At 39.8% G+C, this 72,089-nt stretch overlaps 1 long non-coding RNA gene across 1 annotated transcript; it reads left to right on the top strand.

The window, feature by feature from the left end:
* The first annotated feature begins 12,202 nt into the window (after window positions 1-12,202).
* LOC140497532 (uncharacterized) lies at window positions 12,203-48,763 on the top strand. Its single transcript, XR_011964720.1, has 4 exons — window positions 12,203-12,806; window positions 25,455-25,953; window positions 39,739-39,841; window positions 46,721-48,763. It is a non-coding gene; the product is annotated as an uncharacterized lncRNA (long non-coding RNA).
* The last annotated feature ends 23,326 nt before the right edge of the window (window positions 48,764-72,089 follow it).

Raw genomic sequence — 72,089 nt, 5'->3', positions numbered from 1 at the left:
AATTAGTATTGCTGTTTAAACCCAGCACAAAGTCATATTTATTGAATACATCTTGTTGGTCCAGGGCTTCATTAATTAGGTTCTAAAACCTTCCCAGAAAAACTTGACTCTATGCTAATGAAGCCCAGGGACCTACTTAGTAGGCATGGACAGGTTCATTCCTTTTCCCTCTGCGCTATTAAGTTGTGTCTAATTTGTCCACGTGCTCCCAATAGTCGATAGCGGGGCCTTTATTTTTACACAGTGTAACCCTTGTCAGGAACACTTACCCTCAGTAATTCAGTGCAGCTCTTGCATAATGGACGCCTGGTAAGGAAAATACATCATTGGAGATTCCACAAGCACTAGGAAAACTAAAATGAAATTGGCATTAATAAAGATGGGATAGCAGCATAATTTGAGAATGTTATTCATGAGAAGAGCTGATTATGCTTTAGAGCTGATGATGTTTTAGTGGTATTAGCTAAGATAAGCACAGGATCAGGGGTTAAGTGTCTCGATTAATATCTGATTACATTTCAGAAATCCAATAGCTCCATCAAATTGCTGGCATGGCCAATCACTCCACTGATGCAGATGGTGGTGTGTCCCTGTGTTTTTGTCGTGTGCAGTTCTGATTCATGCCTTTCTGTAAATCTTCCATAGAAAATCTGCCCAGAGCATTGGAGGACTTCACTGCAGAATTGACCTTCTACTCTGTGAATTCTTGCTTCATTGTGACGTTCCTTTATTTCTTATGGCTATTGGGAGATGTTCACCATAGGCACAGAGTCTTACTGCCTTGAGTAAGTCCGTCATTGAATTAGAGCAGAACTTTTATAGTCTTTTTTTTGGAAGCAGAGGAATAAGAGAAATATATCTATATATATGTGTGTGTATATATATATATGTGTATATATATATATATATATATATATATATATATATATATAGAGAGAGAGAGAGAGAGAGAGAGAGAGAGAGAGAGAGATAGTCACAGGCAAACAGAGTGTGAGAGAGAGGGAGAGAGAGAAAGGAGAGAGAGAGGGGGAAGAGAGAGGGAGAGAGGAGAGAAAGAGAGGGAGAGAGAAAGGGAGAGAGAGAGAAAGGAGAGAGGGAGAGAGAGAAAGGAGAGAGAGAGAGGGGGAGAGAGAGAGAGGGAGAGGGGGAGAGAGAGAAAGGAGAGAAAGAGAGGGAGAGAGAGGGAAAGGAGAGAGAGAGGGAGAGAAAGGGAAAGGAGAGAGAGAGGGAGAGAGAGAAAGGAGAGGGAGAGAGAAGAGAGGAAGAGAGAGAGAGAAGAAGGAGAGAGAGAGAGAAAGGAGAGAGAGAGAGGGAGAGAGAGAAAGGAGAGAGAGAGAGGGAGAAGGAGAGGGAGAGAAAGAGAGAGAGAGAGAGAGAGAGAGAGAGAGAGAGAGAGAGAGAGAGAGAGAGAAGAGAGGAAGAAACAGTGATAGAGAGAGAAGGAAATAGAAAGAGAAAACAAAGAGAGAGAAACAGAGAAAGACAGATTCAGAGAAATTTGAGAGAAAAATGAGGGTATATGAAGTTGGTAGATGAGGTTTTACAAAGTAAAGTTAGCAGGGCTGAGCAACCAACATGTGGTTTGGAATATTCTAGGAAAAATGTAACATATTAATAGGAAAATTGATTATAGCAAGTTAAGTAAATACTTTTCATTATCTTACCTGAGACAACAAGGTTTCTTTAGTCTCTCAATGTAGTATTATCCAACCTTCCCTTAGTTCTTTGTAGTAATGCCAATTCTAAGCCAATACAGAGGCCTAGAATCCTTATTTCATCCTTCCTCTTTCTTTTTAATATTTCGTGGATCCCCAGGACAGAGTTCTGGCTGGCTTCACATCTTCTCCACTACAAAGCTAGGTCCTTTTTCAGTTATAAATATCCTTAATGATATCTTTTAGAATATTTCTCTCTTGAAAGTCATTATTGGTATCAAAGGATTATAGGACTAGAGTTAGAATGGATCTTTGAGGCCACCCTCATGTTATAGATGAGGACTTGGGAGCTGGAGAAGTTAAATGACTTGGCCAAGGTCCTATGGGTACTATGGAGCAGAGTCAGCATTCAAACCCAGAATTTTACACCTCCAAATCCAGTACTCTTCCCATTGCACTTCATAATATCTTGCAGTTGGATGCCCTCACCATGTACTTTTGCATTGACCTTGGGGTCACTTAAAACTTTGGTTCTTTAGAGATGGTGGTATTCTCTAATTCACAACCATATAGCATCATTAGAGAATTACTGGTGTTAAAACATCAGATGATACATAAAGCAGTTAGTTGGAGAGAGCACTAGACCCACAGTCAGGAATACCTGAATTCAAATCTAGACACTTACTAGCTGCGGGACCCTCGGTTAGTCACTTAACCTGACTCAATTTCCTCAACTGTATGCCTTTTTGTATTATAAATTCTCATAGCACCTAAAATAGTGGGTGCTCAGTAAATGGTGTTAGCTTGATTGAGTAATGGGACACATATGTGAACATGTACGTATCTTATATGTCCTGTATTTGGTGACCTTTAGAAGCAATCACTGAGCAAGCATTTAATAAGCACCTGCCATGTACCAATAACTGGGGATATTAAAGACAAAAATGAAACCATTACTGATCTGAAGAAACCTATATTTTTATTTGGGAGACAACATATACTTAAAACTCTAATAGGCATTTTTGTTCTTGCCTTTCCAGTCCAAAGATCTTCCATGTATTATCATACGTACATATAAAATAAAATGTATCTAAAGTCCTTAATCTGGGCCCTTGAGTGAAAGATTTAGAGGATTAATTCTTATCCTTCTCTCCCATTTTCTGACAGGGCAAGAATGGATGGGGGATCTCTTGGTGCCGCTTTAGAAATGACACTGTGATTGGCATTCATAGTTATTGGTTTCTCCTCAGAGACTGTAGACATTTTTTCTTTTGGGAAGACTGAACCACCAGGGGTGTTTGGAAGAGAGACCAGGAGCCCTCTAGTTCTGGGAATGACAGTTGATCAGCTGTGACCTTGCTAAAAGCTAGAGCATTTGGGGTTTAGGTTCCTCTGCTCTGAACAACAGCATACATCTGGAATTGCTTCTCCTCTCCCTTGGGCTAGGTAGCCACCTGGGAAACCTGCTACTGCCATCAGACCAAATCTATGACTTTCTACTCATCTCTACAGCATAGCTTTTTAGTTCAAAACAATTTTTTTGGTTCAGATTCATACAAAATAAGAGAGAATAAGTTTAAAGTTTAGATTATTTTTAATAGGACATGAATAAATTGCACAGGTGTTCTTTCTTTGTCTTTTTTGGTATCTGGGTCTCTATCCTCTGTTTTTGTCTCTCTGTCTCTCTCCCTCTCTCTCTGTCCTCTCTGTCTCTGTCTCTCATTATCTTCAGCCTGCCTTCTCCAGGATCTGGCTTCCTTTCTCTCTCTCTCTCTCTCTCTCTCTCTCTCTCTCTCTCTCTCTCTCTCTCTCTCTCTCTCTCTCTCTCTCTCCACACACACACTCTTGCTCAATAACCAATGCAAATAGCTCAAGTTGATGGCAATCAAATTTTAATAAAAATTTAAACAGCTTAGAAATGAAAACAAACATTTAGGGAAATTTCCCTGTGCTGGCCATCCCCCTTCTCTCCCCCTTGGAAGCCAAGGAAGGACAAGGAATAAAACAGAAAGTGAACCAAAGTGACTGCTTGCTTTAAGGAGGAGAGGTGAGGAAATGGTTGTGGAGAAACCTCAGGAACCTTCCCCAGCTGCTAGTCATTGCCTTGATCCAGTCAGTACTCTCATGGCCTCTGCTTCTACACCATCACTTTGATCTGTACACAGTCAGCCAACAGCTCTGGAGAATGTTTCTCGAGATCTTCCATCCCGTATCAGTATCTCATGGCCTCCAAATCTCCTCCTTGGCTGCTCTACTGCAGGCTCCCAAATAACAGAAGACCATCTCACCCTCTGGAAATGGTGGGTACTCATTTATTGGGGGATAATTGACCAAACTTTGGCATATGAGTCTTACTAGAATGTTATTGTGTCTTAAAAACGAGGAGGAAAAATGGGAGTTGTCTGACAAAAGAGATGTGGAACACAGAATTCACTAAGAACATTAAAAAAATACATACAGATAAGGAAAACAAGAGCAGATTATAGAATGAGTTTAAAAGCATGGATATGATACTGTAAAAATAGAGGTGCTAAAATTCAGAATGAGGTGAAGCCGGCAAGAAACATGACGGCAAAAGATTGTAATAAAATATTAAAAATTTGAAATAAAAACAATTTTCTTTTCTATATTATGAAAAAGAAGAAACTCTAAGAAGGGATAGGGACAATTCATTGCAGTTGATTGGATGATGATGATGAGAAAAGACAGAGCTGCTTACTTCCTTTGTTTCTGCTTTCTTTGCTAAGGAGGGTGAACTCTGGACTAGAAAGGACAGAATTAGTAAGGAGATATTAACAAGGGGGCTAGCTGTGACTGACGAATTCAAGTCATGGTGCCCAAATGTGCTAAATGGTTGGGTTATGGAGATAGCAGGAGACACTACATGATTGAGATAGGACAAATGTCTTGATTTTTGAAAAAAGGAAGATGGAGTTTACAAATGACAACTCAATGAGTCTGGCTTGGAATCATGGCAATATTCTAGAATTTGGGTATTCCAGATGGCAATACGCTATCTCCCCAAATCAAACATTTTCTCAGGTTGTTTCTCAAGCCTGGAACATTCTCCTTCATCTCTCCTTTCTAATTTCCCTTGCTTCCTTAAAGTCTCAGTGAATACTCCACCTTCTGCAAGAAGCCTTTCCCAGGCCTCCTTAAGTTTAGTGTCTTCCCTTTAAAATTAGCCTCAGCTTCTCTTGTGTCTATATTTTGCACCTAGTTGTTTGTATGCCATCTCCCCCGTTTGACTGGGAGCAACTTGAGAACTAGAATTGTTTATTACCTTTCTTTGAATCTCCAGAGCTTAGGAAAGTGCCTGGCACATAGTAGGTGTTTAACAAGTATCAGTTGACTGATTGATGAGAAAACTGAAGCTCAGAGAGGACAGTTGACTTACTTAAAGTACCATGGTTTAGTAAGTCATAATGAATCTGAATCCAGTACTGTCCTTGACTAAATTCACCATTACTTTTCAGTGGTGAGGAACTTGTGTGGAATCATCTAGACTCTCTCAAGGGTTCTCCCTGGTGGCATCTATAGCTGAGAAAGGAGAAGGAAGCTGAAGAGCCCAGGAAGGGACTGAATCAAAGGATTAGACAACTGTAGAAATAGCACTGGAAATCTTAGAGGCCATTTAGTGCATCTCCTTTCATTTTACAGATGAGAAAACTGAAACCCAAAGTCACATAGGCCTCAGTGGTACAAGTAGAGGCAGGATTTGAACCCAGGTTCTCTGGCCTCATAGTCAATGAATGTTCTTTCCACCTCCTTAGCACCTTACTCTAAAATACTGAAGAAACTTTCCAGGGTCATAATGGATTCATATGCAATTGTAAGAGTTAAAATTGATTAGCAGTCCATTTAGGACTTCCTGTAAGTGTAGTTCAACTGTGATTAATATAGAAGCTAAGATTGATTCTCTGACAGATTGAAGCACTACCAAAGTCAGGTGTGTGTGTGTGTGTGTGTGTGTGTGTGTGTGTGTGTGTGTGCATGTGCACGTGTGTGTGTCTAGATAAAGGAAAGAGAATGTGAAATTCCCCTTACTAGGTGCCATGGTCACTGACAAATCTCTCTCCTCTGGAAACATGAATGTTTCCCCACAAGGCAGAGAACACTTACAGGTATACAGGCTTTGTAAGTCAAACTCTGGATCATACCTTGCTTGAGGAAGAAATCTTTCCAATCAATTTTCTCTGGATGGCTTCCAGGAAAATCAGATTATAGACTTACTTGTATCCATTAATGTCAGTGTGCTCTGAATTACAACACAGCTCTTCATCCAGCTTTCAGGTTGGTAGGGCAAGCTGGCCTTTTATTTCTTTTCATTTTAGAAACAGATGATTAGCATTTTATGCTCATTTACCACGTGGGTCTGAGAGGAAAGTGCTTGTTTTGTACTAATTTGCTTCTCTAGTGTTTGTATGTGTGGGGTGAGATGGGGTGAGGGGTGTGAGATCTGTGGTTTCATTTTCTTTTTCTGACATAAAACATAATATAGTTCTCAATTCTAGTTTCGTAGCATGGTAGGGCTGGACATCATTTATTCTACAGCCTTCCTCCCCACCCCATTTCAACTCACTGTATTTTTAGTAGAATGGAAGTTTCCTGAAGGCTGGAACTATTTCTTTGTTTGTCCTTCCATCCTCAGTCCCTAGCACTATGCCTTGTGTGGTATTTGTTCCATGGCCACTCGGTATTTTCCTGTTTCATGGGCTGACTCAGATAAAAGTTCATGAGTAGGTGAGCCTATTGGCATTGAGACTGATCTTGGCTGCTCTTGGAAACCAATCCCTATTGCTAAGACTGTTGAAAAAAAAACTTTTTTGTAGGATTCCAAAGCATGGTTTTGTGGGCACAGTTTTCAAGAACCTAGAGTCAGCTGCACCTCTGGGTAAAGATTCAAGTCGGACTTTGTGGAGGATAAACTAAAATAATGCTTCTCCTCCCCCTCCTCCTCCTCCCCCTCCTCCTCCTCCCCCTCCTCCTCCTCCTCCTCCTCCTCCTCCTCCTCCTCCTCCTCCTCCTCCTCCTCCTCCTCCTCCTCCTCCTCCTCCTCCTCCTCCTCTTCATCATCACCATTCTACTTCTTCAAATTTTCCTTAACAATTTTAGGAAGTTTGCAGTGTTTTCTAGCACTTTCTCACTCCTTTTCTTCTTGTATAAGGAAAGTAGTGCTTCTGAATTTACGTCTGGGGACTGGGTGGGAAGGCAAATTTATTCACTTGAAGAGCAATTGTTAAGAGCCTCCTATGGGCAAACCTCAGACATCCCTCCCTCCCTATGCATTACTTTCCTTTTTCAGGAAAAGAGGGGGTTGAGCAAATGCTAGAAAACACGAAAAGCCCCCTAGGAGTTCATGTTGGGGAGGGCAGCCTCCCCCCGGAAATAACAAGGAATAAACAAGCATTATTTTGACATATCCTCTGGGCTTTTTTCCAGTTAAGCCTGAAAAATTTCTACTGGAAAGTTTTTGCTGCACTTTTATCATCTCGAATCTCTGCAAAATCCATAGCTTTGGAAAGGAAGGAGAAAAATAATTAAACTCATTAATCAGAAAACAAGCAAGGCACCAGTTCATCATTTCCTCCAACTTACACATGCAGATGAAAGCTGGAAAGAAAGAAGCTCTGGAAACAGGCACCTATGCATGGCATTAGTGACTTTTCTTCTATGGAAGCAAAGTAGCAAAGGTAGCTTGTTCACTAGGTTAGCAGAAGGATCTAGTGAAGTCAGGGCGGGAGAGGGAAGTCCAAAGATAGGCTGCTCTTGTTTTCTGGTCCTCTTGAAGTTACCCTAGGTTACTTCAAGGGAAAACTGGGAAGGAGATAAGTTTGTTTTCAGTCTCTCTGCCCAACTGCTCTTGGGAAACTTGTTTCCCAGGTCCAAGTGTCCTCCTTCAGGCTGCTTTCCAGCTTCTTGATCTATGACCAGGTCCTAGTTTTTCAGGTAACAGTCTACACTCTAGTTCTTTTTCATCTCCCTCTCATTAAAAGTTATCTGTCCTCTTTCCCTCCCTCCTTTTCTCCCCTTCCTTCCTTCCTTTCCTCCTGTAAGCATCATTTTGCTACCTTATTATACAGATGAATACTGCCTTTTAAGGAGTAATATTCTTTCTTTTTTTTGACAGTTGGGGTTAAGTGACTTGCCCAGGGTCATACAGCTAATGTTGAGCGTCTGAAGCAGGATTTGAACTCAGGTCCTCCTGATTCTAGGGCTAGTGCTCTATCCACTATGCCACCTAGCTGTCCCAGGAATAATATTATTTAAAAAATATGTTTTAAAAGTCTTATTGATGGCTTTTATTTTTTGTCAAGATAATTTCTGGATAATGGACCCTTTTCTTGTAACCAGACAGATTAAGGTATGCAGCAGTCCATACATACAACCTTCCACTACTCCTAGGAAAGGAGAGAGGAATCAGGTCCTTTCATTCAATTTTGTGTAGGCTATTACCCTTAACGCAATTTGCTTATTAAATTAGATAATGAGCAATAATGAGTCAGAAACTGACCTTAGCTCCAATGAATACTATTTGCACTTTAGCAGGGTCTTTTGCAGATACTTTTCACTAAGGATAGGACTCTCCCTGTATCACTGGAAGGCCTGCTTACCTCCAAACAACGTTCCCCAAAAAAGAAAAGCATTTTCCTTTTGCCTGCTTGCGGAACCAGGCCTCCTGAGGGATAAATCACGTCTGGTGCCAGACTCAGGTCTCCACAGATCTCAGTAGTCTCGAACAGTGAACGGAATCAGTGCAGATGAAATGGAGAAGAGATAAACATAAGCATCCAAGGGTAAGATAGTACCTTGGATAGTAAAAAAAAACATCAACGTCATCAGCAGTTGTAGAAGACATACCAGGATGACTTTTTTGTGTAAAAAAGATCTGGGAACTTTAGTGGACCACAAGCTCAATAGGAGTTAGATAGCAGAGAGGCCAAAAAGGCTGATGGAACCCTGAAGTAAATTTACATCTGCAACATTATGGTTTTGCTGTCTACTATACCAGTCAGATTGCATCTGAAGTACTATGTCTAGTTCTAAGTGCTATGCTGTAGGGAAGATATTGATAAATTGGAGAGTGATTAAAGGAGCCCTGTTGGGATGGTGAGGGGTCTCAAGTACATGGCTCATGAGGATCACTTGAAAGATCATAGTAGCACAGATCTAGAGCTGTCTGGTTCAACCTTATCCCTTTAGATGAGGAAACTGAGTCCAGAAAGGTCACACAGGTAAACGTCAGGGGTAGCATTTGAACTGAGTTCTCTGACTCCAAAGCCAGTGCTCTTTCCACACGCCTTATACTAAAGATGTTTAACCTGGAGATGAAAAGACACAGAAAGGTAATGATAGCTGTCTTTAAGTTTTTGAAAGGCTCTCGTGTGTAGGAAGGATCAAATTCACTCTCCTTGGTCTAGGAAAGCAGAACAGGGACATGGAAGGGGAAGTTGGGTTTTGGTTCTATGTAAAAAACCCTCCCAAATAGAACAACCTCAAAGTGGAACAGGCTACCTTTGAAGCTAGTGGTTCCTTCCTCACTGTGGCTGCTGAATGGAGGCTGGAGAATTATCCACTGAGTAAGCAAGCGGTCCACTGGAAGCTTGGTCATGGATGGGTTGGACCACATGGCTTCAGAGAGGCCCCCCAACTTCTGATTCTGTTACTCAGGGTTGTCCTGTGGTCTCATCAAAGGCTGCTTCAGTGGGCCCAGTACAGTTTCTGTAGAAGGAAGAGGTGGGCAACAGAGACTAAAGAGATACACTGGCAGTGGAGAGCCATTGCACCATTTTAAAGGAGAAGTGTGACATGGTAAAATTCCCTTTTAAGATAAAGACAGTATGGTATGGTGCAACAGACACTGACTTTAGCTTCAACAGACTGGGATTTGAACCTGATTTCTTCTTCCCTGGTTTTGGGCAAGTATTTTTAATCTTTCCAGCCCTGTTTATTCAAGTGAACAATGAAGTGGTTATCTTTAAATGAGGCAGCTAGGCAATAAGGCAAGACCCGAGTTCAAATCTTGCCTTAGAAACTTATAATTTGTGTGACCCTGGGGTAAACCATTTAAGGTTTTTCAGCATCATTTTCCTTAATATTAAAATAAAGGGTTAGAGTGTTGAACTTAGAGTCAGGAAGATCTGAGTTCAAATGTGAACTAGAACACTTAGCTATGTGACCTTGGGCAAGTCACTTCACTTTTTTACCTCAGTTTCCTCATGGAGAAGGGAATGACAGAACTACTCCAGGATCTTTTCCAAGAAAACCCCAAATGGGGTCACAAAGAGTTGGACATAACTGAACAGCAAGAGATGGGGTGGATTAGAAAAGGAAGAGACTGAAGCGCTATTGTAGTAATTCAGGAATGATGTCTTAGGTAGGACAGGGCATTAGGACTAGATTTTTTGATAGTTACTTGATGTCTTCAGTTTTTACATTACTTTTATTAATGAATATAAATCTCCCCTCCCTAACCTAAGGGGCCATCCCTTGTAATATAGATTAAAAAAGAAAGAGGAGAAAAAGCAGCTTAGTAAAACTATCACGCAGAAGTGTCTGACAGCATGTGAGATCTGGAATGTGAACTTTGAAGGCAGGAGAGATTGACGTTGGTGACTGAGCTGGGGTGGAGAGGAGGAACAGGAGCAGAGAAGCCTGAATGCCAAATGTTGCCTATTTCACAGATGGGTTTCTTGCCAGCCTTTGTCCAGATGATTTAAATCCTGTTTAGAAGTAGTATCCTCTAATTGGGACTTTGTGGTTTGGACAGGAAAAACAGCATAAACTCATGTTTTTATTTAGTCATTTCAGTCCTGTCTAGCTCTTTATGATCCCATTTGGAGTTTTCTTGGCAGAAATACTGGAGTGGTTTGCCATTTCCTTCTCCAGTTCATTCTATAGATGAGGAAACTGAGGCAAACAGGGTTGAATGATTTGCCCAGGGTCACACAGCTAGTACCTATCTGAGGTCAGATTTAAACTCAGGAAGATGAGTTGTTCTGACTCCAGATCTAGTGCTCTATCCACTGCTCCACATAGCTGCCCTGCTATAAACTATGGAAGAAGAAAAAATATGGGTAGGGGTATAGGAGGAGGAGGCCCTCAGTGGTGTGATGGACCAACTGCTCTAGAAAATGATTTTAACCAAGAAAGTCCTGGACTTAAAACAGTGAATTACAACAGTACAGCTTCTGTCTTACTCAGTCCCAGGAGGAGAGACCCCATCTTCTTGATGCAGGAATGGAAAAAGATGAGTGTTAAGGGGGAGATATTTTAAATGTGAGAGACAGGCTGAAGGATGCCTTGAAATCACATGCTTGTGCATAATGCAACACTACATATTTCAGTAATGAGATCATATCCCAAGCAACAAGAACAAAAGATTAATTTTGCTGGGTGACACGGTGATGTCTCTTATTAAAGAGAAGCAATTCTGAAAAATGGGGCCTGGGATTTCAAGAACTGTCTCAATGAAGAGGATGAGATAGGGCTCTCTGTGACAACCAAGTGAATATCCCTTTGCTGTGGTTCAGTCATTTCAGTGGTGTGTGTCTGACTCTTTGCCACCTCTTGCGAACCTCAAAGTGCTGTATAAATGCTATTGTGATGAAGATGATGATGATAATGATGGTGATGGATGATGGTGATAATAAGCCCACAGGAGATGAGTAGAGCTGGAATGCTGAAACACTTCTCATTCCTAAGATCCGCCATGCCAATGAAGTTAATGACCTCAACAAAAGCCTAGGTCCAGCAGGTGGGGCCATGGGTAAGATAAGTTCTTACCCTTATCATGAATATTGGCCATTGACAAAATCATCATTCCTTTTATTTTACTGTCTCCCTTCTCCCAAATTCTACCTCTCTACCCATGGATTTCAATAGACCCCAGATCGGTCCAAATAATAGCCTGTGCCACCCAAGTGTGATACAGCCCAATTACATGATGAGTCCCTCTCTGAGGAAGCAGGGCTATAAAGGTGTTCCAATATATTTGTTTTTCTTATGGATTAAGGAGCTGACAAGAGTGATCAGAAGTGAGACTATTCTCATTCTGGGCCACCTCTGCTTCAAGTTGAGCTTGTAAACACTGCTGTCCTCTTCACCTTCTAATTATAAACTGATTAAAGATGAGAACATAAACATGACACTGAAGCCAGGACAGATTGGGAAAACATAGGCTGGGTGGCCTGAAGAGATATTGCATTGGCTTTTATAATATATCAGTAACAGGCACAATAAGTTATAGAGGTACCTTGAAATTAAAATTTTTATTCAGAAACCACTGTGCTTTCACTGTGGAAAAAGCGACGGTGAAGCAACTACATGGTGATAAAACTTGTGGATGTTTAATCGATATTGGAGATTGCCCTCAGCTGCCATTTTAATTTTGCATTTAGATCTCCTCAAACTCTACAGCTGTTAGTTGGGAAAGATTTATTTTTGGGTGGGCTGGTGGTTTTAGGGGACTGAATGTCAATTTTCCAGGGAGTTCTTGTTTGTTTTTCAGTCTTGTCCAACTCTTTGAGACCCTATAGATCATACTGTCCATGGGGTTTTCTTGGCAAAGATACTGGAGTTGTTTACCATTTCTTCTCCAGTGAATTAAGGTAAATAGGATTGTGTAATTTGCCCTTTGTCATATACTACTAAGTGTCTTAGGCCAGATCTAAACAGAACCACGTAGCTGCCTTGCTAGGTAGTCTGCTGCAGTATGTACCATAAGATTCAGCTGCATTGACTGAGCACAACCTTTAAAATTTTCTTTTCTTTTTTTTTAATTTATGAAATAAAATGAGCATTTCCACAACATAGTAGAATAAAAAAAAAAGATAATTGCTCACGAAACTGCAAATCTATTATGTCAAGAGGAACTCCTGGTGATTTTAAAAAAACCTAACTGAAATGCCACCTTTTCTCTGAAGGCTACTCTGATGTTCCTGGTCAGCAAGAGCCTTCCTCTTTAGATATCTTACAAGATTTTGCTTTGTAACTCTTTAATGTGTTCCTCAGGATACAATGTAGAGCTGCAACTAGAAGCCTGATCTCAGAGTCGGAGAGAACAAGGTTCAGTCCTGCCTCTGTGTGTCCTTGGATAAGTTCCTTAAACTCTCAGTGTCCCATGCAACTCTTCAATATTCTAAGTTACAGGTGTGTTATGGATATTAAGTACTAGAGTTTTCACACTAGGTTTTTCCTACACTAATGAAATCACGGATATATGGCCTTGCTCTCTTCCCCTCCCCACTCCCAAGAATATACTTAAAAAAATTTCCGTACTGTTTAGATAAACCTTTTTATTTTTTTAAAAAAAATTTAAAATTTCAGTTCTCTGTTCTTTCTCTCTCACTCTTCTCACCACCAATTGAGAAAAAGTTAGAAAAGCAAAACCCTTCTTAAAACATGGACAGCACAGTGGAGCTTTGAAAAGGAGGAATTGACTTCAAAAGATAATCATAAAGATACAAACACACCTCTGAGCCCCCACATATGGGAGACATAATCCTCCATCTGCAAAACCTCAGTTTGTAGGGAGTAGATGAATGACTTAGCTAGATTCCAATAGAGTGTAGTCCCTGTTCCAAGTCAAACCCCACTTTGGACTTGAGTCCCAGGCACCCTTGCTTCTAAGGGTTTCCATGCCAGCCTGGCTGCTACTCCAGTCTGTTTTCAATCCTGGCTCTACGATTATCATAAATGCCAGATCTGGCAGGGGAATCACCTCTGCCATCTGAAACTGAGGATAAATAATGGAAAGCAAAAACAAACACCCCCAAGCCCATTTCTCAGAGCCAGGGTAAAAGTTGAGGAGGGGAATGACCAGTCCTTTTCTCCTCTCACTGGTATAATTAATTTTGGGTGGGCACAGAAGCTAGTAGCATGAGAGTAGTAGTGTACGTTTAAGAATAGTCTACTTTTAAAGATGTAGATAATCAATCAGGGAAGCTACCCCCACCCACATGGGAGGAGACTCAGAGAGGTCTGTGAGCAGCCAGGTTTCACATGTAAAGTCGAACAAAACAAAATCTCACATTGACCATGCAAAAAAAACCCCCAAACCCCAAAACCAAAAACTCTGTTTGTCCTCTGAGTCCGTCACCTCTCTATCAGAAGATGGGCACCATATTTCACCTGGAGCCTTCTGGAGTTGTGACTGGTTAGTGTGTTGCTCAGAGTTCTCAAGTTATCTTTCCAGTATTGCTGTTACTGTACAAATTGTTCTCCTGGTTCTTCACACTTCATTCTGCATCATTTCATATGAGTCTTCTCATGTTTTTCTGAAATCACCCCCTTCATTTCTTACAGCACAATAATATTCCATCAATTTGTTCAGTAATTCCCCAGGTCATGGGTATCCACTCAGTTTCCAACTCATTGCTACTATGAAAAGAGCTGCACAGATATTTTTGTACATAACAATTTTTTTCTTTCTTTGATTTCTTTGGGACATGGACTGAATAGTGGTGTCCCTGGGTCCAAAAGGATGCACAATTCACTAGCTTCTTGGGCGTAGTTCCAAATTGCATTCTGGAGAGTCTGGTTCCTAAGGTACCTTTCATGTAACATTGCATATTAGTGAGAGTTCTACATCTCTAACCCAGACCCAGATCATTTTCAGCCCATGCTGCTAGGGAGCCCCTACCCTTTCTGTACTCCCCACATCCCTATTTTCCACCAGTAATCGCTACTATCATTTCTGGCCAATCTAAATTAATCAAATGCTCAATTGCTCTATTTAGTATCTTTTTCAACATCCCAGACCCAAAAATCCCTCCTTGGCCACTTTGCTAAAGTATGTGCTGTCTTCTCCTACTTGAATATAAGCTTCCTGAGGGCAGACATTATCTTGTTTTTATGTATTTGTATTCACAATGTCTAGCATAGTGCTGGACAAAATAAATGCTTTTTAATTTATTTGTAATTATAGTTATTCATGTTCGGTTGCTTTGGTCATGCCTGACTCTTCATGATTCTATTTGGGGTTTTCTTGGCAAAGATACTAAAGTGGTCTGACATTTCCTTTTCCAGCTTATTTTACAGATAGGGAAACTGAAGCAAACAGGGTTAAGTGATTTGCCCAGAGTCACACAGTTTAGTAAGTGCTTGAGGTCACATTTGAACTCAAGAAGGTGACTCTTTCTGACTCCAGGCCCGGCACTCTATCCACTGTGCCACCTAGCTACCCCATAGTCATAGTTAAGTAGTTTATGTTCCCCTAGCTGTAGACTCCTTGAAGTTAAAGGTCATGTCTCATTGCCACAAATCTGCCCCAACCTCTACCAAAATACTCTCTCTGCACTGGGTTATTTAAGAAATGAATGCATTTATCTCCACTCCAGAAACAGTATCATCTGTATGTAACTAGATGAGTACAGTCAAAAGAGTCATTTAAAATGGAAAGAGTAACTTTATTTATTGATTTTTGTTGAAGGTTCAGATTGAGAAAGGAAAAAAAAATGGATATCAAGCTAGATACCACTTCTTTCTTTGACTAAATTCACTTAGATTGAGCAGAATTTTAACAGAAGTAACATTAATGGCTTGAAGAAGTCCCTGCACCACAGGGTCATTGCATCCACAGTTGGGAGTTTGGCAGGAATGGTAATTAGGTGTGTTAGGAGGCAGAGCAAGCTAAGTGGATGTTTTCATCAAGGAAGATGGATCATGGGAGGTTAGAGTTATATCTGGAAGAGAGAACAACAGATACTTATATAGCATTGTCAAGGTTCCCATAATGCTGACCTGTGTCATGTGATCCTTATTATATTTTTGGGAGGTAAGTAGTACAGGCATTATTTCTATTTTACAGATGGGGCTCAGAGCAGTTAAGTGACTTGTCTAAGGTCGCATAGCTATAAAGTATAGAGTCAGGATTCAGAGCTAGGTCTTCCTGTTTATAAGGTGAGAATTTTTTTTTTTAAACAATGTCTTTAGCATCTGGACTTTGGTCAGATAAGGAAACTGAGGCTGAGAGTGGTTAAGTGGGGTCACACAGTTTCCTACAAAAGGACTTCCAGGAGCTGTGACTTCCTTTCTTTGCCACATCTGATGTACTAAGTTTGAGTCTACTTTCTCCTGGACATTGTATACACTTGTAGGAGAATTTGGTTATGGGTTATGGGTAAATGAGAAGGATGTTTAGTATTAACTGTTCTTACTGTATTAGCTTAGTAAATACCAGTTTCTTAAAGCTAAGTAAGCCTGTCTGGCTAATTAATATCACCTATAATCAATGACTGGACTCACCCCAGTGAAAGCTCATAAGGTGTAGTGTTAGAACAGCACCCCTGAAGCCCTCAGAACCCAGAAGTAGTAGCTGTCCTTGAGAGATCTAACTTGGCAGAGCTAGTGGCCAATAGATTAATAATGCCAGGAGCTAGGCTTCAGTAGGATCATGGATTTAGAGCTGGCAAGGACTCTGGATAGTTTCTGAGCTCTAAGAACTTGGAGGATATAGAATTTCACCCTTTTACTTTGTAGACGAGAGACTGAGGCCCAGAAGGGTTGAGTGACGTGGTTGCATAGTTATGTTACATAATTGTGTAGTTAGAAAGTAGTTAGAAGGTCCCCTGACTTTCCATGATAGCAGGCTTCCTCTTTTTGAAGGGAAAGCAGGTTGGATGGGAAGCCAAAGGGGTATTGGCCATTCTACCAGTTTCAGTGAAGGCCTGCTGGTGGAGAGGCTTTTGGAGGATATCCAGACTTGTCCCTTTATGCTCAAGGGGCTCAATGACTCCCCTGTTTATTTGCCACATTGGCTGTTTGTCAGTGGTCCTGAAGGTTAGCTTGGGAGGCCCCATTACTTCAGTTCTCAGGCTCATTTGTTGTTGTGCAGTGGTGTCCAACTCTTTGTGACCCATTTGGGGTTTTCTTGGCAAAGGTGATGCAATGGTTTGCCATTTCCTTCTTCAGCTCATTTTGCAGAGGAGGAAGCTGAGGAAAAGAGGGTTAAGTGACTGCCCAGGGTTACACAGCTAGTAAGTCTTGTAGGCCACATTTGAACTTAGATGAGTCTTCCTGAATTCAGACCCAGAGCTCTATCCACTGCACACAGTAACCGCCCATCTTAGGCTCATAAGATCATAGACTTAGAGCTGGAAGGTACCTAAGAGGTCAAATAATCCAACACTTTCATTTTACATATGAAGAAATTGAGACTCATAGAGGAAAAACAAATAGGTCATGAAGATTTAGTAGTAGAGCTAGGATTTGCCAGTTCTAATTGGCCATAGACTTGTGGTGCTGAAGAGTACATGGCTAGTTCAGGGAGAAAACTGGAGGCAGAAACTATGACTTATATAGAAGTGTACATTGGATGTTTAAAACTGGACTTTTGCAAGGGTACATTGTCATGTACATGGAGACATCTGAGTATGTAGCAGTAAAGTTGAACCTACAAAAAATAATGCTCAGTGCAGTCTGAGGGTACTCTAGGTTGTCAAGGACAGTATGGAAAATGATGGCAAGCCACATACCTCCCTGAGAGGTTGCCTCCTTACCCCAAATGCCATTGTATCTTCAAGTAGTTCCTATTTTTAGATCATATACTTTTAGTTCTGTGTAGAGAGACCTGACAGAGACATATTACTGTCAGACAGAAGGGCAAAGTCACCAGCCTTTTCAGCCTTCCCCATGAAACATGTTGTTCAATTGTTCAGTCATGTCCATTTCTTCATGACCCCGATGGACTATGGCACCCCAGGTCCTTCTGTCCTCTGTTATCTCTTGAAGTCTGTCCAAGTTCATTTTCATTGTTTTATGACACTATCTCTTCATCTCATGTTCTGCCATTCTCTTTTCCTTTTGCCTTCAATCTTTCCCAGCATCAGGATTTTTCCCACTGAGTCCCATCTTCTCACTGTGTAGCTGAAGTGTTTAAGCTTTAGCTTCAACATTTGACCTTCCAGTAAATAGCCTGAACTGATTTCTTTAAGTTTTGACTGACTTGATATCCTAGGGAGCCTCAAAAGTCTTCTCTAGCACAGCAATTTGAAAGTGTCAGTTCTTGGCACTCAGCTTTTCTTAACAGTCCAACTCTCACAGCCCTACACGCTACTGAAAAAACCATAGCTTTGACTATCATGGGCCTTTGTCAGCAAGGTGATGGCTTTGCTTTTTAGTATGTTCTCCAGATTTGCCATAACTTTCCTTTTAAGGAGCCAGCATCTTTTAATTTCATGGCTACAGCTGCTGTCTGCAGTGATCTTTGAGCACAAAAATACAAAATCTGATACTGCTTCCGTTTCTTTTCCCTCTTTTGTCAGGAAGCTATGGAACCAGTTGCCAAGATCTTAGGATTTTTTTTATGTTAAATTTCAAGCCAGCTTTTACACTCTCCTCTTTTACTCTCGTGAAGAGGCTTCTTAATTCTTTACTTTCTGCCATCAACATGGTATTGTCTACATATCTGAGATTGTTGATCCTTCTCCTGGCAACCTTAATTCATCCAGCCTGGCATTTCACATGATGTATTCTGCAGATAAGTAAATAAATAAGGTGATAATATACAGCCTTGTCATATTCCTTTCCAATCTTTAACCAATCACTTGTTCTATGGTCAATTCTAACTGTTGTTGCTTCTTGGTCCACATACAGGTTCCTCAGGAGAAAAGTAAGACAGCAAGACCATATTTTGTAATCCATACAGTAACAGGCTTTAGTCTACTCCAGGAAGCAGGAGATATTCTTCTGCAACTCCTTACTTTTTCCATAATCCAGTGAATGTTAGCAATCCTATTTCCACTTCCTCTACCTCTTTGAAATCCTGTCTGCTCTTCTGGTAATTTTTGGTTCCCATATTACTGAAGCTTAGCTTGCAGAATCTTAAGCAAGTCCCTTTCTAGCATGTGAAACGAGCACAGTTATTCAGTAATTTGAACATTCTTTGGCCTTGCCCTTCTTTAGGACTGGGATGTAAACTTATCTTTTCCGATCCAGTGGCCACTACTAAGTTTTCCAAATTTGCTGACATTTTGAGTGTAGCACTTTAACATCATCTTTTAGGGTTTTAAATAGCTCAGCTGGGAGTCCATCACCTTTACTAGCCTTTTTGGTAGCAACATTTCCCCACACTCACTTGACTTCATTCTCCAGAATATCTGGCTCTAAATCAGTAACCACAGAATCGGTGATGTTAAGATCTTTCTTGTATAGTTCTGTTTTTATGTTCTTGTCATCTCTTCTTAATCTACTTCTATCAAATCCCTACCATTTTTGCCTTTTATCATGACCATTCTTACGTGAAACTTTCCCTTGAAATCTCTAATTTTCTTGAAAAAATTTCTTGTCATTCTTATTCTACTGTTTTCTTCTATTTCTTTGCATTGTTCATTTAAGAAAACCTTCCCTCTCCTTGTTATTTTCTATAATTCTGTGTTCAGTTAGGTATAAATATCCCTTTTTCCTTTGCCTTTCGCTTTTCTGCTTTCCTCAGCTATTTCTAAAGCCTCATCAGTCAGTGATTTTGCTTTTCTGCACTTCTTTTCTTGAAATGTTTTTTGTTGTTACCTCTTGTACAGTGTTGCAAACCTCTCATCCATAGTTCTTTGGGTACAGTAGCTAAGAGATCTAATCCCTTAAATCTATTTATCACCTCCACTTCATATTCCTAAGGGATGTTATTTAGGTTGATCTCGCTATTTCACCAGAGTTTAGGAATATGAGGAGAGATGGGAGGTTAAAACAGCTTCCTCATCGAAATATTAGCCAACTTCTTTCCCATTTAAGGAAATGGAGCTACGTGCATACTTGAGATGAGCAAAAGGTACTATCTAAGAACAAAAATGAAGTTTTGAATGTATTAGATAACAGTGGAACTGAGAGACTGAGAAGAGAGGGTAGAGAGAGACAAATAGATGGATGGACAGACAAGTAGATTGACAGACAAAGCATTTATTAAACACATACTATATGCCAGGCACTGTGCTAAGTACTATGAATATAAATATAATTTTTAAAAAAGGTAATCCCTGCTCTCAGGTTGCTTACATTCTTTTTACAATTTTTTTAGTTACCAAAAATCCATTTTATTTCCCTCCTACCTTCTCTTAACCCTTTAACTGAGAGAGGAAAACAAAACCTCTGGGATAAAAATGTATAGTTAAACAAAACAAATTCTGTACTAGTTCCATTTTAAAAAGTCTCAGTGTGCCTTCTGAGTCCTTCATTGACCTATCGTGTACTGAGTAACATGATTTATCCTGAGGCCTTTGTGATCCTGGTTGGTCATGGTACCGGTTAGCATCATTGCGTGCGTTAAAGTTGTCTTTACCACATTGTTATCATTTTATAAACTGTACCCTTGATTCTGCTCACTTCATCATGCTTCAGTTTTCATAAATCTTTCTAGGCTTTTCGGAAACCATCTCCTTTATAATTTCTTACAGCATAGTAGTATTCCACCCAATCTATGGACCATAATTTGTTTAGCCATTCTCTGATCGATGGGCACCCCCTCGGTTTCCATTTCTTTGGTACCACAAAAAAGTTGCTATAAATACTTTTGCACATCCTTAGATCTCTTGCTCAGGACAAATCTCTCCCTCTTATTTTCCTTTTCCTCCTTTCTCTCCCATTTCTTTGCTTAGTAAAATGTATTTCTGTGAAATATATTTCTATGTACATTGTTTTTGCATTCTTCCCTCCTTTGACTATTTCAAAGGAAAATGAGGTTCATGTGTCACCTGTGCTCCCCCCTTCTCCTTGCTTATGGAGATTTCTATCTGAATACTCTGATTATATGACATGATTTCCCTTCTCTTCTCCTTCATCCATTCCACATTCCTTTTCTTCTCTCTCTCCATTCATCAAGAACTTAGACCTTCTAATGAAAACCCTTCTATGATCGTGATAAGGATCAGAGAGGATGCTGTGTCATCTTCCCATATTCAAATGTAAACAGTTTACCTTATTTTTTAAACATTTCTTTATGATTGTCAGCTCATGTTTACCTTTTAAAGTCTGTCTTGACTGCAATGTTTTTTTCCTTCAGTTTTTGAAGCTTTGGTCTTTTCATCAGGAATAATTGAAGTTCTCTATTTAATGAAGATATTTTGTTTTTTGTTTTACTTTTGCAAAATTATATTCACTTTTGTTGAGGAAGTTATGCTTGGTTTTAAACCTAGAGCCTTTGCTGTCTAGAATATTGGTGCTCCAAACTCTCTACTTTTTTGTAATGGTAACTGTTAAATCATGTGTGATCCTGATTGTGGCTCTTTGGTACCTGAATTCTTTCTTTCTGGATGCTGGCAGTAGTTTTTCTTTGACCTGGAATCTATTGATATCAGTTATAATGTTACTGGGAGTTTTCATTTTGCATTTTCTTTCAGGTGGTGACCAGTGAATTCTTCCTATTTCTTCTTTGCCCTATGGTTCTAAAAGATTCAAGAAATATTCTTTTATAATTTATTTATAGATGATGTCTAGGCTATTTTTTGGTCATGGCTTTCAGGTAGTCCAATAACTTAAATTTTTTCCTTCTTGTTCTGATTTTCTGGTTAGTTATTTTTGTAATAAAATATCTGTTATTTTCTTCTACTTTTTAGTCTTTTGAATTTGTTTTAATATTTCTTTTCATCTCATTGAGTCATTATCTTCTATTTGATTCATTCTAATTTTAAAGAGGTTTGTTGCTTGGGTAAGGTTTTATATCTCTTATACCGGATATCAATTTCCTTTCCATTTCTTTCTCCCATAGCTCTAATTTATTTTCACTGTTTCCCTCTAGTGCTTTTATTTAATTTATTTTAAAAAATGCTTTTATAAAAACTCCTGCTTCATCTTTTCTAGGAATTCTAGTTGAACTTGTGGCTAAGGTCTTTTTTCTTTGGAGCTTTGCTTGTAGATGTTTTGGAATCATTCTTTTCTGGGTTTGTTGTGAGTATCCCTCTCACCATAATAATTTTTAATGGTGAGATTATAGTTTATTTGCTTTTTCTTCTAAGTCTACTTCCTGGTTTCAGACTTTATGGTAGGGCCAGGCTGAGTACATCCTGGAAGGAATGTTTGGTCTGGTCCTCATGTTGCTCTCTTGGGGTATTGAGTATTGTGTTATTCTGGTCTCAGGGATAGCTCAGGCTAGGAACTGGAAAGTTTTCAGTTCTTCCAAAATGAGTTTGATCCAGGGTAGAGTCTATTTTCTATCCTCTGGTATGAGCTCTGCAAATTCCCCAACTGAATTTGGGTCTGAACAAAACACTTGGACCTATCCTGTTTGGAGTTCCAGTAGGACGCTTCCAGTAGACTAGATTCAGATGCTGTTAGTCAGCTGGAAGGCACTGTTGATTCAGAAGACAAAACTATATGCTTTTCTCTCGTCTGGGATTCCTGTCCTGCTTATTCTGCTGTAAACTGCTAACTGAGCTGGAAGCTAGAACTGAGACCCTTCTCCACTCCTAGTACTCAAGCTACACAGCAAGCTACATGGCTTGCTTTTCAACTTGCTTCTTGCTCAGTTCATAGCTTGTGAGCAATCCTTATCCTGGAACACCACTCCAAGGTGTAGCTCTTCTCCTCAGTGAGCCTTGGATCTATGATACAGAATTGTGTAGAGAATGCTATTTGGCACCTGTTCCCAACTCTGAGCAATGTCAGTGCCCCTACCTCCCACCCACCTCACACTATGGGTTTGGGACCTTGGGGTCTCTCAATCCCACCTTTCAGATCCTACACACTGAAATGCCCTATGTTGTCCTACCCTAGGTCAGAACCCACTGCTAGTGTTCACAGACTTTTCTATCTATTTCCCTAAGCTGATCTGGACTGGAAATATGCTTGCTGTGATTTTTGCCTTTGTATTTCCTGATCAGAACTCTGTCTGGTGCATTTTCTGGATCTATCTGCATAAGTTATGGGATGGAGCTTGGCTCTACTGCCACCTTTGTCCCATCCCCCAGGAGCTCACATTCTAATGAGGGAAGACAATGTATAAAATGGAGCTTAAAAGCATCAGAGAGGGAGGGGAAGACATGAATTGCATGGAGGGATCAAGGCGGAAAACTCATCTAGGGAGTTATATGGGCTTGGCCACGTTGGCAGTGAGAGCTGTTGGTGTGAATTCTTCCTCAAATGGAGATTTCAGGGAGGAACTGATTATTGGAGGAGGAATCTATAGGGTGTAGAGGCATAACAGGAAACAGAGGTGGAACTGGAGAAGTCAGCTGGGGAGTCATAACCTGGGACAGGTTTTGAGCGTAGATGACAAAATAGTAAACAGAAAAAAGAAACAAACAGAATAATGCAACTTAAAGCAATTCACCAATCAATTGTCAGGCACTGTGCTAGAAGATGAAAACAAAAACAAAAGGTCCCGCCCTCAAGGAGCTTATATTCTAATTGGGGGACATAGTATGTACACAGATACTAGATATATGCAAAATTGTTACAAAAGCAGTGTGGTGGGGGGAAAAGGAATGCACTAACAGCTAGGAAAATGTGGGAAGGACTCTTATAGAGGGTAGAGTTGAATGCAACTAAGTGGAAGTGAGGTAGGAGAGCATGGGGGAAAGCCTGACCAAAGGTATAATAAAGAGAAAAGGTATATCATCCTTGGGGAACACCAGATACAATAATTTGACTTAGACATATAAGGCACAAAAGGAACATAAGCAAAAGACCATAGATTTGGAGCTAGAGTTTGAATAGCTGACCAGCTTTTGCTACCTTATGGTATGGCCTTGCTGAGGGGAAGCACTTTTTACAGTCATTGAAAGGGCTAACTGAAGAGCTAACGTGAGCGTCTTAGGCACTGGCTGAGGTAATGACTGAGGAGAGCAATGGCTCTTACACACACGAGTTTTAGTAATCATAATACTTCCATGGGACCAAGTTTATCCTGAAGATAGCACCTTGGATGAGGATGATAGCTGAAGCATGGGAGAGAGTCAAAAGAGCACCCTGAAAGATCTGTACTCATTCATCCAGGGAAGAGGCTAATTAACCACAATATCCCTGGTGAGTATTGTGGACAACATATTAGATGATTCACATAGCTGATGGTTATAGAACAAATGAAGCAGAGACTGGACTTGTTTCAGGGAATACTAGTGATACCAGTGAGAAGTTGTAGTTTGTCCTTTGTTTTCAAAGAGGACCTTGGCATCAGGAAGGTGATGCTGTGACTTGCAAATGAATTGGATTTAAGTGAAGAAGGTACTATGTAAAGTCACCAGTCTCACATTCTCCTCCAGAGCTATCTGGGTCCAGGGGTAAGGTATAGATGAGGATGACTGGAGATGGCTCAGAGTGAATGTTAGTTTACAAGTGATTGTTTCTGTTTTCATGAAAAACCCTGAGGGTCTTCCCCTCCTAGATTGTCATTTTTTTTTTTTTGAGTAGGTAAAAGAGACCGTTCTTTGCCTCATTTCTTGCCTAGCCTTAGTCACTGAATGGGCATTGTCTCAGTCAAACTAAGACCTTAGCTTAAAAAAGAAGACCCTTGAGGAGTAGCTTATATGTGCAGGAATCAGCAGTAAACAGTACCTGGTGATCAGTAGGTCCACCCACTTATTTCTCAACCCCTTACAATCCAGTTTCTGACTTCACCACTTGGATGACAGTTCTCCAAGGTTTACCAGACATGCCCTAATTGCTAAATCTGATAGACTTTTTGAAGTCCTTTGACCTTTCTGACATTTTTGATGTTGCACTCTCTCCTCCTGTTCATTGTTTACTACCATTGCATTTTCCTCTCTTTATTTTTCCCTACCTGTATGACGGTTTTCCCCCAGTCTCTTTTGTTGGATCATCATGGTTCTCCTGCTTCTTTAGTATTTCTTGGGCCCCTATTATATGATACCATATAGATACCATACTAGGTACTGGGAATGTAAAGACCAGGGAAATAGTCCCTGCTCTTTAGGATTTTGCAGCATAATCAAATGTATACTGTACATGAACAAAACTTCAGTAGTTCCTCCCACAGAAAGTATATATCTTCAAGAGTGAAGAAAAAAAATTTTGGGGGGAGGAGTTTGACAATCTTCATATGACAATAAAACTTCTTTTCCAAGATATCCACTCTTAGAGATAAAGTAGCAATGTCCATAGTCTGTGTGGCAGGAGTCACTAAAACCGGTTACATTTACAAAATAGATAACAAGGTAGTAAGGAGAGGGAGGTAAGAGGAAGTCAGAAAAGACTTCATGCAGGAAGTGGAACTTGAGATACATTTCAAATTTTAAGAGGTGAGGAGGGAGTGCTTTCCAGGCACAGGAGATGGCTAGTGACATGGAGGTGGTAGTTGAATATATGTTTGAGAAAAGCAAGAAAGCCAATTTGACGAGACCATCAAATCGGTGAAGGGGAGAAATGTATAATAAAGCCAGAAAGACCACCTGGAGTAAGTTATAAAGTTATAAAGTGTTTTACATGCCAAACTTTGAGTTTCTATTTGATCTTGAAGGCATTAGGGAGCCAGTGGAGTTTCTTGAGTAAGGTTAAATGTGTTCTTTAGCAAATCTGATCAAAATCACTTTGGCAGTTGTATTGGATTAGAATGAGGAGAACCTTAGGGTCAAGGAGACCAATGAAAAGACCATTGCAATTTTTTAAGTAAGAGGTGACAAGGGCCTGAGTAGGGTGGTGGCCTTGGGAGCGAAGGAAAGGAGACATATATGAGAGATGCTGTGAGGGTAGAAACAAAATTTGTAGTATGTCAACCAGTTTTATGTTCATTTGAAGCCTACAAATTATAAGTTATTTATTGTCATGTTTTGTAACACCTAATAACTGTTCTCCAGTTTTGCAAAGTAACAAAAACATTTTACTTTTTCTTTCCAAATTATCTCTGATTGCCTCCAGGCTCTACTGGATAGCGATGAGCTGCTAAGCCACCCTGATTCCTTCTCCAGCTAATGAATTTCTGGAAACACAGTTGGGCCCTCTGGAATTCCAGTACTTTTGAAGTTCCTGTTGCTGCCTAGCCAGATGCATTTGAAACTAGCCTGATGGTTCATGTCGATAAAATACATTCACCAAGTGCAGTTTCCAATTTATGGATGCAACAGTACCTAGCAGCTATGAAATATTGGCAGAAAATGAAGTTCATTTATTTGGCGGAGAACTGGGGGAATTGTATTTGGGAAGGACAGGAAAATCAACTCTGCCTCAGAGGCAGGATTTTCTCAGCTCAGATTTTAGATGACAATGTGAATTGGAAGACAAATCAGGAGCTTGAATCTGAAGGTTGCCTGTCAGTCAAATGAACTGTTTTTCAGTGGGCAGCTAGTAGACTTTGAAGAGACAGTACTTTTCAGCATCAGTGATTTGGGTTGTCAGGTTCTGTTGACCACAAATTCAGGTGAGAATACAACTTCCCCTGCTGGGAGTGGTAATTCTAAGAATGTTAGCCCATCTGTTTAGGAAAGGATGGAATTCCTTAGGGGGAAACTTGAAAGATAGATTCTCATGAATAATCCCTATGGGAGATGATACTGTATTTTTTAGGTTCTGCTAATATCTCAAATCCTTATAGCAAGCTTATGAGGTAAGTAGGGCAGTATTAACTCAACCTCCTTTTACAGGTGATGACACTAAGGCCAAGTGATTGACTGAAAGTGACATGGTAAATTTACATTCATTCAACACTTATTGATTGGAAATCTACTCAATTTATTAATGACTTTAACTGCACATAATAAATACTTTGCACATAGTAAGTACTTAATACATATTTGTTGCTATTATGGAAGAATAAAGGACTCAGCCCCACAAATTTACTGCAGATGACAGATAGACTACATACTGTTTAACACAGGAATAAAATCTATTTAATCCATCTGTAAATTTCTATTAATTATTTACATTTTTATTATTTTCATTGCTAGAAGGTTGGCCACCAATGGAAAGAGCACCGATTTTGTAATTAAAGAATTTAGATTCAAATCTTGATTGGTTTTGTCACTGAATATCGATATAATCTTGAACAAGAAAGCCCTCAGTTTGCTCTCCTGTAAAATGAGACAGAGTAGATAAAAAAAAAGGAAAGAATTTTTATTTCATTTTATGGTTTACAGAGCACTTTATAAAAATTTTATATGTGCTATATTTATAATATGTTTATATTATAGTATATATTTATAAACATTATCTCATTTTGTCCTTGGGAGGAAGGTGCTGTTAGGATGTCATTTTATAGAAGAGGTGAGAGAGGCCTGAGAGAGGTCTGAGACTGGAAGACTCAGGTCTTCCTGACTCTAGGTCCAGCACTCTTGTCACTGTGTCATTGAGCTGCTAGACTTATAAAGTCTCTCCAGCACTAAATCTATGATCCTATATATGTAATCTCATGAAGATTGTCTACTAAACCATTAGTCTCTGAAGTGAGGCAGCTAGGTGGTATTATTTAGTTATTTTCAGTCATGTCTGACTCTTTGTGACTCCTTTTGGAGTTTTCTTGGAAAAGATACTGGAGTGGTTTGCCATTTTCTCCTCCAGCTCATTTTATAGAAGAGGAAACTGAGGGAAAGAGGGCTAAATGACTTGCCCAGGGTCACAGAGGTAGTAAGTGTCTGAGGCCAGATTTGAACTCAAGTTGTGCTGACTCCAGGTCTGGTGCACTGCGTCACTGAGTTGCCTGATGATACAGAATGCTGTACTTGAAGTAAGAAAGACCTGAATTTGAATTCTGCCTCAGATATTCCTTAGCTGTGTGATTCTGGAAAAATTCCTTAAATTCTCTGTGCCTCAATTTCCTCATCTGTAAAATGATGGAATTGGGCTTGATAGTCTCTTGGCCCTTTTCAGGTATAAATCTGTGATTGTCTATGATTTTCTGTGAACTAGAGGTCCTTGGAAACCTGGATCTGATCTCAAAGGGGGCTTGATGCTTTTGTGTGTGTGTGTGTGTGTGTGTGTGTGTGTGTGTGTGTGTGTGTGTGTGTGTGAGAGAGAGAGAGAGAGAGAGAGAGAGAGAGAGAGAGAGAGAGAGAGAGAGAGAGAAAGAAAGAGAAAGAGAAAGTGAAAGAGGAAAAGAGAAAGAGAAAGAGAGATAAATCAATCAGAAGGTGGAAAGACCAGTCTCAGCCCACCTCAGTAACAACCAGTCATGGAACTTGGATTCAACAGCCACATCTGCCTTTATCCCTCAACCCTCCTTCTCTTCACCTCCACCCTCTGCTGTGTAAGCTGACAACCTCTCCATTTCTGGGCCAGGGGGCAGTTAGCCCCTCACTCAGTATTCTGGTACCCCACAACAGCAACCGCCAGTTGCCATTTGGAAAATTCCATAACATCCTCTTTTCTGATACCCCCTCCTCCCAGCAAATCTATTCTGTTTCCCAGGTCACATCTAGAAGCTGCAGGAAGGAGGGAGAAAAAATAAATGCTTGTTAATTGAAAAGAAATTGTATGTAGATTAAAAATAAATAGACTTCTTATGTGCTGGGGGAGGGGCAGATTATGAGGCAAAATTCTTTCAAAAAATAGAAAGATGACTTCCTTTGATTGAGAGGAAAATGAATCATGGGGTGGGGGACTTTTGTTTCTTCAAATAGAAGGTATTTTGTCGTTTTCTTTGTCTTCTGTATTATGGGGGAAATGGAAGCAAGGGAGATTATAACCGGGAGCAGGGATGAATGACATCCTAATGAATGACTAAACTCATCAAGAGTGCCTGGATTAATAAACTGATCTCTCTGATTGGCTTGAACAGGCTAAGCAGTGAGAAGATAATCCATGCCACATGTCCAAGACCAAATGCATCATCTTTCTTCTTAAACCAGTTTGTTCTTCTATGCTTCCCTATGTCTGTCAATGACATCCAGTCAGACTTGCAATTTCAATCAGCCAATCAATTAAATTAATTAAGCATCTACTCTGTGACAGGCACTGTGCTAAACACTAAGGATTCAAAAAGAAGCAAAAGATAATTCCTGTTCTTAAAGGAGTTCACAGTCTAATGGAGTTCTTTGTCTGTCTCTCTTTTTGTCTGTCTGTCTGTCTCTCTACCTCTCTCTGTCTTTCTTTCTCTCTGTCTCTCTCTGTCTTTCTCAGTCTCTCTTTTTCTTCTTCTCTGTTTCTCTGTCTCATCTCCTCTCTCTCTTTTTCTCTGTTTGTCTCTCTGTTTGTTTGTCTCCTTAAGAGTCAGGAAGACTTTGGTTTAAATTCTACTTCAGAAACCTATTATCTGTGTAACCCTGGCCAATTTACTTGCCCTCTCTATGCCTCAGTGTCATCATCTATAAAACGAGAGGGGTTAGACTTGGCATCTAAGGTCTGTTCCAGCTTTAGACCTATGATTCTATGACCTTCCACATCCAATAAGTTGCCAAATCTTGGTGCGCCAACCTCCTCAACACTTCCGTCATTCATCTCCTTCCTCACATTCCCATCCCAATCACTTTTCATCCAGACTCTTATAATACCCTTCTAATTAGTCTCTCTGCATCCAAGATCTTTCCTTTTCAACCTACTTCCCCCACAACTGCCAAATTGATTTTTGTGAAGTGCAGTTCTGGTCATGTCATTCTCCTCAGAACCTTTTAGTGACTCCCTGTTGTTTCTAGGATGGAATACAACCTCCTCTGGCATTTATACTCTACACAATCTGGCTCCAAACAGTCTTTTCAGGCTGATTGCATATTATTCTCCCTGACCCACTTGACCTGCAGCCACACTGTGCTACTTCCTGTTTCCATACACACCATTCCGCTTCCTACCTGGTTGAAACTCTGCCTACCACCTCTCTTGGGAACATTCCCCCTCCTCACCCAAGCTGCCTTCAAGACTCAGCTCAAGGGCCACTTTCTTCAAGAATCTGTTTGTTCCTAATTCCCCCAGGTGTTAGCAATCACAGGGCTTGGCACGTTGTTGGTGCTTAATAAATGCTTTTCCCCTTCCCCCTTTATTTTATTTTGTCTACATGTACATGCTAGAGGGTAGCTAGGTGTCACAGTGCATAAGGTGCAAAGCTTGAATTCAGGAAGACTCATCTTTCTGAGTTCAAGTCTAGCTTCAGAAACCTAGCTGTATGACCCTGAGCAAGTCACTTAACTCTGTTTGCCTCAGTTTCCTCATTGGTAAAATGAGCTAGAGAAGGAAATGGCAAACCACTCCAGGAGCTTTGCCAAGAAAACCCCAAAATGGGGTCATGAAGAGTCAAACACAATGGAAAAATGACTCAACAACCACATCCATGCTATGTTTCCATGTCTGCAAACATACTTTATTTCCCCAATTCTAGATTTCTCATCTTGGAACTTTCTCCAGTGCCTGGAATCTTCTCATCTTGGAGCAGCTTTTACCCCTATGACCTGCTCACCCTGGCATATACCTCTGCAAGGCTCATTCTTTCTGCCCTCTTTGAGACTTAGCTGCCTTATAGATTCATCTCTGTAGACTGGGCAGAAGCCCAGATTATACCATTGGTGGGGACATAAGTATCATTGTAATGAGTTTTGTTAATAAGATTTGAGTTATCAAATGCTAATAAAGTAAAATTCAGGATCAATGAGAAGGATATAAAAATGCACCTTAAAGCAACTTCAAAAATTGTTCTAAAGTAGAGTTTCTTAACCTGGGGTCTCTGAAGTTAATTTTTTTATAACTGCATTTGAATATAATTGATTTCTTTTATAATTCTATGGATTTTATTTCATGTATTTAAAAATATGATTCTGAGAAGGGGTCCATAGGCTTCACCAGACTGTCCAAGGGACCTAGGACACACTTAAAAAGATTTAGGACTTCTTCATACTATTTATCACAATTCAATTCAACAAACATATGTGCCAGGCACCATGTTAAGCACTGGGGATACAAAAAGAAGCAGAAGACAATGCCTGCTCTCAGGGAGCTTACTATCTAATGGGGGAGGGACAAGTTTTAATAATTTAAAAGATTATTTTAAAATGTAACAAAAGGTTAATATTGACCCCATGACAGATCGCTGTACTATACTTCTAGCCCAGACGAACTAAGAAGACTTAGTCTAAAAAAAAATGGTTTAAAATTCATTGATAAACCTGGATGATTTGATAAGAGCCACCTTTGAAATCCAAGGGATCTGATGAGTTCAATGATTTAGAAAAAAACATGGAAGAACTTTCACAAAATAATAAAGAGTGAGAACATTGTATACACTAACAACAATATTGTTTTAAGAATGGCTTAGAGTGAGTTATTTTGAATATTATGACTATCCCAATTAACTATAATGGACATAGGAAGAAAAATGCTATCTGTCTCCAGAGAAAGAACTGATAGATAGAAGTATGTATAGAATAATTTTACATCTATCTATCTATCTATCTATCTATCTATCTATCTATCTATCTATCTATCTATCATCTATCTATTTATCTATCTATCATCTATCATCTATCTATCTATCTATCTATCTATCTATCTATCTATCTATCTATCTATCTATCTATCTATCTATCTATCTATCCATCTATCCATCCATCCATCCCCCTACCTATTTAGATCTAGTGGTAATCATCTCTAGGGTGGGGAAGGGGGAGAGGGAAGAACAGATTGAGTGATATTCTTATCTGAGCACTAGGCTCCCAGAATACGAAGCCATAAGTTACATTATTATGTCCTCCTGGCCTTCTTAGAACTCTCATTGAAGTGACTACTTCTCTCAAAGGGCCTTGAGCAAACACACTCACTTCTTTCAGAAAATGGTAATTTTTTTGTGATCCCAGTGGCTTAGCATTTATTTGTAAGGATAATTAAATGACAGACAATGCAGCTGTAGATATCAGTTTAACGGAATAAAGGACATTTTTGATGCATACAAATATTAATGTTATATACCTTTCATTGTCTGTCCATAACAATTCTGCTGGGTGATTGGGTTACAGTGTGCTAATTTCCCAAGAATTATTTCAAAGCAGTAATGTCCTGCAACAGGGTATTTTAATTTGAAATGTCCTTTTAGCTCCACAGAAACTAACCACAAATACATATGTATTTGAATGAAAGTTTGTAGGTAATCACTGAACCAAAATGAAGTAATTTAACTATAATACTGCATACTAGAATAATCACTTAATTACTCTCTATACTCCCAGCATTTTATGGGAATTGAACAAAAGATGAATTGAGCCTATGCTCAATTGAAATCTGAGTTCTCCAGCTTAGGGAATAGTTGGTGCCACCATATGAATCTAGGTAAGAAACTAGGGCTAAGGGAATGTAGGTCATAAAGTTCTAGAATCATAGCACGACTGAGCTAAAAGGAACCTTAGATATTATTCAGGCCAACTCCTCATTTTATTTAATTTTTTGTGTTTAACATGTTTTATTGATCTTTATTTGCATATCATTTTCACTTCCAGTTAATGCCACCCAACCTTTCCTTTGTAGCAAAGAAAAATAGATAAGCAAAACAAACAAATGAACTGTGATGGATGGGCTGTTAGAGATTCAGCTTCCATAGACTACCACCTTTCAATCTCTATTGTTTTATCATCTTTTGGAGTCATTTAACACTAATGTCCACCCACTTTTCATGAAACTCTCCCCTTCTACGCATTTTTTTAAAAAAACATACTTGACTCCTGGTTCTCTTTCTATTTCTCAAATCCCTCCTTTTTAGTCTCTCCCTTCCACTGATCATCTATGTCCTACTTCTGAATTGTAGGTCATAAAATCACAGGAATGTAGTTTAAGAGTTGGGAAGGAAGCGTAGAAACCATCTAGTCCAGGGGTGGAGAACCTGTGGCCTCCAGGCCACATGTGGCCCTCTAAGTCCTCAAGTGTGACCCTTTGATTTAATGCAATATACACAGAACAAATAGACCTAGAGGGTCACATGTGGCCTCAAGGCTGTAGGTTCCCTGTCTCTGATCTAGTCCGACCCTATCATTTGAAAATGAAGTAACAGGGATCCAGAGAGGTTATGACTTGTTCCAGATCACGCAGACAAGGAATGACTTGCTGGCATGATACAGATAAGACTTCAGTCCAGGTTCTTTGATTCCCAAAGCACTGCCCTCGTCCACTGCACTATACTTGCTTTCATGTCCCAAAAGGCTTTGTGCTGACTCCTCTTTTCTCTTTGCATTCTTTTTCTTACTGATATCATGAGCTCACATGGCTTTAATTACATCTCTGAGTAGATGATTGATCCCAAATCACTATATCTAACCCTCATTTCTCTCCTTAGACGTATTCTTGTTCATGCAGCATACATACATGTGCACAATACACATGCTGCCTGTTGAATTCTTTTAATTGAATTTCCCATTGGTGTCTCAAACTCAATGTATCTAAAACAGTTTTCATTATCTTCCTCACTAGACCTTCTCCTCTTCCACACTTTTTTTTTCTTACTGAGGGTACCACCATCATTCCAAGTCACCCAGATTTTCAACCTATAATCGTTCTTGACTGTTCCTTATCTCATATTGAATCATTTCCCAAGTTTTTTTTTAATTCTACCTCTATTTCACTTCTAGTGACATATCTTGCTTTTGTACCCTTTTCTCCACGCATGTGGACACCACCCTGATTCAGTACCTAATCCTTTTGCATCAGCTATTGCAATAGCATCCTAATTGATCTCCTGACTTCTAGTCTCTTTCCTCATTCACACAACTGCCAAAACAATTTTCCTAAAGAGTAAGTCTGACCATGTCAAGTTTGTTGAATTTTTTGGATTTCCATTTCCTGCCTAAGAAGCTTTGGCAGTCCCCATTTTCTCTATCATGAAAGACAAAGTTCTTAGTTTGGCATCTCAAGTATTCCATAATCTTCCTCTAGTCTTTTTCTGGACTTATTTTATTTTACTTCTCATCACACTCTGTTTTCTAGTCAAAATGGACTGCTTGCATTTATCCAAACTTGGCATTCCACCTCGCTATTCTTTGTTTGGAATGTACTCCCTTCTTAACTCTTCTTGGATGTCTTTTCCCTTCTCTCCCCCTATTTCCATTCAAGGTTCAGCTTACATGCCACTTCTTATGGGAAGCCTGATCCCCCAATTTGTTAGTGCTCTCTCCCCCCTCCTCAAATTTCCCTGTAAATACTTTCTTTCCACGTAAATACAACTTTACATATTGTAGCCCTTTCATACAGTGTAAGCTTCTAGAGGTCATGAATATTTTTCCACTTTGTCTTTGTATAGCCAGCACCTTGTATAGTAACTTGTATGTTGGAGACACTATATTTCTTTCCAGACTTTTTCTGTCATGTTCCAGAAACCTCTCCAGCCTGGAAGGTCACTTCAGTCCTGGAATTCACACACTGAAAATACCTTCTGCCTCTGTGGCCTCTCCCTCTGATTGGATGGCTCTTCCTAGAATCTCCATTTAAGGAGGGGGGCTGGCCAGCTATGTCTTCATTTCTCCCCAGGTTCTATGTTGGACTTTCCCTACCATGCTCTTTTGCAGGCTACCTTGATAGTTACCTATCTGTCTACCCTACTTCACTTCCCATCTACATGTTGTGTTCCACTGCCCTTTGATGGCAGAGACTATTTTTTTCCTTCTTTTATTTGCAGCTAGGTGGTACAATGAATAGAACACCAGGCCTGTAGTCAAGAAGACTCATCTTCCTGAGTTTAAATCTGGCCTCAGACACTAGCTGTGTGACCCTGGGCAAGTCACTTAACTCTCCTTACTTCTATTCCTCATCTGTAAAATGAGCTGCATAAGGAAATGTCAAACCCCATTAGTGTCTTTGCCAAGAGCCTTCCCCCCCAAAAAAACCCAACCAAAAAGTTAAAAGAAGCCCCCCCCACACAAATAAGTCTTCATATGACTGAAAAAATGACTGAACAAAATAGTTATAACTCCAATGTTTAGCACATTGTCTGCCATATAGTAAGCCCTTAATAAATGCTTGTTCATTGACTGACTATATAAAATATTTCTTGGATTATACTGAATAACATCTCCACATCATTAGCCAGGAGTAGCAGTAGACTCTAGCAGATTGGTCCAAATCACCGCGGTCTTTGGGGGGACAATTTTGCTTTATACTGTATTCAAGGAGGGTCAGACTATGGTGACACCATTCACTGGATAAATGTTAACAATGGATGAATATAATGTGTCTCCTTGCTAGGTTTCCTGGTAGGGTTAGTATCCTAGTTATTCTGAGTAGTAGTGGCTTAGTCTTTGAATATTTGTAGATTCCCAGTGGTAACTAGCCCCTTCCTACTGCCTATATGTAAGGTGATTCATACCTCTACATCGATTCCTTCCACTTATTTGGAACTGTATGCCTTCAGCATGGAATGCTTCCCATCTCAGGTTTGCAGCCTAATTTTTCACATTGAGGACGCCAGTGATGCTTTCCAAATTGCTTAGGTTATTGCATAAGTACGTAATTAGGTAATTTTGTGAACACATACTACATTAGGGACCTGATAGAGCATAGCATCCCCTTAGCTGACACCCTACTGAAACAGTGTCCAATTTTTCACAAATGTGCTATTTACCTGTTGGGCCCTAATGGCTTCTGAGAAGCCATTAGTGTAGCATGAAAAGTGTCCTTGTACAGTATTAAATTCATTGTTAGAATGTATATATTCAATGTAAAGTAGTTATTGCATGTTTGCAATGGTTCCCTACAACATTAAATATTTCAAGTCTAGACACATAGTTATTAGAGAAAGTACTCTGTAGATTAGTCAGGGTTTAGGAACTAAAGTTTTATTATGAACATAAGAATATATAATTTTACATCTATTTTCCTTCTTGTCCTGTACAATAGATAGGTATGGAAAAAGATGGGGAATCTCATTTTTATAGTGGCTGAGATAGTAAATGCTCTGGTCAATGAATTAAATGAATAAAAATGGTGGAAGTGGACAGCTCCTGGTCCAATTTCTAACCTACCAATTGGTATCTCTTTTACAAAGGGGAAGTCATGGAAGTTTTGAGTCAGATTTTTATCTTACTCTTCCCAGATTTCTAGATGAGAGTGGTCTATCAGGGGGGCTAATTATAGCACTACAATATCATATGTGGATAAATATATTTGCCTGGAGTGATGGTTTCCTTGGCCAATGACCTGCCAGCATCGTTATTCTTCTTCCCTTCTGCTCTCCCTCCTTGCAGTGCCTGTTAATGAGCTGACTTTCTGGAACTCAGACTAGCTGGAAAATTTCCTGGCTGTTAAGTTCCCTTAACCTTTCTTTTTCTTTTCTCTTGTCCATACCCTTGACCATACTTTGGAAGAAAGCCCCTGAGATTTGCTCCATGGGGACAAGGGTACTCTGGACATCTCTTACTGCTATAGCCTTTGTTGGATCGTTTTTCATGGGGAGAAATGCCTAGCCTGGGGGCTGGGGAACTAGGTTCTCCGCAGGGGGGAGTAGGACATTACTCCGGGAAAGTAGTTGATCTCAAAACAAATCAACTAATATTGTATTAGGTGTAGTTTAGACTTTGGCAGAAACTTAGAATTTTAGAATTTGATTACCTGGAGGGAATTTAGGAATGTTAGGAATTATTATTCACTCTTTACTCCACTTCCCTTCCCCCAACTCAATACACAAACACACACAAACACAAACACACACACAGACACACACACATACACACCCACACCCGCACACACATACTTTCTTCTTCTTGCAGATAAGAAAGCTGAAGGATGGAGAGGTTAAATGTCCAAAGTTAAAGGGCTAAATTGTGGCAGGGCTGTTGGGAGCAGGTCTTCTATTCAGAAGAAACCCACAAGCTTTCATTCACATGTGCACACATAAACATCTTTCCCTGAAATTTGAATTCTAAAATATTTCCTTAATATTCAAGATCTAACTTAAAAATGGAGAATTACCTAGCTTTTGTCTTGAGTAAAATTTGACAAAAAGTAAACTGAGGCCATTCTCTTTGCAAGATAACATTTATTAACAGGGCAGGCTGCCTGCCAATAAATGGATCAGTTGTTTGCCTCCATTTATGCCAAATATCCAAGGCAAGAGGAAAGTTCCCCTTTGATAGGTTTTAGAACAAAGAACAGAATTTAATAGCTGTCTTATCTCATTAGTTCCCACTTCTCCGGAGGGAGGGCAACAGGGTATCTTTGACTGAGTGTGACTTTAGACTGTGTTGCTCCTTTTATATACAGCTATCCCCTTCACATCTTGGGGATTAAGGGGATAGTGTCTTCATGATCTGGAAGATCCACGTAAAATTTGTTGGTCTTCCCTTCATATCAGAAAAGTCTAAATTTTTTCTTTTTCTTTTATGGAGTGTTAACAGTACCTTATTGTAAAATTTGGTTTAAATTTTTGGTCATAGCCTCTGTGTTGTCTGCTGGCTTTGATGTATCATCTGTGACTTCTACAGAACTCCCCCCAAATTTCCATTTAATTTCTTATGCTTACCTGTGATGTACTGAAACTGTGATGGAAAAGTTGTAATGTGGAAGGGATAACTGTATGGAAAAAGACTTGCTTCGAATTTCCCTTATTAGCAAAACCCCTCTTTTGACCTAGCCTTGAAAGCTCTGGGATTTGTGATTTGCTGGAGTATATGTGACTGAACTTATAAACAATCTTTCTGAACTCATCATTGGTCTTTGGGACAGCTTAGCCCCTATACCCTAAGAATTTTAAACACAGGTGACTATTATCTGGATAGGGATCACAGAGTCACAGACATTAAGAGTTGGAAGGGACCTTAGTGACATCTAGGTCAAACCATGCATGAAAGGAATTCCCATTATTACACACACACACACACACACACACACACACACACACACACACACACACACAGAGAGGTTGTGCTCATCTTTCATTTTTGAAGAAGACCATGACATCAGAGACATGATGATGACTTGCACTGGACTTTGTTTTGAGTGAAGGAGGACTGTGCAGGTCACCAGCCTCACTATCTCCTTCTGAGCCATCTGGATCCAGTGACCAGATATTCATCAGGATGACTGGAGATGACCCAAGATGCAGTGGGGGAACCTTGGGCTTTTCAGGCTTTCACTTAGAGGGAGGTAACACCCATTGAGTGAATAGGCCTCTTTAAGAAGTAGTCAGGGAATGGCCCTTTTAATGAGCAAAAGAAAAAAATATCTAAATGAAACTGGGAGGGAAAGAGAAACTGTTACTATTGATAATCACTCTAAGCCAGCCATTAAATGCAACTTGGGCATTGAAAATGAAAAGTATTTTCACTAGATGCCACTCCATGGACTCTGCCTGAAACTGAGGCCTGGAGTGTCTAATGACCATTCATTCCTTCAGAGGCCTTATAGTCCAAACCCTGTATATGATTTGAAAGGAAACTGAGCCCTAGATAGCTGAATAGCTCAGTGTAAGGTCAATAATGAGTTCTGAGGATTAAAAATGTCAAGGACTTCAAAAGCTTTTGAGCCAGACCCCCTACTGTGACCATAGAAGAAACAGAGGCCTGGGGAACTTCAGGGATCTTATGTTATCAAAAACAATTTCCTAAACCAAGAGCTAAGAAGGCCTCAAGAGCCTTTAGACTACAAACCCCACTCCCAGGTATCTTCCTGAAACTGAGGCCTAGTGAGCCAAATGACCATTTTATGATCAGCCAGAAGGGTCCAAGGAATAAATGTGAGTAGTCCTTTACAGGCCTTAGAGTTCTAGCACTTTATGTGCCTCTAAAGGAAACTGAGTCCTAGAGAGCTGGATAGACAAGACTAAGATCACTCCTAAGCTCCTAGGATGAAAAATATCAAGGCGTTCAACGGCTTTAGAGTCAGACCCCCGAAAGACTTGTCATTTTGAGTCTTTGGACCTTTGTGGGTGATCTAAAAATGGTCCCCACAACTCTCTAGGTCCCAGGTTCAGGCACAGTTCAATGAGGGCCCTTGAGTGTAAATTCTCTTAAGGCCTTGTCAGCCCTAGGCCTTGGAACCTGAAGGTGATTACATACAGGTCCCTGAAGGTCCCTAGGCCACTGTTTCTCCTACATTCACAGCAGGGGTCTGGCGTAAAAGCGTTTGAAAACCTTGACATGTTTAATCCTAGGATCTTGTTAGTGATCTTACACTGGGCTATCCAGCTTTCAAGGACTCAGTTTCCTTTAGAGTCTCATAAAGGGTTTAGATTCTGAGGACTCTGAAAGACTTGTCACTTTTTGTCCTTGGACACTTGTGGGTAGACTTACAATGGTCATTGGGCTCTCTAAACCTCAGTCTCAGGCAGAGTCCATGGAGGGGCTTGTAGTGCAAATGCCCTTAAGGTCCTCTTTGCTCTAGGCCTAGGAAACTGTAGGTGATCACATTCAGGTCTCTCAAGCTCCCTTGTCCTCACCCCCCCCATATGTATGTATGTATGTACATGTACACACACATGTATACATACATGCATATATACACATGCATGTATACACACATCTACATGACCATACTCAACAAGTTATCATCTGCTTGAAGCCCACTAGGAAGGGGGGATATATCACCCCTTAAGGCAGGCCACTCCACTTTGGGGAAGCTCCAGTTGTTGGGGAATCTTTTCTGAAGATTAGCTTAAAGTTGCCTCGTTAAAGCTTCCACTCATTGCTCTAGATTCTGCCCTCTAAGGCCAACCGGAACAAATCCAATATCTCCTCCACACAATAGCCTTTCTCAAACTTGAAGAGAGTTATTATAGTCCCCCTTAAATCTTTTTTTCCAGGATAAACTTGCCTAGTTCCTTCAACACTCTATCCCCTCTCCCCATATCTTCTTTGTTTATACTTTTGTATGCATATATGTTCTTTTCTGAGACTTTCTTCTTTGTCTTTGTATCTCCAACAGCTGGCACATATTGGGCACTTGAGTCTTATGACCCAAGGTTCTTTACTACCTTGGTTCCCCTCCTCTGGATGCCCTCCAGTTTGTCTGTGTCCTTAAACCACAGTACCCAGAACTCAACACAATACTTTAGATGAAGTCTGATGGGAGCAGAGTGCAGTGGGGCTATCACCTCCCCATTTTTGGGTGCTCTGCCCTTCTTAATGCAGCTCAATATGGCATTTGCTTTTTGAGATGCCATATCATGATGCTGACTCATATTAAGCTTGTAGTCTACTAAAATCCCCAGATCTTTTTCAGAAAAATTTATCTCTGTCCATGCCTCTCCAATCTTATATTTGTGAAGTTGTACCCAAGTACAAGACTTTATATTTATCCCTGTGGATTTTCAATTTGTTAGATTTAGTCCAATGTTCAAGCCCGTCAAGATAATTTTGGATCCTGAATCTGCCATTTATGATGCTAGATACCAGTCTTAGCTTGGACACAAAGCTACAAATTTGGTGAGTATACTGCCGATCCAGGACAAAACCAAGCACAGCGGATAGAGCATTTATTCGTCTCCTTGTCTCCGTATTAGTTGTGTGTGTGTGTGTGTGTGTGTGTGTGTGTGTCTGTCTGTCTGTCTCTCTCTCTCTATATGTACAGAACAAATAGGAATAAATACAAAGAAGTAGGTATAAGCTAGTTTGGGAGGGATTCCCTGGTCATTGGCACTAGTCCCTGAAGGGACCAGGGAAAGGATTCAGGTAGATGATAGTGCTTTAGCTGAATCTTGAAGAAAGATTTAATAAATAAATAAAGATCAATAAAAAGGCATCGCAGGCATATGAGATTACTGGGCAAAGACATGGAAATAGGGCAGGGAGTACAGTGTAAGGAACAGAGAGGCCAGTTTGGCTGAATCAAAGCGTGTGAGTTGAGTAGTAACGTACGATGAAGATGGAAAGCTGCTAGTTTCTCCCCTCCCCCATCCAAATCACCTTATTATCTATTTTGCTTATATGTATGTATGCATAAGCGTTCTTTTTGGAGACGTTCTTTTTCGCCTTTGTATCTAGTAGCTGTCATATATTGGGCACTAAATAATTTCTTGTTGAGTGAAATAAAAATAAGGCACTCGGTTGGGACCAGGTTGTGAAGAGCTTTAAAAGCTGAACAGAAGAGTTTATATTTTACCCAAGCAGCAATAGGAAGCCACTAGAGTTGATTGAGTAGGGGTATGTGGTCAGATCTGTCCTTAAAAAATTACTTTGGCAGCAGTGTTTAAAATAGACCAGAGTACTGTAGGGCTTGAGGCAGGGAGACCAATTAAGAGGCTGTTGAAATATGACCACTGAGACTGGAGAGAAGGGTCAGATGGGAGAGATATTGGGAGACTAGAAAAGGCAGGATTTGGCAACTGATTGGGTATGCAGCCCAAGGGAGGGTGAGTAGGAGCAGAAATGATGAGGTTTCAAACCTAAGAGATTGGAAGGAGGTGATACCTTTGACATAAAATGATTTACTTTGGCACTACTCTCCAAGGGCCAGGCCTGATACTTTCTATCCCACAGTTTTTGGGTACCCTGTATTATTGGGGAATCTCTCTTCTCATACTTTCATTGTGTTTCACCGTTTTAGGGACCCAGTGACTAGCACCCTAGTTCCATTTAAATTCTTGACATCAGATTAGCACTTACTAAGGAATATATACTTTAAATATGTAGAAAATGCAGGCATACAAAATTGCCCCCAACATTTTAGATGCATATTTTCCTCCTATACCACCTCAGTGGAGGAGGGAGGGAGTATTAGGTTCATAACTTAGCTCAATTCCTATATAGCTTTAGTCCTATAATATTGTTCTATAATTAGGATTTTTTATAATTCCAAAGTTTGCAGTACTTCTGTTGGGCTGGAGTCTTGGGATCCTTGTTCCTCAGGACATCACTGTTGGGCTGGGTTAGTTTAGATTCCTGGGGTCCTGGACTCCTATAGCTTAAGTTCCCAGATTTCACTCTTTGTACCTAAAACAGAATAGAATGAATGAAAATCCCAAAGACTCAAGCATATTTCTTGTGATTACAGTAACCTAAGGTTGAGTTTGGAGTAGGGAACATGAGATCTTTATACCACATGGTATGAATGAAGGAGTCATTTTGTCTTTGGACAGGAATGTTGCAAAAGTCACCTTGTTGCCTTGTTGTTGAAACAAGGAGATTTTAAAGATGCCACCAGTTCTAGCTATGGAGTCAATGGAAATGTTGAGGTTTAGGGGCATTAGGACCCAGAAATAGCAACATATGGGGCTGCCTGAATGAATTCAACCCAAGTTCTTTCAACCAAAGAAAAACAACATTTATTAACACATGGTAGGTGGGCATGATTCTAAAAATTCACCAAATTGGCCATACTCTTAAGGAATCTGAGCATTGGCTAGACTCTTAAGGAATCTGAGCTTTTGTATTGCTAATGCAAGGTAGACAGATTGAATTTAAGCACTTTCATGGAGGTGAGATGGATTTTTTTATGCAGAAGATTGGGAACAGAGAAGGGGTCTAGATGGAATTAAGAGAGTGGTGGTGTAGGGTGGAGCCAGGTACAGACGATGAAAGGATAGTTAATTAACTGGGAAGGGATGATTGCCTCAGGTAAATGCCAGATACCAGAGTCAAGCAGGAAAGTTGAGGGGTTTTTACTTTGGGGTGCAGATCCCAAAAACATGGATTCAGATCCCATCTCCATCAGAAAGAGGCAACTCCTAATCATGTGGCTGGACAAGGCAAAATGTCCATCCATGTTTGAGTCCTCCATGTTTGAAGCAGGTCCTTAGCATCTTCCACATGGATGATGCCATCTTAGGTGATCTAGGAATGTGCCACCCTCCATTACAGAGAGAATGAGGGTTTTGGGAAGAAAAAGAGTTCAAATTCATCTCACAGGAAGATAATAGATCTATTGCTGTTATCAGGTCAACAGACAACTATCTCAGTAACCCCAAGCATGGAATCAACCACTACAAATATTCTCTCCTTCCTCTGCTCTTTTCAGCTGATAGCTTCTGAGGATTTACTACATCATACTTGTGAGCACAAGCAGCTCCTTTTTCCTCAAAGCATCCAGCTCTCTTCTCTTCAAGAAGAGCCTTCTTTTAATTGTACACCTGTCCATTTCCATCCCTTTCTCTCTCATGTAACATTCTTCTATTCTACATCCTCCTGATAAGCATCAAGCCTCTCCTCCTCTTCCATCTCAGATCCCCCAACTTCTTTCCTCATTGAAGCCCTGCATTTATTTCCTTTAAGAAGCTTTCATTCTCCAGAAAGGAGAACAGCCTACACTTGCAACACAGTGAATCATTTGGGTATGACAGAAATACAAGCATCAATTCATTGCACAATTTCTCTTACCCTCCATAATGGTTGAGATTTTTAGCCTTGTTCCTTGAAACCCGTGGGTGTTTACCCTGCAATCCAGAACTTTTCATAGACAAAACCATTCAAATTCCTTTCATGTCTCAACAATTCCACAGCCACACTTACCTCCCTTTTTAGCTGTGTACCTGCCACTTCTCCATTCCATCATTTTGTCCTTTTCACCCTATCAATTTGCTTAACCTTCTAATTATCCCTTTTCTTACTAACTTGTATTTCTCAGTTACCTTTGCCTTCCTCTTCTTGAGTCTGTCTGTTCAGGTTCTGTTCACTAATCCATTTGGAGTCTTCTTATAGAAAGGAGCTAGGAATAGGGACTGGACCTGTCCCATAATTGTCATTGATATGCAGATCTCCCAGAAGAGAAAACTCTCTCCATCAATGCATGTCTGCACCTTCTCTGCAACTTGTCATCTTAGATACTTGCCTAGAGCATTGTGAGGTTAAATGGTTTGCCCAGAATTACACAGCCAGTATGTGCCAGAAGTAGGATATGAACTTAGGTTTTCTGGACTTCAAGACCAGGTCTCTAGTCTCTCTAATTTTCTTTAATTCTTTACTATCATCTTTATTTGTCTTCTTGAATATATTTTTAAAATTTATTCTCAACATCCTCTTTAATTTTATTCCTCTCACTATCTGGAAGTTGACTCTGGATCTGTATTTGAACATGGAGATTAATTTCTTAGTCTTCTTCAATTTCCCTCCAAACTTTGCCAAATTACTCTTCCCCAAATTCAGCCTGACTCACTTCACTGGTCCAAATCTTTCCAAACCATCTACATTATTTTCTCCTTCTTTTTATTTGGCTCAAGTCCTTTCTTTTCCGGTTCCTTTACCTATAACTGCGTCCCAAGGAAGCCAGAAGTGGAGGGCCTCTATCAGGCAATTTCTCACAGTTAGCCGTAGGTTGACCCACATTCTGTTATGTAAGAGTGGGTGGATTGCCCTATGCAGTTGCTGATAGATATCTTGGGATGATCTTTTAAGACGCTACCATAATCTTAGATGGGAGATAAGGGGTGGGATAAAACCTGATTAGCAATTTTTCTCTGACAATAAAAAGGATTTTTAAAAAGGCTAACAAACTTTTAATAGGATCAGTTAAGACGTTATAAACAGAATTTATCCCAGAGTGAGGAGGAACACTAGCACACTGGAGTCCCCAGGGGAGCTGGGACCCTGGTCACAGTTCTAGAGGGAAGAGTGCTTGTGGTTGCGCACAGGCCAGGAGGGTAGTAAACACACATCTCTTTAGATCATACAACTTTGGAAGAACTGAAAACTTACAGGTCCCTAGAATTATCTCTGAAAACAGTTGCCCCAGAACTCTAACACTTGGAGCAGTGCCCCTTCCACTCCAGAAACAGAGTTTCTGTTAGCATAGAGTTGAGTCAAAAAAAAGGCTGGAAAAATGAGAAAACAGTAGAAAAAGATCCTGACTATAAAAAATTACTATGGTGACAGGGAAGATCAAAACACAAACTTGAGAGCAGACAAGAAAGTCAAAACTACTATGTCAAAAGCCTCAAAGGAAAATACGAATTGGTCTCAGGCCTTGGAAGAGCTCAAAAAGATTTTAAAAATGAAGTAATAGAGGTCGAGGAAAAATTGGGAAGAGAAATGGGAATAATTCAAGAAAATCATGAAAAAAGGGTCAAAACCTTGGTAAAGGAGGCACAAAAATTACTGAGGAAAAACACCTTTAAAAATATACTAGACCCAATGGCAAAAAGGCACAAAAATCCAATGAAAAGAAGAATGCTTTCAAACGCAGAATTGGTCAAATAGAAAAATATATACAAAAAATTTACTGAAGGATAAATAAATAAGATTTAATTTAAAGGTTAAAGATGAACACTTACCATGCAAGCAGAAAGAGATATATTAGATTGTGAGTTCCTTGAGGGTAGAGTTTGTCTTTTGCCTCTAGTTGTATCCTTGGAATGTAGAATAGTGCCTGGCACATAGTAGGTGCTTAATAAATGTTTGCTGATTGACTGATTTACAATATAATACATTTAATAAAAGTATTTCTTTTGTTCTGGAAAGGGAGCTTTTAAAATGGTGATTCTGCTGGAGGTTTCAGTTTTTAATTAGCAATAAATGAATTCAGTAGGTGCTTGGCTTTTGGCTTCCTTAGTTTTGCTTTGACAGGTGGTAATTCATCCATCAATAGTATCTCAAGTTGTTTGGTAGGCTACAGCAATCACATAAAACATTATGTGGCTGATGCCTATGACTGCAGGGCAGAACTATAAATAGCTATTTTTGTGCTTGGGACAATCATCATGAGATAATGTGAGCATAATATAGGGAGTTATGAAGATAAATTCAATTGAAAGAGAGGGAGAGTTTGTTATTGTTGTGGCCTGGGGTTAGGATTTCAGAATTTGAAGAGGATTCAGAGATCATCTAATCTAGCAGCTCCTAACATTTTTTTGTTTCATGAATCCCTTTTAGCAGCAAAAATAGCCACAAAATACGTTTGGACCTCCAAGGTAATTTAATATTCTATTCATAATATTTCTTAGAATTATTTATTGCTTAAGGTGCTATTAAAGAATTTTTAGCACAAACTTCTTAAACTATAGAGGGCTCATGAACAACTAAATCAGAAACAACTGATCTACTCAAACCATGGGAGTTGGGAGACTGTTCTTTCTATGACTCTAGACAGTGAGAAAGAGGTTGGTCTATCTGGAAAGAAAGCAGGGGAGAGGGAGCTTGTGCAGGAATGCAGTAGAGAAGGTTAGCTATTCTTTTTTGGGATGGAAAAAGAATGAGAAAAGAAGGGAGTAAAGGGGCTTCGTTCTGCTATTCCCATAGCTGCCTGGAGTTTCAATTTCTTCCTTAGTTCTCTGAACTCCTATTCTGTGTGTGTGTGTGTGTGTATATGTGTGTGTGTGTGTGTGTGTATGTGTGTATGTGTGTACATGCATGTCGATGTTGTAGGATGTGCTAAATTATCATACATTCTAAGTAAAATTTTATGCCCTCTAAATTTTGAGTGCCCTAGGTCAAAGCCTTAGTTGCCACATTCTATGTAAAGCTCTGACAGAGGAGAGATAATATTGTGAGATGAATTTGGGAAGATTGGATGGTACCATATCATAGAGGCCCATGAAGACCAGAAGAGATGTCTGAATTTCATTTGTTGGTTAACACAGAGACAATGGAGGGGTTTGTAAATAGGAGAGAAGTGGCTACATACATATATGTATAAAGAAGATGAGCTTGATAGGTGTGTGAAGGATGGATTGGAGGTGGGATGGGGTGGGGTGGGGAGAGTGGAGGCAAGCAAACCTGTTAGAACACTATTACAATCATCCAAGCAAGGGCTACTATCCACTGAGATGGTGGTGGTGGTGATGGAGCAGAGACTGTATGCAAGAGATGTTGTAGAGGGTCTTTGTCCTCCATGATTATCTTAAAGCCTTTACAGGCTGTACATGATTTCTGAATGATCAACATTTAGCTGTCTCTTCCCTACATATCTTGCAGTCATTGTTCTCACATGTTACTGTGGTACCAAGTCTTACCATGTTACTGGGAACCTCCACTCCTCTACTTTAACAGCGACTGCTTCCAGTGTTTGTCAGTTTGCAAATCTTTTGCCATATGCCTCTGCATGTACACAGTTCATGGTGACATCCTGATCTTCTCCAAGTCCCACTTGTGGTTGTTTATCAGTTGAAGTACATGAGATGATTACGGGTGACAGTCTTCAGTTTCCCTGGGGCGGGTGTTCATTTCATCTACAATTCCTCCCTCCTCTTTTCCCATATGATCTCTAGATTGGCAGGGACTCCAAGATAGCAAGGATTAAGATACTTTCAGAAGGAGAATGATGAAGGATTATTTCATTAATCGCGCACGCATGCACACACACACACACACACAACTTTGTCTGCCCTCAAATTTCTTTGCACATGAAAGCCTCTTATTTCACTGTTTTACTCTTAGGTTCATGACAGCATTTGGAGTTGGTTGGAAGCCTAGAAATCATCTAGTCCACTTCATTTCGCAGATGAGGAAACTGAGACCTAAAGAAATTAAATGACTCAAGGTGATGAAAGCAGGAAATAGTATGACTGGATAAAAGAGCACTTTAAATTATCTCACTTTAAATCTAGTGCTGCTCCTTACATACCATGTTGTCATGTACAGGCAGAAAATGTACAGATATTGAAAAACATTTTGATGTGGAGGTGAGGTAGTACCAGAGGAACCCAGATGTTGGGGTTTCCATCATGGGAAAAGGCTTTGAGTGCCATTCCTATAACAGAATGTGTGTGCTTTCCAAGGCCCGTGAACAGGCTCATCACCAGTAGGCTGACCACTTGGTGACAAATTCACTGGTTGTGGCAACCCAATGAAGAAATAAAGGGAAAGAAAAGAAACCCTTTAATGGAAGTAATCAAGTTATTAAAAAAAAGTAAATTAAAAAATGCCTTCAAAGCCTTACAAAAGAGGCTTACAAAGCCTCTGAAAATGAATGGTTTTTCTTTTCTCTGAGGCCTAAATTTAGATAATGGATGCATGAGGAATTTCATCCATAGCCGCTGGATATCAACTTCAAATACTTCATTTGAAAATTCCCTGGAGTGGAAAGAAACTGGTGATGAAAGGCATAGGTAGCTAGATTGATAGAGAAACATAGACAGAGAGGCACACAGATGGATAAAATGAACATCTATTGAGTACATACTATAAAGTAGGCATCCTACTAAGCTCTGGGGATACAGAGAAGCTTACATTCTAATTGGGGAGCCTGGAATGAAGCCAAGAAAGTGAGAGGCTAGAGGACTTTCCAGGCATGTACGCATCAATAATGATGTGTACATCATGCATGTACATGCATGCATTGCCGGAGCTAGCTCAGTGTTTGGGAGGCTCCAAAGAAAAGTATGGGAGAGAAGAGGTATTAGACTGACTAGCAAACTGAAGGTCTACAGAGCCGTTGTGCTGACTTCATCATTGTATGTCTGTGAAACATGGACAGTCTACCAGCGCCATGCCAGGAAACTGAATCGCTTCCATTTGAAGTGTCTTAGGAAGATTCTGAATGTCACCTGGCAGCATAAGATACCAGACCCTGAGGTCTTTGCTCGAACTAAACTGCCAAGCATTCAAACTATGCTTCAGAGAGCGCAACTCTAATGGGCTGGCCATGGTGTTTGAATGCAAAATGTACGCTTGCCAAAAAGACTATTTTATGGAAAATTCACATGGGGCAGGTGATCACATGTTGGTCAGAAGAAGCGATACAAGAACACTCTCAAGGTCTTTCTCAAGAACTTTGGATTTGATTGTGCAACATGAGAGACACTGGCACAGGATCACTCAACATGGCGTGCCCACATCAGAAAGTGTGCTATGTTCTATGAGCAAAGCAGAATTGAAACAGCACAAAGGAAATGTAGGATGTGCAAATTTGGAGCAACCACCCCAAATGTTCACACAGACTGTGCCCAATCTGTGATAGAGCATTCTGAGCTCCTGTTGGTCTGATCAATCATAGTCATATACATTGAAACTTGACTTTATCATGATGATGTCATTTTGGTCCTCTTTGAGAACAAAGGACAACCACCTGGCACCAATACCTAGCACATAGGAGGTGTTTTTGCTGGGCATTTAATTCATGCATTTGAACTGAGTGTGCAGTATGATATAAAGATAAGAAAAGCAAATGTGATCTGAAGTTGCATTATGAGAGGTATGTGGCCAAGACTAGGGATATAATTAATAGTTCTGGTCACACCACAACTGGAGCATTGTCTTTAGTTCTGAATGCCTCATTTTGGGAAAGACACTGGTAAACTGAAGAGTCTCTAGGGAAGGGCAGCCAAGATGGTGAAGGGTATTAAGTTTATATTATATGAGGATTGGTTCAAGCAACTGAGTATGTTTAGCCCGGAGAAAAGGAAATTTAGTGAAATGACAGATATCTTCCAATATTTGATGAGCTGTCAGATCAAATGCCATCTCTAATATGAAACCTTTCCTGATCCCTCCCCCCCTCCCCAACTGCCAACTTCTGGCACTTGCCCTCCAATTATCTTGTATTTACTGTCAATTTATTTTATATTTACTTATATAAGTTCCTGGTTTCCAAGTAGAATGTATATGGTAAATTAAATACAACATGTATGGGTAAAACTAAGTACAAAATACATCCAATTTAATTTCTGGAGGAAGGGCACAGATGCAATATGAAGGATAGCTTATTAATAATACTGTGGAGATTTTAGAGGGCACAATGGAAGGAAAGAGAAGAGTGTAATTGGAAATTTAGAGGGAAGGGGCATTACACATATGTATATGAGTAGCACAGAGTGGAGGCCAAGGAAGGGATATTTAGCCCAGTCAAATCTGTAATTAGGAATTGTAAGTGTTCTCAGTGGAATCAGGCAATGGTTGATTGTTAAACTCTTCACAGCATTGATAGTAATATAATGATTGTTAATCTCTGAGAAAATGGTGAGAAAAGTATGCGTAGAGAGTGTATGTGTGGTGGTGGGGCATCTGATGAGTTCTTCATCCTACTTGATGGTCAAGGAGAAGGGGCTTAGTATAGCCCCTGAGTCTGACTCATAAAGCCTTATTGAGATACTCAAACTTTAATTTTTAGCCAACTCTACTTTATTGCAAGGTAGTTCTGGTCATTGGATGAAAGCACTATATTCCTCTCCTGCTGGGGAGAGGCTTACTAGCCACAACACCCACTTACACTCCAGTGAATGGTGGACATAAGTGAAAGAGTTGTCTACCAGAGCTATAACCCTCCCGTTCTAGGGAAGAAATTACTAAGCACTGTATCTCCCAGTGGATAGTGGAAATAACTGAAAACATCTGGGTAGCTATAGTCAGCTGCAGTTGTAACATTATGCTTAACAGAGCCATGGTATAGAACAATGGAAAAATATCACCACAAGAGATTGGTGGCTCTACAGTCTGGAGTATGAGTAGCTCTTATGTGGATGCTCTGGCCACACGAATTCCATATATATGTATATATGTACACATATGTGTATACACACACACACACACACACACACACACATATATATATATATAAAATTCTACTCCTGATTTCTGTGCATAGGGTATGCATATTTGTGGGAGATTTTAAAATTTATTTGTAGAAGAATTTGCTATTATTCTGTTCTTTCATTTAATGACCTTGCTTTAATCTAAGTATGTCTTCTGTTGCCTGGTAATAATAGTAATAGCAAATGTTTCTCTAGCACCTTCTATATGCCAGGTACTATACTACATGCTTCACAAATGTTATCATGTATTCATCCTCACAAACATTCCTGGGAGTTAGATGCAATTATTATCCCCATTTTATAGATGAGAAAACTGAGGTTAAGTGACTTGCCTAGGGTCACACAGCTAGTAAGTATATGAGAACAGATTCAAACTCGAGGAAAATGAATCTTCTTGACTCCAGGATCAATATTCTATGTACTATACCACCTAATTGCCCTGCAAAAGTAAATAGATTGGTGAGGGCTGGTAAGCTACGGTTTGGAGAGGATTCCAACCCATTAAATATCTAGAACCTAGGAGAGCTTTCTGGGGGCATGAGTATGGCTTCGAGTGCTGCAAATTCCCACTTCTCAGTTACATTGGCAGGTGAACTGCATTTTGCCATTATTAATCTACCAGGAATAACACACTCACCAACACAGTAAGGATTAGTTCTTTGCACCAGAGCTTTTTATTGATCTAGAGATTAGTCCATTTTTTTTGGCTCTGCCTGGTTTCAACTCCACAGAGTAAGATGTCCCTGGACCAGGTACCCCTGGTGTCTCTTCATTACTCCAGCTTGCCAGTTTCCTTTTGTGTATTGACTTCTCCCATTAGATTGTAAGCTCCTTGAGGGCTTTTTCATATTTGTATCCCCACTGCTTACTTAGCAAAGTGCCTGGCACATAATAGGAACTGAATAGACATTTATTGAATTTTTACTGTGGCACAGTGTTGGCCATCCTGTGGTCTGAGGATGACTAGGGGCACTGAAGAGTCATTGCAAAGAGCCTGAGAACTCATCTGTATATCAAGTATTGTTGGTTTGATCATGGATCCGACCATCCATGCAGCTTGACTCAGTATAAAAAAATGAGCAAAAAATACTTTCTACAGATCAAATATGTTTATACACGCATTACTATTGTAAAATGTTTACAGATATTATCATGATTAGCAAAATATCAATTCATTTTAATTTATTAGTGAATTCATCATAGTTTAATGTTATCATGCATTTTCTTAGTTACTAGATATTAAGAATATTGTGTATGTATGTGTGATCAGTGTGATTTTTCTATGTTAAAAAGGGCTCTGAACAGTTTAATAACACTGCTATAGGACACAGCATTTTTAGATAAAGAAAGATAGGGAGAAGTGCTTTTTAGAAATTCACCAGAAGTTCTCCAGGTCAGTCTTGAACTCTAGGCTGTCTTTGACCTACCAAGATCCTTCGCTCCATTTATCAGCATCGCAGATCCTGAACTGGCTGCAATCATTGTTTATCCTTTTCATGGAGTCTTGAAGTTTTGTCATGTTTTCTCTGAAGGGAGAGATCTTTGGCATTCTCCTTTTCTCTCTTCATATTAAAGATTAGGATGCCAAGAGCATGGTTAACAACAAAAGTCTAAAGCTAATTAACACCTCAGATTATAATTAGAGAATGTTGACAGAATATCTTTTAAAAAAATCCTATAGTTGTTATTTATTTTATTTCTAGCTGTTATAAGCTTGTTGGAAGTAGATTGCTGTTAACTGTAATCGACTAGAAAGGTAACTGTAATATTCTCCCCATAAATTATAGAAACTAAGAAAGATTGAGGCTGGGGCATACTATTTTAAAGTCATCTTGGTTAAAAAAAATGTTGGGAGATATGATAAAGGAAATGTTTTGTTGATCTTAAAAAAACCCAACAACTTCCCAATGAGTTCCTCCCCCCATTAGAACTCTTTATGTAACAAAGTACAGTGAGTAAAATAAATACATTGGCCATGCCTTTTGTTCTCTCTTATTCATTACCTATGGTCCCACCACCTCTCTACTGAAAGGTAGGAGGCATCCTTCACTGTCAGTCCTCTGAAATGATAATTGCTCACTGCATTAATCAGAATTCTGTTGTCTGTCAGTGTTGATTTCCCTTACTTTATTCTGATCATCATGTAAATTGTTCTCTTGGTTCTGCTAATTCATTCTGCATCAGTCTTTCTGAGTGTCTCTGAAATTCCTCATATTTATTTTTTTATGGTGTAATAATATTCTATTACACTCATATACCACAGTTCATTCAGTCATATTGGGAGTTGATCAAAGTGTCAGCTTGTCATGTTTGGCTTTGACAGAGGCATTCATGAAAACTGATGCTTCTAATACATCAATGGGGAATCTTTGGTTTGTTGGGATGGCCCCAAGGAAACTAGGTAGTGCGGTACAAAGAGTAAGGAATTCTGAGTCATGCAAAACTAAGGTTCAAACCTCATCTTTAGTACTTAATGATTGGGTCAATTTACTTTTAGGAACCACAGTTTTTCATCTGTAAAATGAAGCGAATAGGTCCTATGATACCTCCTAGGGGTTCTGGGATGACCAAATGAAATAACATACATGCTCTTTGAAAACCTTTGACAAAAAAAAGGGGGCTATTAAAATACCAGCTGTACTAATAGTGAGGATATTAGACCAGGTCCCCTTTGCCTCTACCTCTATGACACTATTAATTATCATTAAAAATGACAGTGATCCTAATGATATGAGTGAAAGCAGGGTGTAGTGGGATAGAGAGGTGGTTTTGGAATCTCAAAGACCTGTACCTGGGCAAGTCACTTAACCTATCAATGCCTCAGGCAACTTTCTCAACTATAAATTGTGGAGAAACTGCCCATTTGCATGAGAGAAGGAAGTTCCACATTGGCAGCTTCCACAGGAGAAAATGACATGCCTAACATGGGTGATGTCACAGTTCTTATAAAAATACATACATAATACATACACACACATGTACATATACATACATAAACACATCTTAAGGCAAAGGTCAACAGTTTATACTTCTGGGGAGTGGCAGGATGCTGTTACCATCCATTCTTAGTCTGAAAGAGTTAAGTATCCCCCCAGACCACAGTGTAGATCTGCCTGTTGGCAACGTCTGCTCTGCGGGCACCATCTAAGACTAAGGTGGACTTGTCCAAGATGTGACACCAGTAGTGCTCTCATGACGATATGAATGTACTCTAGAGGGCAATGTGGTCACAGAGAATGATTTCAATTCTCCAGTTAGAGATGGGCTTCCCTGGGCCTTGTGTTGTCATCAGGTGCCATCCCTTAGAAAGGGATATATCTTAGAAGAAGCTCAGAATCTACCTCAGAGTCTCTTCCCTGTCCACCCTGCCCATCATTTTTCAAATAAAGTGCTTTTTGAATTAGATAAAATATAGAGTATAGATGAATGAATGAGTTTTGAGGGCACTTTGAAAAGAAAAAGATTCTCATTTTCCAATGTGCCACTGGTCTGGTGCTGCTCAAATCTTACAGGGATATTTTCTATGTCATTTCTGACCCAGGTCTGTATGGAAGAGCTACATTTTCTAAGAGAAAAGAAATCCATTCTCACCTGGAGATATAGAATAAAGCTAACCCAACAGTGATGCTGATCTACATGCCTGTGATCTTTGGGATTTGGGATTTGAGTTGATGGAAGACCTTTGCTGAAAGTGGAAAGATGTGATTTCAGTTCCCCACATAGGGGATTGTTGAATGTGAGTGGCAGTTTTAAGAGTGGTGTAAGGTCTGCAGGGCATTGTCCTTGCCCTCAAGGGCAATACGTTTTAGTCTGGGGATGTAATACACAATATTAAAGGTTCAAATAATAACTAAGAAAACCCAACCAAACAATGAAACAGGTGTCCTTAAAGTCAGCAGTCTCGGGCTTCAGTCTTGTCTTCTACACTTACTAGCTGTATGAGGACTAGTACAATCACTTAACTTCTCTGAACCTCAGTTTCCTTAGCTGTAAAATGGAGATAGTAATACTTGTACTATCAACCTCCTGGAGTTATTATGAAGAAAACCCTCTGTGACCCATGAAGACTTTTATAAATCAACAAATAGACTGACCCTGTGACTTCTCTGGAATAGAGAACTCCCAGGTGAGCCTTAGAGATTCTGGGATTCTATAACTTTGAGTCTACTCTTAGCTGATGACTGGCAGGTCATGTATACTGAGAATCCAAAAGAAAACATGGTGCAGTGGAAAAATATTTCATTGAGGGAAGTCTGGGTTCAAGTCAACTAGGTGGCACATATGTGCATAGGGCACATAGGAAGGCCCAAGTTTAAATCCAGCCTCAGACACTTCCTAGTTGTGTGACCCTGGGCAAGTCACTTCACCTCTGACTGCCTCAGTTTCCTCAACTGGAAAATGGGTACAATAATAACATCTATCTCCTAGGGTCGTTGTGAAGCTCAAATGAGAAAATATATGTAAAGTGCTCAGCATGGTGCCTGGCAGATAGTAGTATAATAAATGCTTGTTTCTTTCAGGTCTCTGCTATGGCATAAGCTCTATCATCTTAAGGAGATGATTTCACTTTTCTGAGCCTCAGTTTTGTTATCTATAAAATGAGGATGATCCCTCTCTTAGAGGGAGGAGGCAGAAGGATATGGGGTAGTGGTGAAAATTTAACTGTTTTTTTTTATATTTTAGATATGGAAAAAGAACTTTCTCTAACATAAATGCAATATGTATACTTATAGATGGGAACTGGTATTGTGATGACCCAAAAGCACATGGTTAAAAAAAACCCAAAAAACTCTGGTCAAAGACAAAATCTACGTGTGTTTTTAAAAAACCTATTTATTTTTAAAGAAAGACTGAATTTGTTTCTGTATTCCTGGTGTCTTCCATAATATCTAGCACATAGTGGGATCATTTAAAAGCATTATTTTTTTATTGATATATAGCCTTTATGTGTGCATATGTTCATATGTAGAATGTGCGTGTGCACACATGAGTGTGTGTGTGTGCATATGTATTCATCTACTTTTATTCACTCTGGGGTACCTTATCTCAACTTGACAATTAGATTGACAATTAGATCCCCAGAGCAAAGCTAGCTATAACTTTCCCTCAGGTCTCTAGGGGTCCCTATGAAGGCTTAGGAGTATTTTTTATGACACTTTAGGTTCTTGCCCCCATTTTATTGTGTTCTTCTCAATATTAATTACTGGTTAGTATCTTTACTATATCATTGATCAGTCCAGTGATTTGTCACTCATTATTGATTTAGCCAACTCAGATCAATTAACTTTTTCTGAGAGTTATTTAATGAGAAGGTAGAGCAAGAGCACAAAGCTATTTTCCCCTGTATCATACTCATATTCTCTCCTTTACCACCTCAGTCCCTGGGCAGAGTGGGCTCATACTTAAAGTGGTTGCTACACAGCTTTTACCCTATCCAAGTTAATTTCTGTGAATGTGCCATAGCTGCTGGAAAATCCGCTCCCTTCTTCTGCAGCACATGGCTGCCTCTGGGCTGGATCAAGCAGGCCTCTCCTCAGGGATGCTTGGATGCCTTAGGCTCAGTCTCACTCTGCTATGGACTTCCATCATTAGACCTCTGGTCTTTTGAGTTTGTGAAGGCTGCCAAAGGAAAAAGGACACAAACAGAAGGTAGACCCATCCCAGTCACAGACTAACCTTGGATGCCACATGCTCACTGGCTTTATGGTATCTCTGAGACCCTGTCTTCTTCCAGAAGCCCAGAGCAAATCATTCTCCTCACTAAACATCAGAGAGATGGATTTTCTGTAGTCAACTCAAAGGCATCAGGTTCGAAAACTGAACATATCTTTTCCCCCAAACCCTCCTTTTCTTTTTACTTCCCTATCAATGGCAAGGGTACTACTATCATTCTTATCACCCAGGCAGGCAACCTCAATGTCATCCTTGACTACTCGACTTCACTTATCCCACATATCTAGCCTGTTGCCAAATCTTGAAGTTTCTGCTTTTACAATATCTCTTGTATACTTGTCCTATTCATAGAACTAAATTCTAGTCAGGCTTTTCACCTCTTGCTTTGACTACCGCGATAACTTCCTAACTCCCTTTCCTTTTCAAACCTCTCTCTTACACAATCCAGCTTCCATTCTAAAGCATAAATCTGACCATCTTACCTCCTTGCTCACTAAGCTCCACAAGCTCCCAAAATCAAATAGAAAATCCTCTTTGGCATTTAAAGCTTTTTATAAAACTGGCTCTTTCCCACCTGTTTAGCTTTCCTTTTTATATCGTATTCAAATTAGATATTTGTAACTTAGCACAATACTGGCACATTTAGACATGCTTATTCCTACCTCCCAGCCCCTTCCTCCCCTTCATGCATTCCATGGCCCAGCTACATTGACCAACTTGTAATTCTTTAAAAATGGTGCCCTGTCTCCCATCTCATTGGCTGTTCCCTCTCCCGGATTGATCTATTCTCAACACTCCACCTGACTTCCTTCAAGACTCAGCTCAAATTCCACCTTCTACAGGAGACTTTTCTTGGTTTCTCCTATCAGGGGTGGGGAACCTATAGCCTGTCGACCATGTGGCCCTCTGGGTCCTCAAGTGTGGCCCTTGAAGTTTGGATTCAGTCAGAGGGCCATACTTGAGCATCTAGAGGGCTGCATGTGGTTCCCCAACCCTGCAACCTGCTAATCCCTTTTTCTCTGAGATCACCTTTCATCTTCTTTGTTTATCTTGTATGTACCTAGATATTTACATGTTTTTCTCCTATTAGAATATAAACTCCTTGAAAGCAAGGGCTCTACTTTTTTAAAAAATTTGTTTTTGTCTTCTTTTGTATCTCTTAGTGCCTGGAACACAGCTAGCACTTAATAAATGTTTGTTGATTATGAACCAAGACAGGGTGTCTGATCAATTAGAGCATTTTGAATATATACTCTTTTCTAGCTCAGCAGTGGATCAAAAGGTCCTTCTTCAGCACACAGCCAGCAAACAGAAAACAGTCAGAATACTTTTGCATTCTCTACTATAGAGGGTCAGGCTTCTTTATGGGCATGCCCAGAAGCAGACTCAGGCTCACCAAGGGACTTTGGTGGCAGTTGCCTCCAGCAGAGTATGCTGTGCATGCCCCTCAGAATCATGGGTGCTTATTGCCTGTCCCCCGTTACATACACATTTTATTTTTACATTCCTTTGATTTCTGAATACGTCCCTTTCCCAAAGCTAGCTAGGTCTTATAACAAAGAATTGTTACTTTCTCACGACGAAGAAAAAGAAAAAAAGCAGGTGAGTAAACCCAGCCAACACATCCACTGCGTCTGATAGCAGATGCAGCATTCCACTGTCCTTGTCTCCTGTCTCTGCAAAGGAGGGCGGGCACTACGTTTGCTCAGCTCTCTGGCAGAGTCATGATTGGTTATTATAATTACAGAGTTGAGTTTCATTTTTTTATTCCTTCTGTTTATATTGTTGTCATTTTATATTTTCTTCTTAGTTCTGATGACTTCATTGTGCAACAGTTGATGTCATCCTGTGCTCCTCTGAATTCTTTATATTAATAATTTCTTATAATGATATTCCAGTGTATCACATACCATGATTTGCTTAGTAATTTCTCAGTTGAAGGGCACTTGACTTTGTGCCAAGTAGTTCTCTAGAGCGTACATCTAGGAAATTTTATTCTCTCTCTCTCTCCCTTGTCTGAGGGTGGATTTGAACTCAGATCTTCCTGACTTCAGGTCTAATGCTCTACCCAATATGTCACCTAACTGTCACTTTGTGGACTTCCAATAAGAATCATGCATTAGAGTATGCTACCTAGTGATGGTGTTATTCATTGATATTTGTTAGAATAGAGAGTGTCCAAGATACTCTGTCATCTCTGATTCCCTTGAATGCTAAACCTAGAGGGAGCCCTAGACTTAGTGGAAGGAGTGCCTTTTGGAGTCAGAAGACTTTGGTTCCTGACCTGGCTCTGCCACTTATACCTGGGTGCCCTTGGACAAGCTCACTTCATCTCTATGGGCCTTTGTTCCTCAATTATTAATTGAAGGGCTTGAACTAAGTGACCTCTGAGGTTCTTTCCAGCTCCAAGTTAATGATATTATCATCTTATTTTCCTTCTCTGTAACCCCTTGTCCATCTCTCCCCCAATTGGAACTCTGAAATGTGCTCTACTTTGGTCATTTCAAAGAGATGTTGGAAAAAGTTATGCTGCTTTTGAGGAAGTGGTGGCTAATTATGGAGCCATGTTATTAAGAACAATGGGACTGATAATGCACTTACTTTAATGCCTCAGCACTCCGAGGAAATGGTTGGGGGCAAGGAACTTTGCTATCTGTGAGATTTATTCCACTGTATGTGGGATGGGGGATTTCTGTCAGTGCTTTACAACTTCTGAACTTCTCTGGATGCCACTTAGCCCTTTTAACTCTCACTGCATTTTGGAAATGTCTTGACCCTGGTAGTACATAAAGGGAGATATTTGCATAATATATTGAATTTCCAGTTAAACACTAATGATAATTAGTTGAACTGAAATGCCTCACAGAAAATAAAGATGTAATGAGCCTTTTCTTTCTTGAGTCCAATCTTATAAAATGTAAAATAATTTGGGGAGAAAAAGAATCTTCATTACTACTCTAGGCCCTCTGGCCAGCTTTCTTCATCTTTAGTGTTAACTATTCCTTACAACAATTTTGCTAGAAATATACACTGGCCCATGCTCACCGTGAGAGAAATCAGGGTGGCAGTAAGAAAAATTAAGTAATGTGTCTCAAAGGAATATTGTATACTCTGTGTCATTTTTGGGATTTCCTCTGATTTTTTTTTTTTTTTTTGCTTCTCCTGCTTAATTCTTATGGAGCATTTCACTGAAGGTGTAGGCAAGAATTCCACAGGAAGAAAAGACATGGATTGGATGTAATCTGTCCCATCACAAGAGTATTGACATCACTGACATCCATAATGAAGTGACTTCCTTTATGTGCTTTGGGCTTCTCCATAGCTTCTTTTGAAAGCCTTTTTGAGGATTTTTCCTGGTCCCTTAATTCTTACATAGTATAAAGTGGTCCTGTGATGTTTGGGACCTGAAGCACTGACAACTCTAGTTGCCTGGTCAGCATGACTCCAAGCATCCATGGTTTGTTTGATTGGGGCATTCTTTCCATGGGTAAAGTTATCACTTACCAAGAACCTACTGAGAACTGCAAGGGTTAGGTCCTGTATTTACTCAGTCTTATCTCTACAGTACATTCTCATGAAAAGGTCCAGAGTGTACAGAAGAAGAAGAGTTGAGGAGAAAAGATGTGTGTTCATCCTTCGTTGCCGAAGAAGACTATACCATCAGAGAAATGATGACATGACTTACATTTGCCTTTGTTTTGAGTGAGGAAGGGCTGTGCAGGTCACCAGCCTCACTTCTCCTCCAGAGCCATCTGAATCCAGTGACCGGATATTCATCAGGATGACTAGAGATGACCCAGGATGAGGCAATTGGGGTTGTGACTTGGCCAAGGTCACACAGCTAGTGAGTGTCAAGTGTCTGAGGTGAGATTTGAATTCAGGTCCTCCTGACTCCTGCACTGGTGCTCTATCCACTGTACCACCTAGCTGCCCTAGGAGAGAAGATAAGGAGGCAGAAGAGGTATTTAAAAATAGTCTGGAAAATCAATGAATCAACACCTTATTACACCCTGATTAAATGCAGGGGTTACATAGAAAGGCAAAAGTAATCTCTGCCTTGAAGGAGTTTACATTCAAATGGGGAAGAAAATATATATATATATACACACACATATATGTGGATACAAGATACATATTACATTGTAAGTTCCTTCAGGACTGGGACTAAGTTTTGCCTCTCATTGTATCTTCAGCACTTAGTACCGGGCCTGACACATAGTAAGCAATTCATAAATCTTTGTTGAATTGAATTAATGGATAGTGGAAGGAAAGTGTTCCTGGAAGTCCAAAGTGAAAAGGAGTAAACGCTTTCAGAACCAGATAAAACTGAGAGTTTTATCTGGAATAATATTCTATTTCGCCATAGAGAAGGACATTACTACCATAAGACAGTTTGGAAAAATCTGTGCTTTGGTGTATGTGGTCTTTCTTCTGAGACTGTCTCTGTTCTAGATATGCTACTTCTGCCTGGAACTCCCTTCCTTTTCTGTAATCTTCTATGCCTAGAATCTTCCATGTAAGGCATTTCTATCTCCCATGTCTTATGATGTAGCCCAGCAGTGCTGGTTAACTGAGACTTATTGGAATATTGCCTTAGAAGGAGACCAAGATGTATGACTTCCTGCTGGATAGAGAGGAAACCTTATATGAGCACTTATGAAGCATACTTACTGAGATCTCTAGGAATCAGACTGGTGGTTTGTTTCTAGAGGGGTAATGTTTGTATACATTGATTAGTAAAGTGTGATTGCATGCATTGAGAAGTGAAAGTCTAACTGGGGTTTCCATAGCACTGGTCAGTATATATAACCAGTTTTAATTATGTATCATGTTTTACAAATCCATCTTTTAAGTCCCAGGGTCATTGTCTATATGATAATAACATGGCAATCTACTCTATCCTCTTCTTTGAACTTAAATGTTTCTTGTATCCTAGTTTTTATCTTAACAGAAACGGGTCATGGGCTAGCTAGAGAAACAAAATTTTACATTAGGAAAGAGTCAAACCTCTGCCTGAATGTTAGAAAATTTTCCTAACTGGGGGCTCTAAGCTATATGTGATTGTACTAATAAATCATCTACCATAAACTCCATAAAATATCAGAGAAAGGGGTTGTGTGCATCTAAGAACCAATAGCACAGAGGCTAAAGTAAACTAGCAGACTAATTTAATTTCCTCTTCTGAAAGGAGTGGGGGCAGGGATTGTATGAGATAGGTAAGGTCTAGATGAGTTTCAAATCTGCTGCTTTTTAGAATGCAGGAGAGATTTAAAAAATTGCTTGTGGAAAATCAGGTCTTAATTTTCCTTTTACTGCTCTACCTTCCTAAATTTTAGCCTGAAAAGCAAATTATTTTGCACTAGCATAGTGCCTGGCACACAGTAAGTGCTTAATAAATGCTTGTTGATTTATAAATAATTTTAGGACAGAGATAGAAAGGGAGATGGTGGTAGATTTATTTGTTTCAAGTGGAATAGATGTAAAATCAAATTTTGTCCTGGATTAAATTCTTCAAAAACTCATGGGTGTGGTCTTGGTAAGGAAGAACATTTATCTCATGGCAGCAAAACTCTAAATCCTCTATAGAACTTGGATCCCCAAACTCATTACCACTGTAACAAGTAGCACAATGTGAGTACATCTCTTTTTCATCAGAACTGTTTCGTGAGAGTGGGACATTGTCCAGACAAACACCTTCTACCTGCTGGTGTTTCTGTGGCTGATGGGCATTCAAGAGGAAGCTAGGGTAGAAATATCTCCAACTCAGAGCCCTTTGGCCCAAATGAGTTCAGGCAGCAACTTTAGTCTAGAAATTACCTTCTTGCTTTAAGCCTCTGCAAAATTAAAAAAGCCTGTTGGTGTACTGGTTTATTGGCATCTTCAACTCTTGCAGCTGAGATATAATGACTAACTGTAGACAATTAGGAAGTAAAGCTGCTACCAAGCATATAGCATTGTCAGGAGGGCTCAGTATAAATAGAGAATGCAGCTGGGCAAAGGCAGACCTCTTTGGCATTGGTGAGGGCTAGATCTGCCAAAACACCTGGGAACTTCATAGAATTTGATCTTAGCACATGGATTCTGTACAAGCTTCCTTCCACCCACCCTCTCTGTGGTAGGAGGATCCAATTACTAACATGAAAAAATTCTTCTAAATATCTATAGCAATTCCCAATGAAACTATAAACATATAACTTACTGAGTTTCGTCTGATTTTTATTAAAAGACAGTAATTTTTAGATTTATCCTTCCCTGTATTTCAATTCTGCTTTTTTTTTTTTTGGTAATAAAAAGTAAAAACTGTTAAAACCAACAGACTCAGAATGCATTTGACAACATGTACATCATTCTATGCTAATGGTTCCTCATCTTTCGCATGAAGAGATGGAGGTGCATTTTTTCATCTTTTATCCGGACCAAGACCGGTTACTATAATTACTAAGCATTCTACTTCAATGTAGTTGTCTTTCATTTTTATTGCTGTAGTTCCTATGCATATTGTTTTCTTGGTGCTCCTTCCTTGACTGTATCAGTTTATTCAAATTTTCCCATGTTTCTCCGAATTCCTCATATTGATAATTTTTTATGGTGGAAAATCATATATTTGAATGAATTGTTTTTTCATCTTGGAGGAGACTTTTAAATAATAATTTGTTCTTTATTTAATGATTTGTTTATTTACAGAGACTCAACAATTTTAAAAAATATTTTAAGGATTATTTTAAGGCTTATAGGGAAGAAAACAAGCACTGTTCTTATAAGTATAGTTATAAATTATATGTATGTATACATATATAGTTACTTATAACTAGGTGTTGCAGTGTATATAGTACTATAAGTCCAAGTAAAGTGGGATTTTTTTGTTGTTTTCTCTTTGGAGTTCAGTTTCCTAGACTCAGGTTAAATTGTGAGCATCTGAGGGATTGATCTCCTTTGAATTCTGATAATTTACAACTGTCCTGAGTCATGTAGGTTTTGTGCCTACTGGCTCTGAGACAGTCAGGGGCCAAGTCATTGCTGGGAGGTTGGTCTTTTGTTTTGGGGTTCCGCTTATGAGAAGAATCTTTTGATTTTCTGTATGGGACTCTGAGTAGCCATTTATTAAGAGACCCCCTCCCCTCCACCTACTCAGAGCTTTGTGTTCTTCTGGTCTGGTGGTATATGTAGGTGGTTATATGACTTTGTTCAGACAGTAGTCGACCAGTCTGTTGATCTTTGTGCTAATTTCTCTGCTTGTATTTTTTCCACATTCAGAGTACTGACCTTTCCCCTAAACTTGTGAATGTAATTAAAGTAAGATTGTTGACCCTTTTAAAAGTTGTCTTTCCTTTGGCAAAGCAGGTCAAATAACCTGTGCTAGCAGGCCATGCTGGGTGTGCTGGGGTGCTTGCTACTACAAGTACCAGGCCTAGAGTCAAGGAAACTCATTTTACTGAGTTCAGTCTGGATTCAGACACTTACTAGCTATGTGATCCTGGACAATTCACTTAACCCTGTTTGCCTCAGTTTCCTCATCTTTAAAATGAGTTGGAGAAGAATATAGAAAACCACTCCAGTACCTTTGCCAAGAAAACCCCACAAGAGGACATGAAGAACAAATCTGAAATGACTGAACAGCACCAGCAAAAGTATGGCAGGCATTGTGCTAAGTGCTTTACAAACGTTGTTTCATTTTATTTTATCCTTACAACAACGCTGGGAGGGATGTACTATTATTATCCTTATTTTGTAGCTGTGGGAGTGAGGCAGACAGAAATTAAGTGACACAGGAATCAGTGTCTGAATCCAGATTTGACAGATTTTCCTAACTCTAGGCCCAGCATTGTATCCACTAGTCACCTGCTTATAGGGAGCAGACTAGAACTTTTTGGTAGATTACCTGAGTGATCAAAACTACAAGATCATAAAAGGGTCACCTGATCAAATATCTCTCTTATAAAGAATAATACTGCAGCAGAAAAAAATGAGTTTTTAACAAAATAGAAGATGTCTAAGAATTCCTGATTAAAAGATCAGAGTTGAATAGACATTCTGCAATGGAAACCCTGGAGCCAAAAGAAACAGAGGAAGGTATCAACATTTATTTAATTGGAAGGGATTATACAGGGAAGTATTCTTTATATGCTAATAGGGAGATTAGAAGCAGATGTCTTGTAAGAATCCTAAAACCTTTAAAAGACAAAGAGAAAGGTAAATAAAATGGAGAGCCTGGAGATAGATTTGTTTTATTTTAATGATCTCAGGAGAAGACAAAAAAGGGGGATTCACGTGGTACAGAAATCATGGAGGACGCGGTGGAATAGGCATTCTATGCACATCACTTTAATCTAATTCAGACAGAGGAGTTACATATATAACCATGCCCTCTCCCCTCACCATTTCCTCCTCCCAGATTGTGGTATAGAAATAAACTTCCAAAGGGAAGTAGGAGAAGAAAAGGATGAGGGAAGGGAAGAGATTGGCTCAAGGGTGGGTGCAGCATAGGTAGGGCAACAGCAATGAGCAGAACAAGGTAGAACCTCAGAAAGAAGAATATGAAAGATTAATAAAAAGGAAAAGAAGGACCAGAGGCAGGAAAAGGGAAAGAGAAGTGGTGCAAGTGAAAGGAAATAGTCTGTGGCACTTTTAAGATCATGAGTATCAGGGAAATGGCCTTTAAAAAGCCACTTTCTTATTTGTTCTTGAAGGTAGGGGTGGGGACAGGAGGAAAGAGAATACAAAAGGACAGAATGGAGGAAAAAAACCTACATTAATATGATCCAATCTAACCTGGCAGGTAGGTGGTGCAGTGGATAGAGAACCAGTGCAGGAGTCAGGAGGACCTGAGTTCAGATCTCACCTCAGATACTTGACACTCACTAGCTGTGTGACCTTGGGCAAGTCAGCTCACCCCAATTGCCTCATCCTAGGTCATCTCCAGTCATCCTGATGAATATCTGGTCACTGGATTCAGATGGCCCTGGAGGAGAAGTGAGGCCCTCACTCAAATAACAAAGTCAAGTGCAAGTCATGTAATTATTTCTTTGATGGCATGGTCTTCTTCAGCAATGAAGGATGAAGGCACTACACTACACACTAGGTTAGTGCAGACTATGTGTCAGGCAAGGCAGTTAGGTGGCTAAGTGGACAGAGTGCTGTGCCTACAGTCAGTAAGATGTGAATTCAAATTCGACCTTAGACCCTTCTTAGCTCTGTGACCCTAGGTAAATCACTTAAGTTTTATTTGCCCTGATCTACTGGGGAAAGAAATGGCAAACCACTTTAGTATCTTTCCCAAGAAAATCTCATGGATAGTATTGTCCATGGGCTCATGAAGAGTCAGATGTGACAGAATGACTGAGCAACAACAGATGTGTCTGGCATTGTGCTAAGTGCTGGGGATGGAAGCAATAAAAAGAAAGATGGTGCCTACCCTCAAGGAGCTTATAGTCTAATGGGGAGGAGACAACACCCAAAAGGAGCTAGGAAAGAACGAGGGAGAGATCAGAGAGATACCCAACATGGAAACATCTTATTCTGTTGAGTTGAAACTAGACAAAGTAGCAGATTTAAAAGTAGAGAGAGCTCCCAAAGTCCAGTTTCCAACCTTCCATAAAGGAAGGCAGTAGGAGGAGTGTGGTGTGCCCCCTCTAGTCTTCCATTTAGAGGGAGAGGAGACTACAGGAGATGTGGTTGATCAAGACTTGTGTTAGAAGCATGATGATTTAAACCTGCTATCATAAGCAAATTAGAGGAACAAGGAAGAAACTGCCTTTCAGATCTACGGATAGAGAAGAGTTCGTGACTAAGCAAGTGGAAGAGAGGATCACAGAAAATAAAATGGACAAGCTTAATTACATAAAATTGAACTCTCCCCCCCCAATGAATTTAATGCAATTAAAATTAGAAGGGAAACAGATACCTGGGGGAGGGGGAATCTTTATCAGTTTCTTTGATAGAGATCTCAATATATGTAAGTAATTGATTCCTATTTATAAGACTAAGAAACAATTTCAATAGATAAGTAGTCAAAAGATATTAACAAACAGTTTTCAAAAGAAACCCAAAGTATAACCATATGAAAAGATGCTTCAAATCACTAATAATTAGAATGATGAAAATTGAAATTATTCTGAGGTTCTACCTTATACTTATCAGACAGGTAAAGAGAAAAATGACAAATGTTGGAGGAACTTTAGGAAAACAGGTGATTGAATGCATTGTTGGTGAAGATGTGAACTGCCCCAGCCTTTCTGGAAAGCAGTTTCGAACTATGACCCAATAGTTACTAAACTATCCCCTTAGCCCTGACCCTACTAAGCCAAAGGGATCAGAGAAAGAGAAAAGGGATTCATATGTTCAAAAATAATTATGGCATCTCTTTCTGTAATAGTCAGAAATTGAAAACTAAGTAGGTGCCCACCTATTGTGGAATGGCTAACCATATTATGGTATATGAATGTGTTCTTGTTTGTTTTTTGTTTTCAAAGAGGGCCAATGACATTGTGGGTGATGTCTTGACTTGTGTGTGAATTAGATTTAAGCGAGGCAGAACTGCACAAGATAGTCAGCCTCATTGTCTCTTCCTGAGTCATCAAAGTCCAGCGGCAGTACAACCAGCAATGGCATAGGATAATGTAGTGGATAACTTGGGTATCTTGGAGGTCTGACCAAACTCTAAATGCTCCATAGTGCCTGTTTCATCCACCTTCATGGTGAGAAGACATCTTTCCATGCTTGGGCAGACCTCCCCCTAACTCACCAACAGCTTTGGGCCTTTAGGTTAACCTCAACCTGGTTTAACCTGTTTGTCAAAAGGGTATTCCTGGGATGTGGCCACTGTGCATGCTAAATTCTTGGAGCTCCAGGTAAGAATTGAGTAAATTAGATTAACACCAAAGGTATGTGGGTAGTCCTGAAAAGGGCTCAACAAGTCCTCACCCCAGAGGTGCTAGTCCTCCCTGAACTCCCTATATCCCCCCATATATGAGTGTAATAGACTATTATTGTGCCAGAAGGAATGATAAAATGGGTGGTTTCAGAGGAAACTGGGAAGACCTCTCTGATTTGATGCCTAGTGAAGGGAGCAGAACTAGGAGAACACTTTACTCAATGACAACCACAGAATAGAGAAAACAACTTTGGAAAACTTTAGGAATCAGATTAATACAGTGATTAACCATGTGTCCAGAGGGCTAAAGATGAATCAGCCCACCCACCTCCTGCCAGAGACGTTATGGACTTAACATCCAGAATGAGACATGCATATTTCAACATGGCTTTGTTTTGCTAGATTAAAAAAAAACCCCAATAGCTACCATTTATATAGCACTCTAAGGTTTGCAAAATACTTCAAAAGTATTGCCTCACTTGATACGCACAACAGTCCTGGGAGGAAGGTGTCATTACTATACCTCTTTTACAGATAAAGAAATTGGGGCTTAGAGATGTTAAATGGCTTGCCCAGGGATATATAATTTGTAAGTATCTGAGGCAAGATATTTAGCTCTTGCTGATTCAAAATTCTGCTCTCTATCCACTGTGCCATTTAGTTGGTATAGAGTGTCTCAAAAAGTCTTAAGATGCTAAATCTTAAGACTTCACTAAGCCTTTTTGAGACATTGAATTTCAGGTCAGTATAAAGAAGAACATTTAACATGTAGTTTTCCCCAAATGGAATGAAATGGATGAGTTTCTATTACTGGAAGAGCTCAACCAGAGAGCAGCTGACCATTTGTAAGGGCTGTTGTAAAGGCGTTAATGCTCTTGGTAGGAGTTTGTCTAGATGATCTCTCGGGGCCCTTCCAACATTGAGATTTCATGATTTGCTGCTGGGTTTTTGTGATTCATATTTGTAACTTTCCTTCAATTCCATTTCTAATGCGTTACTGTTCCTATAATATATATAATATGTACAACAAATTTAAAAAGTCCCTGTTCTAACTCAAAATTCAATAAATTCAGTTAAACATTGTTTATTACGTATCTTTTATATGTAAGTACACTGTGTTAGACAATAGTAATTCAAAGACAAAAATGAAACAGTCTCTGCTTTCAAGGGGGCCACCATCTACTAGAAAGAGAGAGGATAGAACATGTACAACAATAACTGGTAATAGTAATAGTTAGCATTTATACAGCATGTTAAGGTGTGCAAAGACCTTTACCTATATTATCTCATTCGGTCCTATAGTTCATCTTATTTGGTTGTAACATAAAGTAAACAGAAATGGAAACAAATTGGAGAATCATTTAGAAGGGGGAAGTGGATTAGGGAAGGAGATGTGAAGAAGGAAATTCCTGAGACAGTTGATTTCTGGAAGGAAGATAAGAATTCTAATAGGAAATGGGGAAGGAGTCCATTCTGAGCAATGGTTGTGCCCTGTGTAATGGAGGGGACACATTAGATGGCCTGTAGAATTTCCTTCTTTTCTCTTTTGGAGGAAATAGGGGTCAAATGGTTTGCCCAGGGTCACACAGGTCATAAGTGTCTGAGGCTGTGTTTGAACTCAAGTTTCCTGACTTCAGAGCCAGTGCTCTATCCACTGCACCACCTAGTTGCCCAAGTGCATTCAATTTTATGTAACAGCCAGAAGTTATATTTAGGAGAAATAAAGGACCTAAAGAGGACCAATGAGAAATGATGGTAGGAAGGTGTGTTGGAGGTAGATTGTGGATACCCTTGAATGCTAGGAAAGAGGTTTGTATTTTGTCCTAGTGGTAATAAAGATCCCCTAAAGACTTTTGGACAGGGGAGTGACTTGGTCAGCTCAGTGCTTAATGAAAATGATTTACTCTTTGTCTGGAAGATCCAATACAGAAGGTAGGAACTAGAGGGGAGGGGATCCACCAAGAAACCAGGGCTATGGGGATAAGGGCCTGGACCAGGATGGCGAGGGCATACTTGTTCTGTTCTGTCATCTCCATTCTTTCTTCCCATTCCAAATTTTTTTCCAGGTCAATCTCATGTTCCAGTTCCACCTAGAGATCTTCCTCTGTTAAGTAAGTCAACCCTGAAGCACTGAATGCTAATACCATTCACTTAATGCCTGATCCTTGGTTCACATCTGTACATTATTTGCCTTCCCAGTAAGACAGCTTGTTCCTTGTGTGAAAGAAGTTGTATCTTACTCTTCTTTTTTTATTACTTTTCTTTTGTATTCCACCCCCTCCCTACAGTGATAACAGGCTGTTCAATAAATATTTATTAACTTGACTGAATCTACTCGATATGACTAATTTATTCAAGGGCAGGGATAATACCTTTTATTTTTCTTCTTATTAAGAAAAATCACGGGATGATTTTTAATAAGGACAAATCTAAAGTCTTACCCTTGGGTTAAAAAACCCCTATGACTTTATAAATGAGGAATGGAAAATATGCTAGGCAATAGTTCCCATGAAAAAGATCTGATGATTCCAGTGGAATGCAAGTTTGACCTGAATCAACAGTGTGATTTCTTTCTTTTATTTCTTATTTATCTCCATTCCTCCTTTCCTATAGCACTTCATGTGTCCTGCACGTAGATGACGCCCAGTCAGTGTTTGCTAATTTCAACACTTCTTCATTGTGGCTCTCTCCATTGCAGCATGGAGAGAACTCTGCTTTCTCAAAGGTTAAGCCAATGCAGTACCAACTCTAACAGGTCCCACTAAGCTAGAAAGGCTTCATATAAAGGCCTCATGATGTGGTCAGAGAAACAGCCAGTTCAACCCATGGAGTTTCATTTTCAGGTTGACCACTGGGCAACATTTTCAGCCACAGCAATGCTCAAAGACCATATTCAAAGGTTGGGTGACTTGGGATAGTCATTTGCAAAGATAGAAGAAAGTTGCAAACTGATGAAAGCCTGGATCCCAAATGTATGGAAGAATTCTGACAGTAACTTTACCTGCAGATAGAAACTGTATCCTAGATAAAGTTTTGAGAGGAAAGTTCTTGAATCTATGAGTAAACGTAGCTTAGGGCATCAGGTCTCGTCCCTAATCAATTATTGTTTATGTAAGATTGTTGTAAAATTCCAATTGCTTAGAACCATCTCCTTATGACTCTTTATATGACTCAGAATCCTGGAGACTTGATTCACAAACCCAATAGCCCTGGTTGGGTGAGTCACCATTTTGTTAAAGGATGAGCCATTCTGTGTAGGAAATTGCACAGCCCTGTGACCTCTGTAGTCCAGATCAATACTGCATCTGTCATACCATGGCCAAGGAGCACAATGACATCAGAACCAGAGTCCAGCATCCGGTTGTACAGCACACGGAGCCACTCTCCATGGTATCTTTGTCTTTATGCTATTGGGGAGAAGAGGGATCAGCCTTTTTGACAGATGCATTTCTCTTGATCCATTTCTAAGAAGGCTCAGTATGATGAAGGTGAGACTTCAGTTATGAAAATCTTAACTTTTTCCATTTTTTTTCCATTTTCCTTGAAGTTTTAGGGAATACACAGTTTTTCAGACCACACAGAGGTTTTTCTGTCTCCAGTCTCTGCGTCATTCCCAATCATTCTGTGTACTGTTGACCAGAATAATCTTCCTAAAACTCTAGCTTTCATGATGCTTCTTCTCCCCTGCCCAAGAATTATAATGGCTCTCTCTCATCAAGTCTGAATTCTTCTGCCTAACATAATCCTTCAAAGAAAGGGTCCCAGGATGAAGAAGAGCATGCAACACATCCATGTGCTCCAGACCAATTATGGTGAAGTTTTCAATATTCATTGCCACTGGGATGTCCAGGCTCTCTCTCAAAGCTGCTGCTAGTTTCTGCCTAACCTTTGGGGTGCCTGAATTTCCCGAAGATCTGCTCCTGTAGTGAGGAGGAATATCTTTCTCTTGTACTCACAAATGATAGAGTTAAAACTAAAACATTACTAGGTAATTAGTAAAAAAGTAATAGAAGCAAAAATAGGTACATGGCTGTGTTGGCCAGCTTTACCAAGGTAGAGTTGCTCATTCATTTAACCTGAATCCAGTCTGATTGGAGGTAGGGTAAGGGAGCACAACCTTCTTCCCCTCTTCCCGCAACCTCTCTTAATTCTCTCTTCCTCCTGTTACAGAAAGAAAGAGGAAATGTCCACTAACATTTTTCAGTCCATGGTGACAGTGGATATTCTAAAGTCCTACCAGGTCATCCGAGGTCCAGAAAAGCTCAGTGGCACCTTGACCTTGGGAAATATTGCACAGCATGGGACAGTGGACACACTGCTGGAGCTAGAGTCAGGAAAACCTGCATTCATTCTGTCTCTGACACTTAACTCTGTGTGTCCATGGGCAAGTCACTTAACCTGAATCCAGTCTCTTCAGTATGTTCCTCTGTAAAGTGAGGGAATTGGACTAGATGGCCTCTAAGGTCTCTTCCATCTATGATCTTATGATCAAATTCCACAAAGAAGTACTTGATAGACCTCCAGTCAGTCTACTTCCCAGCCTCCTGGACTGGGGTGCAAGTTGGAGACTCCAGGCAAGCAGACACTGAAAAGGGAGAGGAGAAGCAAACAATTGGGGTCACATAATCTCCTCTCATTCATTTTCTTGTCCTACAGTTTCTATCAATTTAATCTATTCCCCAGTGCTAATCCTGCATTCAAATCATGCTGATTTCTTCTTCTCTTTCCCTACAGCCATGCGCACACCACACTTACTCTTAATGGCGCTCCATACCTTTATTCTTTTTGGATGCCCAACCTTTAAAGCCCTTTCTCTCCCCCTTCACTTTTTCCTGTGTGGCCTGCTCACCCTTATAGGCCCATCCCCAGTTTTACTTCTTTCTTGAAGGCTTTGGGACTAGTACAGTGTACCTTTTATTGTATTGATAGTTTAAGTTTTAACATTTAGAGCCAGAAGAAACCTTAGAGGTTATTTTGATTTCTTTCCGCTAGGTGGTGCCATAGTGCACAGAGGTCCTGGAATCAGGTATTGGAATCAGGAAGACCTGAGTTCAAATTATGCCTCAGACACTTACTAGCTGTGTGATCCTGGGCAAGTCACTGAACCTTTGTTTGTCTCAGTTTCCTCAACTGTAAAATGGGGATAATAACAGCATCTCCTGGGGTTGTTGTGAGGATCAAATGGGATGTTTGTTGTTAAGTACTTAACACAGTATTTAGCATATAGTAGGTGCTATAAATACTTATTCAGTTACCCATAATGCTCTTCAGCCCCATAATGCATGACACAGCTTGGCTTTTACTTTCATGTAATGTATTTTTCTTTAAAAGTTTTTATTGGCATCTCATTTTCAAGTTGTCTTCATTTCCAAAGAGATCCTTCCACATGCCTTATGAAGGTGACATCTTTTGTCCCAAACACTAAACAATAAAGAGAAAAGCCATTTGACAAAAACAACCAGTAGCACACCAACAGTGTCTGCGGGTGCTCTGTTCAACACCCATAGTCCCCCACCTATGTTATGACGTGTGTTATGATATACTTCAATTCAAAGGAAGAAAAAGGTTAGAAAAGTAAAACATTTAAAGGGCAGAAAATGAGTAGAACAGGGACAAAACCAACCAGAATGATGAGGGATTGTCAGGTTATAGAAGAAAAGAAAAGAATCTGTAGTCATCCTTGAGAGATACTGGTCTCGGTCTGAGCACATGGCTCCACCAAGCTCTTTGTCAC

This window comes from Notamacropus eugenii, chromosome 3 (genome assembly GCF_028372415.1).
Source record: "Notamacropus eugenii isolate mMacEug1 chromosome 3, mMacEug1.pri_v2, whole genome shotgun sequence".
NCBI lineage: Eukaryota > Metazoa > Chordata > Mammalia > Diprotodontia > Macropodidae > Notamacropus > Notamacropus eugenii.
Note: the sequence above shows the minus strand (reverse complement) of the source record. Positions and strands in the feature narration are given on the sequence as shown.